The following is a 72,089-nucleotide window of genomic DNA, read 5'->3' as shown; positions in this document are numbered from 1 at the left end:
CAACCAGATAATAAATCAACATCAATCTTAAGGGATGATGTAGCTATGACATCAACAAAAATAAGGGAGTTAATCCTATTGATATTAGCTAATGATAAGGAAAGCTCATTTATTTACGAACACTCTACATAAGATAGATACTGCTTCCAACAATTTGGTAGGTAAAGGCAAGGTTCAAAGTATCAATACATATCAGGTTGTATCGGCCAATACATATTGTATTGGGGGCTTCCCAATATGCCCCAATAGGGGGTATTTTGGGGTCTCAACCGGTACAAGGGGTGGTCGGACCTTAAACTGACACCTCTGAACCAAATTTGAAAAAATAAAACTAAAAAAATAAAACAAATAGGTACTAATACGTCTCTACTAGTGTATTGGGATGTATCGATACTTTGAACCTTGGGTAAAGGTTTGGTATGTCTACAACTCTACAAAAGATAGATACTTCTTCCAACAATTTATCAAGGCATTTACATTTGCATTCATGGCTCATTCTGCATTGATTCAGATTCTGTTAGATAACCACAGAATAAGATATATCTAATTTTCTAACTATAGAAACAATTACCTAGACCCTAGCCATTTATGTGTTGCTTATAAATTCATAAGGGAGGGGGTTCAAGAGGATGTAGCCTCAAGTTGCATTTAGATCTTTTGTAACAAATTCAAGTCAATTTGGGCCTTTTGGGTTGAGCCAGATTATTGATAGCCTAGTGTACTTCGAGCTTTATTGGAATATGATTATCAATAAATCTTTTCTTCTGATTGAGATCAACAATTTATAAGCCAATGACCATCAAACTATGAATTTCATTATCAAAAATTTCATATCATTCATGTGCATGTCTTGGAATATCATTCTCCCTTCATTTTCTTATCGTGGTAGGCTTCTTTAATTTCCATGTCTTTATTGAGTATATACACCTTAAGTGAGATAAAACAAACAGTATGACAACTATTAGAACCTTACCACCTCTATTCATAACAAGGGTTTAAATTTTTTAACAACATATATAGATGACCAAATCTAATTACACAATAAGCACTTCCCTTAAATAGAGGAACAAAAACAGTTTTTTGAAGTACCTGATTATCTGCAGTCTACAAATGGAAACATGAAAACTCATATCAGTAAAAATATATAAATAAATAACTTCAGTCCTAGAAAAGCTACAAATTGGATAAGCTCATACTCCTTCAACAATGAATAAATATATGAATAGAGATCTAAAGCATAAAATAAATAAAATAACAAGTCAACTACACTGCTAAATAGAAAAGAAGTTAAAGAATAGAGTTGCAAATTCCATAAGAAGCAACTCAAGAGTCAAAACTAAAGATTAGCCCTGTGAGTATTTGATTGTTTCATTTTTTTATTTGAAAGATTAAATCTTATTAATGTAATAAAATGAGGAATATGCTAAGCCACCGAAACTCTCTTACACAATATGCTACAATATATAAAAGGTATGCTTCTTACGATTAGCATTAACAAGCAATAAACACATAGGCTTAGTTTGGAAGGAGTACAAATACAAATACGTATAGTACAAATACGAACAAAATATAAGGTTTTGCACTCTACATATTTGTATTTGTACTCCTTCCAAATGGAGCCATATAGCCTATAATAAGTACATTAGAATATTGAACATCTTATATTTTTTACCAAGTACTTCTAGAAAGCAAATAAGAAGTTTTCTTTGTTGTCTTGGTTCACAAGTAAAATTTTTAACCCTTTTAATACATTCATATTTCTCATATAATATGCATATAATGGCTAAATTTTCTAAATAATCTTTGCATTTTCAAATACAGAAAAGGCAATACAGTCTTTCTACCACTTCACTTGCAAGTGAGCCAAATACAATGTTAAGGATTATTTGATCATGGCTTAAGTGGTTGAATTGAATGACTTAATGCTTTTGTGCATTAAGTTAAAGAATGGTATCTAAAACATTCTTCTCAATGTGCACAACATCTAAATTATGGTGTATTAAATTACTTGCCCAATATGGTAAGTTAAAGAAGATACTCTTCTTTTTCCAACTATGTTGTTTCTATATAGGTGCTTCTATAGGTGCTTCTTTTAGAGGCGCTTCTCCCTTTGCTTTGCCCCGATTCATCTTCTTGGTTTTTGTCATATTTTTAGATTTCTTTTTCTTTGGACGAGTTAGCTTTTTAGTCTTCTTCCCAAATACCACTTCTATTCTATTAATCTCAACTAATAATTGATTCTCATACAATTAATTATTTTGGTGTCTCTCTCCATTCTTGCTTTCCATTAAATCCTCTTCTATCACTCCTAAATCTATGATCTTTGCTTAAGAACCGGCGTTGTCCCATGTAACAGAATTTGTTGTTATTATCCAACCACAAAGAATATGTATCCTTGTTACAATAAGGACAAGCTAACCTGCCTTTTGTACTCCATCCTAACAAGATTACATATGCAGGGAAGTCATTGATCATCCAAAGCATGGATATAAATGCAATGGGATTTTTTTTTTCAAAAATGCATCATATGTGATGACTCCTACATTTCACAATATCTGAAGCTCATCGACTAAAGGCTGCAAATACACATCAATATCATTACTTGGAGCAATCAGACCAAGTATAAGCAAAGATAACATAAAGTATGTTGATTTCATACACAACCAAGGTGGTAGGTTATATGGTATCAACACAACTGGCCATGTACTATGGAATATGTTCATATTTCCATATGGATTAAATCCATCTGATGCTAGGTCAAGAGGTGCATTGTGCAATCAAGTGCAAAATCTAGATATTGATTATCTAAGGATTTCCATGCAAGTGTATCTGTTGGATGCCTCATTATTCTATCTTGAATCCGACCCTTTGCATGCCATCTCATGTTTTTTGCCATTTGTACTTCCATAAACAATCATTGTAGCCTTGGAATCAAAGGGAAATGCCATAATGTCTTCACAAAAATCTTCTTTTTATTTGCAATTGTGTCCCTTTCCTCATCATCAATACCATCACTACTTTCTTTCCACCTTGAAGTTTGACATTGTGAACATTTCTCATCCTCAGATTTATCCTTCCAATATAATTGGCAATTATATGGACATGCATCAATCTTAGTATAAGTGAGATCCAACTCCCGAATAATCTCATTTGTCTCATAAAAGTTTATTAGTAATGTCCCACCCCCTGGGATAGTGATCCTTAACAACTTGAGTAAATCCTCAAATGATTTATTAGACCACCCATGCATACACTTGATTTGTACTAACTTTGTAATAAAAGAAAGCTTTGTCAACTTATCACATCCTGGATATAGTGGTTGTTCAGCATTTTCCAATAACTAGAAGAACCCTTTAACCTCAAGATTTGGGGCCTCATGAACATTCTCATATGATGTAGGTTCGTCCATATTGGAATTATCTATTGTCATTCCAAAAGCACCACATAGTAACCCATGCATTTCATCATGAGGTGGCACATCTTGACTTCAAGGGTCAGGTAATAATGGAGTATAACTCTCACCATGTAAATACCAAGTCATGTAACTTGACATTATTCAATTCCAAAGCACATCACCTTCAACATCTTCTTTAGTTTTTATAAATATGTTTGCATACTGTTTGCATGGACAATAAATCTTCCCATCAACTTTATCGTAGGTTACTGCAAATTCTATGATTTTTTTACTCCATTCTCATATTCACCGCTTTCCCTAGAGTTATTAATTAATAAAAGGAATTATGAACCATAACCCAAAGATAAATCTCATGTTGTAGGTTATCGATACTAAGAGTAAAAGTAGATACCTTGTCCTAGTCATCCAACTCTTATCCATATCCTTCTTGCAATTTCTTTTATAAACAGATCACTAAATAAAATTTCTTTCAAAGATAATGGAAATGTAACTCCTGCCAAGATGAAAAGAGTTTGTTATAATAAACCAAATTTTGATCCACTTAATTCCTATAAAATAGTTTATAGGATAAATAACAGGGACCCATGTGATATACAAAAAAAAAATCTAAAGAATTGAATAATTTTATTTACTATTAATCAATTGATAAATTAATAATAAAATTTTGTTTCTAATTAACTAAAAATATTCAAAGTTATTGTCAATATTTAAAATTTCAATAATTATATTTTTTCTTTAATGTTGGTTTACATAAAATATTTATTGGTAATTTAATATGTATATTTTTAAAATTTTTATTTTATTAATCATTTATAGTAATTTTAATAATTGTCTGTTATTATTATTTTCATTGTTTTTAAATAAATTTGTGATTTACATTAAATAAATAAAAATAATTACAAGAGCTCACATTTAATTTTATTAATTTCACTAATAATGAATAATTATATAGGAATGCCAATGGGGTGGGTTCGGGGTGGGGCACCCCCTCCCTGTCCTTGTCCATTAGTCAAGACATATTAACCCATCCCTACCTTCTCCCTATTATTGGGCAGGTTCAAGGCAAGGCACCCACTCCCCGTTAGGGATAGGGAATCCTCAAATTTCCTTATCTTGTCCCAATGTTGGGTGGGTTTAGGGCAAGGCACCCACTCCCCATTAGGGATAGGGAATCCTTAAATTTTCCCTATCCTGTCCCCGATGTCAAGCTGGTTCAAGGCAAGGTACCCACTCCCCATTAAGGATGAGGAATCCTTGAAGTTTCCCTACTTTATTCCTAGTGTTGGGCGGGTTCACGGTAAGGCACCCACTCCCTGTCACTTTGTCAAGGACGGGGAACCCAATATTCAATTTGATGACAAAAATGATCAAAAGGATATACTAAGTGTGAGTTCCAAGAAGCTCATGGTCGGCTCAAATAGATGGAGTCGTCATCCATTTTTAGAGAAAATGGGCCCTTATTTTCAAATTTGAAAATTTTGATTTAAGTCTTTGATAGTGACTTTATCCTCCATTGGAAAGGCACTGAACTGAAAGGTTTTGGGTTCCAAATATTGGTAGAGGGAAGGTGTTAGGTACCCCTCTCCAAGTTGCTATAGCAGCCCACTATAGTAGTAATCCAGGCTCAAATTCCAGCAAAGCACGAATTAATAGGATTGCTCAAAGCTCTTGAAATCTAGCAAAATCGTTCTCAACTTTGCCTAGAATTGATTTGAGGTGATGCTATCAGGTCTTAGGTGCTAGTTTCCCTAAGACCCTCACCTCTCTACCTCTTTTTCTCAATCTGGAGGAAGATGAGAATGCAAGTTTCCCAAGATTTTTAGGACTTTAAACAATCTGAAACTAAACTGAAAGTAGAGAGATGGTAGAGTGTACAACCTTGCAACAAACTTTCCTGCAGCTAAAAGGACTTCAAGCGAAACTTGAGCAAGGCACGAAATTGGGCTGAGCATTTCTAGTGCTAAGTTTAGAAAATAGGGAATGAAGCTTGAGCTTGGCTTCAAGGATTTCAAGTACAATAGGTGTATCACAGAAATTGGGAAACTTCCCTCCCCCTTCAAGCTCGAATTAGGCCTCTATTTATAGACAAAAAGGGAGGGAGATGGGTCTGAAATTTGTCCAGATATAGTGTTTGTGATTCAGCAAAGCACTTTCACTAAAATAGGTAAGGATTTTGAAAGAGAAAGGCCTATAGTTAACATTTCCTTCTTTGTGCAAACAAATTTTCTCGAGTTTGGGAGGCTTCTTATGGATTTCATGCATCCAATGAGGGGTTGGGGCGTGCCAGACGTTGTAGCCCCATACTTGGGGCTGATAGTGGTAAAAAATGTAAATTTAATGAACTTTTAAATGAGGTTTTGTCCTTTCTTAGTTTTAAGTAGGGATTCATTTGGTATTTTAAGCTCTTTAAGCCTATTAGGCTCAAATTCATTGGTGTAGGTGTTTTAATAAGGTAAAGTAAGAATCTAACATCAGTCCCCACCCTCTTAAGATCCTAAGTTGGATAGTCAAATGGGTGAATTAGGATGTGAAATGTGTGGTTGAAGGGTTTTCTGGGTCTTTGAACATGGTGGTGGGGTCTGATTGGTCAAATAAGGCTTGGATAATGAAAATTCATGATATATGAGCTTTTGATCAATAAGATTCGTCAAAACAGAATCAAGGCTTGATGTTGGGTTAAATAAGGGAATTTGGGATAAAATTTGGTGGGTAGGTATGGATTGGACTTATGAGGTTGTTGAAAGTATTTGGGGTTTGATCGTGTTAGGTATGCGCATATTATGGATTTTAGGTTCAAGGAGCGTCATAGTGTTATACGCGTTGAAATGGAATATCTAATGGATGATTGGCTAAATCTAGGAATTTAGGGTTGAAATTTTGTGTGATTGGTTGTTTAAGGATTTTGTTTCACATGATGGAATTTTATCGAGGATCAGGTATGGTGATATGGTCCAATCGGGCATCCAAAATGTAGGAGATGGGTCAAAGAAGGGACCAAGCAAAAATCAAGTGCTAACACTGAGTACCAACTAAATGGGTTTTTAATTTTGTCCCAACTATCCTATGTTTCTTTGTGTATAATTGATAATGATGAGCAATCTCTAGGAAGACATATTGAAATAAGGTTCTAGATTTGGAATGAGAGTCAAATAATCAATAAATTTAAGATTCTATTTATATGAAGTTATATTAAATGCATTTTGTTGTTTTATAAAAGGGTAAATTTCTTAAACTACCCTTATGGTTTAGTTAATTGACTAAGGCCCTGTTAGATGATTAAGCACAAATACTTCTTAGAAGTACTTGTTTTAACAACCCTTTAGGCTGTTTGGTAACACACTTTTTCAAATCACTTATTATGTTTTTAAGTACTTATTGGGGTGGGAATGTTTGGTAAACTACTTTCCCTATAAGTGCTTATATTTATACAAATAACAATTTTAGCCCTCACTTCTCTCATACATATATATGTTATACATTTTAACTAAGAGTCCACATGGACCCCACTTCATGACAACTAAAAGCCCACATCGACTCATACGTGCACAAGTGAGAGTCTACATGGACCCCACATGGACTCCACTGAAGGGGATGAGAGATCCATCATATGGATGGCTGAACCCAATAGGAAGGTTGGGCGAAATTTCAAAAATTTCTCTCTCTCCCATGTGGGAATCAAATTCCCTATTTTAGGAAACTGCATTTCCAATGATCACTCTTGAAACAAAACTAGACCAAATATTAAACCAAAAGGAAGTGAGGGATATACTTGATACAGAGTAGCAGTAACTCCCAACGTAGGTGTTCACGCCCAATGAGAAAACCAAATCCCGCTTCCATTGAAGATAACACAGTGTTTTGTGAAGTAGGATCAGTAGGACGGTTCTTTAGTAAGAACCCCATTTCTTCAGCAAGAATCAATCAAGGGCTGGCGAGCATAGCATCAACTTGCTTCTTCTACCAAGAAACAAGATCAAGAGCTCTTGTTGATCAAATCCACAGAGGAGATCGAACTGGGTAGAGGCGGCAAGAACTGGAGAGGAATTTTGTAGTTTGCTAAAATCACAAAGATGGATTTTCAACTGGAGAATTCGCCCCCTATTTATAGTCTTATCTGGATTAGCCTCTTGATCCTATCAGGAGAGAGTTTTGATCCAAATCTTATATCTAAATCTGGACTCTTAGATGGATAAGACTTATCTTATCCTTCTGCTAATCCTAATCAGTCTCAAACTTATCTTATCCCCTTTTTAATTAACTAACTTAAGCCCAATTCAAATTGGACTTGAGGCCCATTAAGCCTATGTGCTCACCTGCTCTTAAACTACTGCCCGATTGGCTCTCTTTGTATGGCATGGGATCAGCCACATGGATTCACCCCAACCTCTGTTACAAAGCTTGGCCAGATTCACTGTATATCACAGTGAACCCCTAAGTCCATCACCATGGACTCTTAATGGGCCATACATTTACACTAAATGGTTCCTAGGTTCAGCCATATTATAAAACCCAAGAATTATGGGTAGATGCAAGAATAGCCCATCAGGTATTACCCTCAATGGTCTTACACTTAACCTCTTAGCCCATAATGATCAAACATTGCCCGACAAGAGAAGACATCTCCCTTGACTACAAGGTACAGTGTTGCACTCTCTACTCACATTGATCCCGGGAATTAAAACTTTTTCGCAAACATTTGAAACCATAATATATACATATATCTTTATCTAAATATATTTTGCAAAACTAAATTTTAAAAACATTTGAAATCCACTACCAGCAATTAGGTTTCCATTAGAGAGAGTGCATTTCCCTGATCATTCACTTTGTCCGACAAAGGGGCTGATCCTGTCACTATGATCACCCACTCAAGTGAATTCTCAGACTGCCCCAACATACCCAGGTTTTGACCCCCTCTAAGGATCTCACTGATTGGCATATCAAAGACAGCCCAATCCGACACCTAGTAAAGTATCATAATCGAGTTTAGGGGTCAGGTGTAACTTTTTAGTTTTGCCCATCTGTCTCCAAGGTCCAGGGCAATACTAGAAACTGGTCTAGTTTAGGGTTTCAAGCAAACCCACATTGCATGTACCTCAGGTCTCACCTTGGCAGTCGAGACAAGCCACCCCACCCCAACCAACTTAGCGGCACATTAGTATTAGCCTTGGCAGGATAGACCTCTCCAGATCTATCCAACGGTTGTGAAGATTCTAAACTAAAGCGAATCTCATAAGTGTCCAGTTTATGGGTAAACACAAAAATATACCACAGTGACATGAATCAACTATGTACTTTATTCATTTACAATAAATGTCTAAAGTTACATCAATCTGATTGGATCTAAGGGCATAACCATCCAACAACCGCTTTATGATCAGGGGCATGAAATTGGATTTAGGGGCATGAAATTGCTTTCACCCAGAAGTTGCAGCAACACCACCTTTTGCTTCAACTCAATCCATCTCTTTGCCTTCGCTGATGATTTCCTGCCAACTGGTTTGGCTGGGCCAGTTCCATTGGCAACACAGATGGCACCGCTTGTAGGGGGTTTGGGCGCATGATGCCACTAATGATTGCCTGCCAACTGGTTTCGTCCAGGCCAGTTCCACCAGCGATATAGGTGCTACTACTTGCAGAGGGTTTGGGCGTGTGATGCCTCTGGTGCAACCGACCTTCTACCATTTCATCCCTATGCCCATGGTTCACAGCGTTAAGCTCTTGTAAGGCCTCTCCTTTGCTTTAGCCGCCATTAAATCCATATAGGTTTTCATCGTTGCCATTTCATCATTTGCTTTCTCTGCCATCAATTTGATGATGCTCATTGTTGCCAATGTTATGAATGTTAACAAAAGGGTTTTTTAGTGCAAAAATGATAGGGATGTAAGTGTTGAGATTGCCTACAGAGCCATGTTTTTTTTCCTTTTCCCTATTTTATTTTGAAAATTTGAAGAAGAATAAAGGGTAAAATAGTCATTTTCATCTTTTTGTTAACGGATGCTAACGATAAAGGAAGTATTAGTCAATTGTCAAAAACAGTAAGGGTAGTTTAAGAAACTTATCCTTTGTAAAAAAATGCATTTTGGAATTTTGGGCTTAGGGAGTTACAATTGCACCTATCAATACCTTGGTATGTCATGTGGGTAGCAGGTATTTTAAAGGTGCACTAGTAGCCAGCATATCAACCTTAATAAATCATGGTATGCGACAATTCTCTCTCTCTCTATTTTATTTTATTTTTTTTTCATTTTGATTAGGTGCTTCAAATTCTGCCAATAAAGTCTCTTTCTTGTGAGATAGTTGAGAAGAGGTCTTTTTTATCTTTGGAGGGATGGCTTTGTGATTATTTTCTATCAGGTTTTCCAGTTATAATCAAAGACTGCATGGGTCGTTGGCCTGCCATGGGTCTTTGGTCTTTCGGAGGATGTTTTTACTGATTTTTTTACTTATATTTTGAGTTTGACTGAACTTCAATTTGTAAAGGTATGAGGATTGGCAATCTAAAAGCATGAAAGGATAAAGGAATAGATAACCTATGGCAAAAGAATATTCCAATGAAGTAGAACACTATAAAGATTAAAAGATTCCGGGAAAGAGTTTATAATTCACTTCTTTTTTTGGTGGTATAATTATTATCACTTACTATCAAATATGGAGGAATAGAGCATTTTGAATGACCCTAATTCCTTCTATACTAGCACACAAGAAACATGATCTCTACAAGTTTTCTGCTTGACAAGAAGCCTCAGAAAACAACAAGCATGAATAAGGAAACAAAAGGACAAATATGGAGAATTATACCTGGCATGCACTTTTAACTGGATTTTTTTCATATGTACATTACATGCACAAGGAGAATTTAGGGCAAAAATAATGTATACACACTTATGAATCATAGAAAGGTAGATCATCACAAAATCGGGTATTCACTACTAATGGGCATTTGATATCAGCTGAAGTTACTAAGGAGCTCACAGTCTACTTACTGGCATTCACTAAAACCCAAAGAAATAAGTCATTCAGTTCATCCATTTCATCCATTATCAAGCAACCCCTAGAAGAAGTAGAACTTTCAACCCACGACCATTTTACCTAATCTCCCAATTATAAACTCCTGAAGCATGAAGAAAGCATACTTCTATAAGGCAACAACTATCACTTTTGTCAACTATTTTTTTCCCTTTCCAAATTCAATTTAAAAGGAACTCAAATCTCCCTATTGCAAACGAAAGTAATTAGAGTTTCACCAGGTATTTAGATTACCTAGAATTTTATATTTTACTGGAATGGGTTTGGTTTCAGTTATATATTCAATTATAGCAATCAGGTTTTGCATCAAATGTTTTGTTGCCTCTAAAAGTGTCTAAAAAGACTGTTGTAGACAAATATTCCATTTTGTTCTGCTGTTGTTTCACCATAGAAAGAGCATGCTTGCACTTCCTACTTTAACAATTATGTGGATAATTTATTTAAAAGTACCATTTGGCTTGAATGGATGACCCGTTCCAATGTAAAAAAGATAATGAAAATAAAAATGACCAAAAACCATTGTTTGGGTTAAACGAGTTGACAGTTCAACCGCATGGGTTAATCGGTTGTTGACCAAGTCAACGGTTTTTTGGCCAAGATACAAATTAAGAGTGAAATAGTACCAGTTGCCTTGTCTAGCCATCCAGGTCAACGATGATTTGAAAACCATGGTTTTAATATGTTTCTATAATTTTTTTATATTTTTTTAAATTTTATATAATTTTTTTATGTTTCATTCAATTTGGACTAAATTAGACCCAATTTGGTCAGTTTGCATTTAATTGGATTGGACTAGATTGTAACAAGTGTTGTAGTTTTTAATATATTTTCTGGACTTCTCATGTTATTTTGGTGTTTAACTCAATTTGGATTAGATTGGACCCAATCTGGTCTATTTGCATTTTAATTGGACTCGATTGAATTGCAACAAGTGTTCCTAGTTTTTCATATATTTTTTTTTTGGATTTCTCATGTTATTCTGGTGTTTGGTTCAATTTGGATTGGATTGGACTCAATTCGATCCATTTGTGTTTTAATTGGACTAGATTAGATTGTAACAGGTGTTGTATTTTTTTTATATATTTTTTGGTATTTCTCATGTTACTTTGGTGTTTGATTCAATTTGGATTGGATTGGACCAAATATGATCCAATTGCATTTTAATTGGATTGGATTGAATTGCAACATGTGCTGTAGTTTTTTATATATATATTTTGGATTTTTCATGTTATTCTGGTGTTTGATTCAATTTGGATTAGATTGGACTCAATCTGATCCATTTGGATTTTAATTGGACTGGATTAGATTGCAATAGGTGTTGTAGTTTTTTTATATATATTTTTTGGATTTCTCATGTTATTTTGGAGTTTGATTCAATTTGAATTGGATTGGATCCAATTTGGTCCATTTGCATTTTAGTTGGATTGGATTGGATTGCAATAGATGTTGTAGTTTTTTATATATTTTTTTTAGATTTTTTCATGTTATTTTGGTGTTTGATTCAATTTGGATTGGATTGGACCCAATCTTATCCATTTGCATTTCAATTAGACTAGATTGAATTGTAGTAGGTGTTGTAGTTTTTTTTTAATATATTTTTCTGGATTCCTCATGTTATTTTAGCATTTGATTCAATTTATATTGGATTGGACCCAATCTAATCCATTTTGGCCAAGATACGAATTAAGGGTGAATTAGTACCAACCAGTTGCCTTGTCCAACCATTTGAGTCAACGATGTGTTGAAAACCATGGTTTTAATATATTTCTATAATTTTTTTTTATTTTTTAAAATTTTATATAATTTTTTTAATATTTCATTCAATTTGGACTGAATTAGACCCAATTCGGTCCATCTGCATTTAATTGGCTTGGATTGGATTGCAATAGGTGTTATAGTTTTTTTTTTTTATATATATATTTTCTAGATTTCTCATGTTATTTTGGTGTTTGATTCAATTTGATTGGATTGGACCCAATTTGGTCCATTTGCATTTTAATTAGACTAGATTAGATTGCAAAATGTGTTGTAGTTTTTTTAATATATTTTTCTAGATTTTTCATGTTATTTTGGTATTTGATTTAATTTGGATTGGATTGGACCCAATCTGGTCCATTTGCATTTCAATTGGACTGGATTGAATTGCCACAAGTGTTGTAGTTTTTTTTATATATTTTTCTAGATTTCTCATGTTATTCTGGTGTTTGATTCAATTTGGATTGGATTGGATCCAATTCGATCAAATTGCATTTTAATTGGACTGGATTGGATTGCAACTAGTGTTGTAATTATATATATATATATATATATATATATATATATATATATATATATATATATATATTTAGGATTTCTCATATTACTTTGGCGTTTGATTCAATTTGGATTGAATTGGACCCATCCATTTGCATTTTATTTGGACCAGATTGGGTTTAGTTTATATGGATTTGGACTGGATTTGGTCCAATCCATTTGTAAATGGATAAATATTGGATTGGACCAAATCCAGTTGCATTCACAGCCCCGGGAATGGCCCATTCCGATCCCGATTCCAGGGTCTTTATTCACGAAAACCAAACGGGCCCTAAGGGTATTGGTAGCTAAATTTGCCTTTTTCTTGTTTCTTTCCTTTCTCATTTTAATGATTCAACCACCGGAAAAACCAGTGTCCTTGCCCTCCGTCCTGTGCATGCCTTCGCTTTCTTCACTCGGTCCATGGCGAAAGCCCGGGCACCAAGAAGAACAATAGACTCGTACACAATTAAAGGCATCAACAAGATCATCAGAGGTAAGCACAAACCAGTGAACCACCAAAGAAGAATCTTTTCTTTTGTTTCCTGCCAAACTTTCTCGAACATGCATCTTCACCCCTCCTATTTGTGAATTCTGCTTAACCTGCACACTCCTCCACAGCTGGGGACTGCGTTTTGATGAGACCTTCGGACTCATCGAAACCCCCTTACGTAGCTAAAGTGGAGAAGATAGAATCGGACAGTAGGGGGAACACGAAAGTACAGGTACGGTGGTATTACCGGCCGGAGGAGTCGATCGGAGGCCGGAGGCAGTTTCACGGAGCCAAGGAGGTTTTTCTCTCCGACCACTACGACATACAGAGCGCCGATACCATCGAGGGCAAGTGTACGGTACACAGCTTCAAGAATTATACTAAACTCGATGCTGTTGGTAACGACGATTACTTCTGTCGCTTCGAGTATAACTCCTCCACCGGAGCGTTCAACCCCGACAGAGTCGCTGTGTATGTTTGAATTTCTTCGCATACGTACAGTAATTAGTCCAGAGGTTGTTTCACTTTCATCCGTTAAATGTTTGCACGAAATTGGAGCCAAATTTGCGGTTTTGCTGGTCAAGTTGGGATTTTTCATTCTAAAATCTAATGTTAACAAAATGGATTGAATTAGGAACTGGGTATGTGTCATTCTTCCTGTACCTTTCCAGTGACTTGGATTTTGTTTTCTTTTTTCCTTTATTCTTTTTCCACTTCTTGTTGTTCTTCTTGATGTTGTGCTGAAGTATTCGAGGGTTACACATCAAAATATCCTGGCTTTGCAAATATATGTGCCTTTAGAACCAAAGTTTGTGTCCTGAAGTGTCGTTTTCTGACTAACCGGGGTTGTATAATTTCTTGAAGCTTGTAGCATACTGGAGTCCTTTTGGAATTTCTGTTATGGAAATTGGTGGTCTGGATTCTAGATTTTGAAATGTCATTTTTGTGTGAAACTTGTCTCCTCCTTGCCTACTTATTTATATTTATCATTTCATATGGGCAGATACTGCAAATGTGAAATGCCATACAACCCTGATAACCTAATGGTGCAATGCGAGCGATGCACTGATTGGTAAGTTTTAAGACCTCTTTAATCATGTTCTTTCCTTTCTATTGTTTTATTCGTCTCATGGTGGTACTGTCTTAGGTGATTCAGTTTATAGGAACAGTTGAGGATAATTTAGAGTTTTTGCTAGAATGCCATTAGGGAAAATAAAGTATTCATAGTTGTCAAGGCATTAAGGGGAAGCTAGGTGACAGTAAAGAACCTAGACAATCTAGGCAATGGATTTTGGTAAAAAATATCCTAAATATTAGGCTGATTCTCTATGCTTACATTAGCATTTAGCAACCAGCAAACATCTATATTGAAGATAATAACAATATTTTTTATCTAACAATGGATTTCATAAACAAGCATATAAATATCATCATATCCATGAGATAATAGAATCACAAATTTATTAATTGCAATATTCCAAATACAACTTTGCAACACAATGATGTTTAGGGGAACTCTCTGCTTTATATGGATCTGAGAATTATTTCATGGAATGTGAGGGGGTTGGGTTCAGGAAGGAGGAGGATAGTGGTGAGTGATTTTCTGAAGAGGTGGAAGTCAGATGTGATTTCTTCCAAGAAAATAAGGGCCTGATCGTTTCCTCTTAACTCTTATCTCTTAAAGGAATCTTTTAACTTTAAGAGAAAATTGGTTGTTCGTTTTCTCTTATCTCTTATCTCTTAAAGTGCAACCATACAACTTTTTCTTTTCCAATGATACCCCTGAAAAGTTAAACAAAAAGTCTCATATATGGGGTCAAAATAAATATTTGATAGTTTTCAGAATTCGGAGTTCAGAATTCAGAACAACATTCTCTGCATTTAGAGTTCAGAGGAAAGAAAAGTTCATCAATACCAATATACCTCTTAATGTAATTATTACACTTTCAGATGTCAGACTTCAGAACAAACGAACAGGCCCTAAGCTGGAATTTGTGGAGGCAGGGGTGGTTAGAAGCATATGAGGGCAAGGTCAAGTAAGATGGATGGGCAGGCTGGCTAGAGGCTCAGCTGGTGGTTTACTAATTTTTTGGGACAGGAAAAAATGTAAGTTAATTTCTTCTTAGGTAGGGGAATTTTCAATCTCTGTAGTTTTGGAGTTTGAAGGAGGTAGCCAAAGACAATTTACCAACGTGTATGGTCCAACAATCAGTTCGGATAGGGAGAGACTTTGGGAGGATTTAGCTAATGCAAGAAAGGGACTCAACATTCCTTGGGTATTGGGAGGAAACTTCAATGTTGTCAGGTTCATGGAGGACAGAAAAGGAGAAACTTGGAGAACTAGGGATATGAGAAGGTTTACGGACTTTATTAACCAGTTTAACTTAATTGATTTACCTTTCTTAGGAGGGCAATACACCTGGACGAACAACCAAGAGAACCCAGCTCTGGTTAAACTAGACAAATTTCTAATCTCACCAGATTGGGAAGATACCTATCAGCAAGTGAAACAGGTGGCCCTTCCAAGACCTGTTTCAGATTATACTACAATTCAGTTGAGCTGTGGAGGTCAAGGGTCTAGAAAATGTCCTTTCAAGATGGAGAATGCTTGGTTTGAAGAAGAGTGCCTTTACTTTCTTCATAGTGGACAGAAAGAAACTTTGAGGGTTCTAGCTCTTATATCTTGGCAAAGAAATTAAGTTCAATTAAAGATTATCTTAAATCTTGGAAGTAGGAATTTAGAGATCAGACGGAATATGAAAAGAGAAATTGCCTCAATCTGATCAAAGAAATAGATTTGGCGGAGGAGAATGGTCCGTTACTTGAAGAAGATAGGAAGAAAAGTTCTGAAGCAAAACTGGTTCTCAATAATCTAGCATATAGGGATGAACTGAAATGTAGGCAAAGATCAAAAATCAGCTGGCTGAAGGCAGGGGATAGAAACTCTGGCTTCTTTCATAAGATGGTAAATGCAAGGAAAAGAATCAACCATATCGAAAAACTGGAGTTTGATGGCCAAATGGGAGAATCTTGGAATGGACTAAAAAACATTGCAACCTGCTACTTCTTAGACTTGTTCAAGGAGAGCTGGAAAAGGAGACCTCCTCCCCTAGATCTTCCGTTTAATAAAATATCAGCAGCACAACAAAGAGAGTTGGAAGCTCCATTTTCAGAGGAAGAAGTATGGCAAGTGATTAAAAAGCTAGAAGTGGATAAATCTCCAGGGCCGGATGGTCTCACAAACATTTTTTATAAGAAGTGATGGGAAGTAGTTAAAGTGGACTTTCTTAAAGTGTTTCAGGATTTCCATTCCAATACTGCCCTTGAAAGAAGTCTGAATGCTACTTTCATTTCTTTGATTCTGAAGGTGGAAGGAACTACAAATATGAGGGATTTCAGGCCTATAAGCTTGTTGAACAGCTTTTATAAGATTCTAGCTAAAGTTTTGGCTGAAAGAATGAAGAAGGTCCTTAACTCGGTGATAACCAAGAATCAATTTGCTTTTGTGCCAGAGACACAAATGCTGGATAGTGTTCTAGTGGCTAATGAACTGATTGATTCAAGGAAAAGGGAAGGAAAAATGGGGATGCTGTGCAAATTAGTCTTGGAAAAGGACTATGATCACTCAATTATCAAAAAAAAAAGGACTATGATCACTTGAATTGGAGATGCTTGGACTTTGTATTGGAAAGAATGAATTTCGAGCACAAATGGAGAAATTGGATTAAAAGTATGCACCACTTCTCCAAAAATTTCAGTCTTGGTTAATGGTCAGTCAACTGACTTTTTCAAGAGTTCTAGAGGTCTTTAGCAAGGAGACCCTCTCTCTCCTCTTCTATTCGTTTGTGTGATGGAGGTTCTCTCTGCTTTTGTGAACAGGGTGGGAGAGGAGGGCCTATGGCAAGGTTTTGAAGCTTCATTGATGCTGATTTGGAGCAATTGGGTGTGCTTCTTGGGGTATTGTGCTGGTTCGAAGTAGTCTCAGGCTTGAAAGTCAACTGGGTCAAGAGCAGGTTAATTACAGTAGGAAAGGTGGAAAACATAGATAACCTGGCAGAGGTGCTTGCCTGCCAAGTTGGATTCCTTCCAACTACTCATCTTGGTCTCCCTCTGGGGGCTAAATGCATATCCTCTTTGATTTGGGAGCCAGTGGTGGAGAGGTTAGAAAGGAAACTGGCAGGTTGGAAAACTAAATCTCTCTCTCTGGGGGGAAGAATTACTCTTCTCAAGAGTGCGTTATCAAATCTTCCCTCATATTTTCTGTCTCTCTTCCCAATGCCAAGAAAAGTAGCTCAAAGAGTGGAAAAATTGCAAAGGGATATTTTATGGAAAGGGTAGGAAGAAGAGAAGAAGATTCATTTGGTGAGCTGGGGTCAAGTTTGTGCTCCAAAAGACAAAGGTGGGCTAGGGATCAGAAAAAATGAAGGTCTTCAATAAGGCTCTTTTGGGGAAATGGATTTGGAGATTTGGCAGAGAAAGAGGGAGCTGGTGGAGGAGTTTAATTGCAGCCAAGTATAGCCCTGACATTGGGGACTGGGTTACTACCAGTTCCATAATCTCTCTTGAGTGCTCGATTTGGAAGAAAATCGTGGAGATCTTCCCTTTACTGAGTAATGGCCTTTCGGTTAAGTTGGGGAATGGCCAGAGGATTCGATTCTGGAAGGATGTGTGGTGTACTAATAGACCCTTGCCGAGATGTTCCCTCAGCTGTTTCAAACGGGAGAAAACCAAGAAGCCTTGGTTGCTGACTGCTACGAGGTTAGAGACAACAATTGCCTTTGGGGCCCCTCTTTCAGAAGGCATTTCCAGGACTGGGAAATAGATCAAGTATCAGGGCTGTTGGAGATGTTATCTAATCAGTCTCTGGATTTATCAGTAGATGATTCATGGGTTTGGTCATGGAGCACAGATGGTCTGTTTTCTGTTACCTCGTTTCCCAGGATCCTCTCAACAGATCAATTTGCTGATTTCCCGGCTGATAAAGTCTGGAACCAGATTGTCCCTTTAAAGCTAAATGCTTTGATCTGGGCTGTGGCTCTGGATAAGTGCCTTACCAAGAGAAATCTGGAGAGGAGAGGTATACAGCTGCAGGATTCTTATTGTGTGTTCTGTAATTAAGGGGAGGAAGGTAGCAGCCACTTATTTCTGCATTGTCCTATACAAAATCTGGAACCACTTCTCTAGGCAGCTAGCTTGGGTCATGCCTACAACTGTTTTGCATCTCTTGTGGAGCTGGGACCAGAGAGGCCTATCTAAATTAGGAAAAGGTGTCTGGCTCTCAATTCCTGCAGCTGTAATTAGCACCATTTGGGCTGAAAGAAACAGAAAAATTTTCCAGGATAAACACAACACTGTGGATCAGCTATTGTCCTGTACTGTTGGAAAACTAATCTCTCGGAATGCTGTTGCTTTAGGAATTCAACCAAGGGTATTGGGAGCCCAGCTGATCCCTGGCGGCTTCTAATTGTACTGTTTTCCGGCTTCTTGGTCCCCAGAATTATGGTTTTGGGGCCTCTTGTATTCTGTAACTTGGTTCTGTTCTAATATATATATATATACAGACACCCTTCAGGCTTCAGTTGACTCTATTTATTCATCTGTTCCTCTGCTTTGTCCATCATCCACATTCTGTTACTGGTATAAGAACATTATATCAACAGATCTTATAACCATATTCATTCCAATGCTTGTGGTCCAGGTTCCATCCTCATTGTATAGACTTGACTGCAGAAGAAGCCAAAACACTTGAGCACTTCTTCTGTCAAAGTTGTTCTTTTCAAGATCAAAAGAAATTGTTCAACTCTCACAATGTTTCCAGAAACTCAGAAACTAAGGTATTTCCATTGCTTCATCAAAACTTCACAGGTTTGTGGTCCTTACAGTGACTATATGAATTTACTTGCAAGCTGAGTTGCATATGATTTTTTTTTTTTTACAAGGGAAAGCACCTTGTATTCTCATTTATTAAATTATTAATAGCATTGGTTAATTAAGCACTGTTAATCTGTCTGCTGTTTTATTGTGATTTTTCAGCAATGTTAGATCAATAAAATTAGCAAGCTTTGTAAAATTGCATTCATTGTTGTTTCTATGACAAATCAATAGCTCCTTTGTCATCAACCATTCCAGCATTTGGAGTTCGTGGTAAAAGAGATGCCTTTTGTATGATTTTCAAAAAAAGGGTTTGAGTCATGGTTTAAAATGTTGCGAAATGTTGGAAATGTCGCCCGACATGTCGGTGTCGAGACCCAGTGACATAAACTTTACATGAATTAAAAAATACAATATATCGGTCGATATTTCGACCATTTCGTTCCCAATAAACAAAAAAATATATATAATATTTCCAAGTATATGTCGACAACTCAGCATATATTTGAACTACAAACATCTCATATCAAACAAAAAGAGACGTTAAAGAGGAAAAAGAAGAGGGTTTTATGTTTTAGCTTGTGTACCTGGAGCTGGAGTACAACTTCAGGATCTAACCAAGCACAAGAGTGGTCATGCACTGAAATATCTTTTTCTTGGAAGCAGGACATTCAGCTTATGAAACTGAAGAAATTGCTCTCGTCTTGATTCAGATATGCAATAACCCTATTTCTCTCTCATGGTGAATAACCATGAAAAACCTAGGAAAAAGGAAGAGAGAGAGAGAGAGAGAGAGAGGGCAGCGGAAGGTGTGAATTCAAGGTCAAGAAGGAGGAGAATGCTCTTTGTTTTCTTCTATTATTTTCTTGAACGGCTTCATTGAGTGCTGGTTTTCTGCTCATTGGTTGCAGACACTCTGCATCTCTTCGAGATTTGAGGAGGCTGAAGTTCATTCGAATGAAATTGAAACCTTAGCCTTGAGTTTATTTAAACTTTAAAGACTTGCTATAGTCCATGATGGTCTATGGAAGCCTATAGACCATCACAATAGCAAGCCCTAAAATGGAATCTTTAAAACACCTTTATATAAACATGTTATAATGCAAGAGGGTCTATTAAAATATTATAGACCTCATAAATGAAAACTAATAAATAGAATTTTTATTTCACTCTTATTACAGTACATGAAGGTCTACAAAAATAACGTAGACCCTCACTACAAAAGCCGCTAAAATGAATAAATAATAAGAAAATTAATATTTGAGATAAAATTACAATATTCATTAGAAAACAAAAATAAAAATCAGAAAATGTTAACTAGTTAGTATTTTTATAAAATATTTATAAAAAATAATTAACAAAAAATAAAAACAAAAGAATAAATTAATTACATTATAATATAAAACATAAAATATTTTTCAAGTAATAAAATATTAACTAGTTAGTATTTTTAAAATATTTATTAAAGTCAGAAAATTTTTATTAAATTTTATAATAAATCATATTCTACATTTAATATAAAAAATCAGAATAAATTTATTAAATTTTATACTAAATCATAATTTATTATAAATTTAGTATTAAAAATCATAATAAATTCATTAAGTTTTATAAGAAATCAGAATTTATCATAATCTTAATACTACAAAAAGGAGAATCAGTTTATTAAATTTATAATAAAACTAGTGTTTTAAAAGCGCAAGGCGCAAAAAATGTGCAAAGGCCAATTTGCGCCTGAGGCGCAAGGTGCAAGGCGAGGTGCGTGCCTTTTTAAGAAAGCCACAAAATTACAAAAAAGAAGCTAAAATATAAAAAAAAAGTCAGAAATTTCCAAAAAAGATGCCAAAAAATTTTAAAAGAATGCAAAAAAAATTAAAAATATTAAACATAATGTTAATAAAAATATAAACTTAAATTTTAAAATAAATGATTTAAGAAACCTATTATCTAAAATTAAAATACATAAACATAACATGTAAAGTGCATTCAAATGAAATTTTAAAAATAAAAGCTAACATATGAAGCATTTTCAAGCATGTAAAACCCACAATCTCTTTTTTTCCTTAATTGCATTGCTTCAAGTAGTTAATGTGATGTAAAACATATTGCATTCTTGATTCTATGAGTCACCTTTGTAGCATGCCTCTCGAGGCAAGCCCGAACAAGTCTATGTTAGGGTCTGAAGTTCTTATTTCTCACATAAAAAATAATGATTTTACAACTTTCATTGCCTTTTAAGAAGATGTTTTATCGCAATGAATGAATGAACAACATAAGAAAATTGGGGGTTCTCGGAGCTTCAATGAACCACATAAGTCTTGTTCGGGCTATGTGAAGTACTACAATTGAGTGAAAAAAGAAATTAGAGGTTTTACATGCTTGAAAATGTTTTATATGTTTGATTTTATTTTTGAATTCTCATTTGAATATGCTTTACATCTTATGTGTATGTATTTTAATTTTAGACAATAGGTATTTTAAAACATTATTTTAAAATTTTAGTTTATATATTTTATTAATATTGTGTTTAATATTTTTTTTTTAATTTTTGGCATTTTTTTATTTTTTTGGCATTTTTCTTGAAAATTTTGACATTTTTTATTTTATAGCATTTTTTTTTAATTTTTGCGCCTTGCATCAAAAAGGTGTGCGCCTCACCTTGCGCCTTAGGCACAAATTGACCCCTGCACCTTGTGCTTTTAAAACACTGGATCCAAGGAGTGTCAGGAGTATGAGATGCTACATGGAAAGTTGTGGCAGAGTTACTTGATGTAGACACAAATGAAGTTGAGGGAGGAGCATCCATTTGACGAATTGCTCTACCATAGAGCTATAAATGGTCATGGAAGGAATTAATAATATCCTCCCTTGGGTCTGATCCAGATGTGTGTGTTTGAGTCACAGTAGTAATGTGGGGCTGATTATCTTGAAAGCCCATGTTTGCCATAGTGTGCTTTCTTGTACCTTGCTGTCCTAACTTTTTACTCAGATCTGAACCTTGCTTCTTAATCAAATCTTGAGTCCATTTCGGCTTCCCATGAAGATCCCAGCATGTATCTCGGGTGTGTCGAGGTTTCTGGCAATGAGTACACCACAGTTTGTCTTCGTCATCTGCCTTTTTTTGAAAATCCCCCCTCTTAAAGGTATTTCCCCCACCCGTAATCACACTCCCTTTTGCCTCCAATCCAATTGCATCACCTCCAAAATTATTCATCAAATTCCTTTTACTTTCTTCTGATTGTACTAGAGCATAAACTTCCTGGACAGAGGGAAGATCCTTGCTACCTAGGATTTGAACTCTGATAAATTCATATGCAGGATTCAAGGCATGTAGGAAAGCATACACTCTTTGCTAGGAAACAAGTTGTATAATTTTGCATCTTCATCACACTTCCAGTCCACACTCTGATAATGATCTAATTCCTTCTACACAGAGAGACACCTCTCCCTCTATTTACAAGTGGGCGATTCTCCCTGTAACTGGTAAATTTTTGCATAGTGACTCATCTTAGAATATGTTGATTTTGCTTGTTCCCAAATTTCATTTGTTGTTTCAGCCCACATAAAATTCCTTCTTATTTGAGGTTGCATAGACACTATAAGCCAGGACATGATCATGCTGTTTTCTTGGTTCCATCTGTCATATTCAGCACTCCCAGAATTGGGTTCTTTGATTCTCCCATTTATATAACCTATCTTTCCCCTTGTAGTAAAGTACAATTTGATCCCTCTTGACCATTCTAAATAATTTAAGCTGCCAAGAGGAATAACAGCCATGGGAAAGGATAGGTCCACACCCCCATTCATTCCATTCTGCATTGAGGAAACGCTGGACATAGCAGAATCTTCACCGCTCATGGTTACAGATTCAAAAACACTCTTAAAAGTGGGCACAAAACTTAAAAAAAATGGTCTAACACCAAGGGAGAAAAGGAACTCCTTTTTTCTTTAGAAACACATCCCTTTTTGATAAATACAGGTGCCGTTACCCCTTTTTGATAAACACAGGTGCTGTTACAGCATTAACAGGCCCTTTTTTGATAAACACAGGTTCTGTTACAGCACTAACAGGTCATCCCTTGACCTACAGAAACAAACTAATTGCTGTCACGGGGCATACAGATCATTTCTTGACTTACGCATCAAACATAGATGCTGTTATAGCAAGTACAGGTCACTCTGACCTTCAGTTTCAGCATATAGCAGCACACAAAAGATCTTTACCGACCTACAGATTTTACAGGGTTCAGTTGACCCCACAAATAAGGAAAGACAGAGGTGCTGGTCAAATCACATCCAACCAGCAGACCTAGTACAGGTTTTGTCCTGGCGCATGACCAGAAAAAAAGAGGGAAGGAGAGATGTTACTTCAGGCATGAGGAGCAAACTTGATCTTCAATCACTCAAACAGTAGATGATGTTGGCAGATCTGGAAGTCTGGTGCGAAGGGAACAGTTCACTCGATCTCTCCTTTTCAGATCTGATAGTCCCACTCTGATACCATGTTATGTAGGAGAGGAGAAGAGAGGAAGAAAGAAGAGAGAGAGAGAGGAAGAGAGAAGAAAGGTTTGAGAGCCGAAAAAGATTACTGGTGGTGCCAGCTTTTAAGTATATATACTAGGGAAACAGCAACTAAAAAATAAGAGGAGAATTACAATAGTACCCCTGTGGTGTACTATACTTAGAGAAATAACAACTTTCAACAAGCTAGTAGAAGAGAAAAAACCTAGAAGAATAGAGAAGCAAATAATTTTTAGCTTATACAGCAATTTTGGTGGCATGATAATTTTTATTTTTTTGATAAATGTGGCATGATAAGATTTTACCACATTGTGAAGGAATCACTCCTTTAACGCGGACATTATGCCTAAGAGGCACCTAGGTGAACTGATTTTGGACCACTTTCTGGCATTTGTTTGACTAACCTAAAAAAGTGATATGTGGATTTATGGCCTGTGGGGGCTTGGTTCCACTAAAATCAACAGGGGCAAGGTTATGGTTTTGAAGTTAACTTCAAGAATTTAAGGTTCAGTAGTTAAAAACATTGAGTTCAGTAAAATATTGCTTTGCCATTGGTTGAATTCAAGAAATGAGGTACACTTGAGGGAAACAGAAACGAAGAGGGCTACTCCCCCACCAGAATCCTCTACCAAAAGTTTTCCTTTTGGCTAGATATTGGGTAATACCTGATATGTTGCGGGAAAATGGGATCAATTACTTTAATTGCTTTCTTAAGGCATTGCGTCATGACTCCTCTTGCAGATTTGAGTCCAAACTATTTTGATGAAGGCTGTATTTACTTTTGATTACCAAATGCCCATAGGGAATTGGGTTCTGAGGGAAAACCTCCAAAGCGAAAGGATTTAGCAGACTCTATTTCATTATCCTATTTCAATGCAGCATAAATAGATAAATAAATAAAATATAGTTGAAGGAAATGAAAGTGTAGATCCTGTTGAAGTTTAAAATGATAGAATTATTCTTTTCCTTTTCCATTATCAAAGACAACAATGCAATTTACTGTTTCTTATGCTGTTTTTTATTGTTTGTATGACTTGTAATGTTTCTTGTAATGTTTTTATTTCTCATTATTAATAAAATTTGGGGTACTGTTGCTTATAAAAAGCAATAAGATAAATTATGGAAAATAGATAAATAGTCTCATAATACGTATTCTAATATTTTAAAGGGTCATTTACAAAGAAAACCCCTTAGTTTGTAACTGCTATACTTGCCACTGTTTTTCTTTTATGGGAATAGGAAATGACATTTTTTATCCTAATGCCTGTTTGAACAAATTAATCAAAAGAAAAATAAAAAGGTGTTGATTTTACCCCCGGGTTTTGTTTCTATGACTGCATTTGTTTGCAATGCAAATCTGAACCAGATACAAATTTTGCAGCTGGTTCAATTTTGCATATATTTGTTTGTGATTATTAGGCTGTGTTTGTTTGCGATACAAATGCTGAACCAGGGTATGTACCCCAGTTTGGATTTGTGAGCGCTTGTTTGACATGCAAAAATGCAATGATTAAGAGGTCAAAAATGTGTTTTCTGACATTTTTTGTATTCTGAGAAGAGAGCATTGCTGTACCCATTTTTTGGATACAAATTTGTTCTCTTCTCATAATTGGTGTGTTTAACCAAAAGTTTAAGACAATTAATGATGGGGCCCACACTTTGCACCGATTTTAACCAAATATGAAGAATACAAAGAACGGGTTACATTGCGAACCCACTTTGCATTCTTGAACCGGAAAGAGGGTATTTATGCAGAGTACATATTTGCATTTGCATATTTGTGTTTGCATTGACAAAACACAGCCTTATTTGCACTCTTGATGCAAAATTTGCACTTTCTGTCTCATTTGCATCCACTAACAGTGCAAATTTTGCATTTGACAATCTGATGCAAAATTTCTACCACTTCTTCCTACCTTAAATTCTCTTTCATATAAAGTGGGAACCACAACAATTTTTTTTTCTACCTTTCTCTCCCTAAATAAATAACCTTTCACTTCATTTCTCTTTCATATAAATTGGGGACCACATCATTTTACTCTGTTTTACTTACAAACAAATGAAACAAGGTCAAATCTTGAAGCAAAAGTAAACCAGGATTTACACTTGGTCCATTTGCACTCCTATGCATTTACACCACTGTAAATGAAATTCATATTGCAACCAAACAGAACCCAAAGGTTGATATAATAGATTCCAAGGGTATTTTTGGAATAAAAAATCATGGGTTCATGCACTTTCACATTTTCTATTCGTTTTAAGAGGTCACATCACCATTGCTATTGGGGTTGTCTTTGTAAGGTGCAAATTATAGGTTAGGGTTTTAGAAAACATATGAATCTATATGGGGGTGTTTATCTAAATGACCCTATTTTAAATGAGCAAGGGCTGAAATGCTATTTGACCATGCCCTGGAAAACTATTGCCCCTACAAATCCCGCCTTTTTGCTTGCGTTCTTTTTTGTAGAGGATTAGATGTAAGTGTGTTGAATGCATATTATCAAGGGGTCAGTGACTCAGTGGGGTTACTAAGATGATCATTCCCTGCCATTAATTAGTGAACTGGATTCGGTTCTGTGTATGCGGTCGGCATTTGTCGTGGATTGGAATATTGTTATCTAGAACATACAGTATTCATATTGCAGTGTGATGTAATGCACAAGTAATTTTAACCAAGGGCTCTTTGGCATCTAGCATTTTCCTAAACAAAGACATTAAATATTTAGTTATACTCTTCATTGTTCTATGCCAACATAGCATCAATAAGGGGAAAAACAGTAGTATGATGCGGGAGTTGCTTGGGGAAACGATGGGGTTTCCTGATTGGTGTAAACGATGTGAAGATTGAAGAACCTAGGTCAATAGCTAGCTGTAGATTCGTCAGCAACACTAGATTTTTCAGGGAGACAAGGGATGCCTTAAAAAAGTCACTAGGATATATGGTCTTTTCCAGTCAAGAGGAGATTTCAGATTCGACCTGGGGAGACGAGAGTTATCAGCTGGGGTTGCTTTTTTGTGTGGACCAGGAGATACGGTAGCCCTGGAAATTATCAAGTAGATGATGAAAGCTTTTGTCTTGTAAAAAGCACTAAGAAAGGAAGGATAGAGGAAAGAAAACGAAAAAGAGGAAGAAACAATTAAAAAAAAAAGAGTAAATTAAAAGTCCAAAATTGTGATTTCCTATAGATGGTTTAATTGGGATTGTCAGTTATAGATTAGAATATATCTCTAGAGCAAAAACATTGGTGGTTAGGTTGTTTTAGCGATTGTACACAACTATGCAGAAGTTGTACCTTGTTTTGTTGAGTTCCTAGGAACCAGTACATACACAATCCTTCTTGTTGATCTTTTGTTTATGAGATAATCACTATTATTACTACATATCATAACAACAGTTGTCATGTTTTGCTGGTTGATTTCAGGTGGATGCTAAGCGCCGGAGGAGGTAATTAGTACATGTAAGTATGTAACAATCATATACACAGCATGAATATATTCAGGGAATTGTGAGCTCGCTTTGTTTTATCCTGGGGGAGGATTTACACACTTGCTATTATTTGTTTTAAGAGTGTGTGGAAGCAGTTCCCTTCCAACGACTGTTTTATCCTTCAAAGATGAAGGTGTCTATTAGTCTGTACATAGGTAATAGGCCTTATCCAAGGTGTTGGGATTTATGCAATGTAATGTGGAGTTGTAGACCATCTATCTTTTTTCTTTTTCTTAGCTCGTATAACTAATTTTTAATATCATGTGTATCAACACAATCAATCTCATGGAAACCATCTTGTATGTTCTTGGTCTTCGACCCACCAATTAATTTACATGCATAGGGAGGAATTCCCTTTTTCTTTCAATCATGCATTATATTCAACTTGCCTTTTCTGCATTTCTGTACTGTAGTGATTTTGAAGCTTGAACTTTTAACCTGCTTCTAAGTGCCGAGTAGTGAATCCCAGCTGAGCTGGTGGTCTACATTTTGAGGTCCAGAGTCCCAGGCAGTTGACAGGCATATCTATGACCTTAGTATGAACTTTTAACCTGCTGCTAAGTGCCGAGTAGTGAATCCTAGCTGAGCTGGTGGTCTACATTTTGAGGTCCAGAGTCCCAGGCAGTTGACAGGCATATCTATGACCTTAGTATGAACTTTTAACCTGCTGCTAAGTGCCGAGTAGTGAATCCAGCATCCCAGCAGAGCTGGTGGTCTACATTTTGAGGTCCAGAGTTCCAGGCAGTTGACAGGCATATCTATGACCTTAGTATGAACTTTTAACCTGCTGCTAAGTGCCGAGTTGTGAATCCCAGCTGAGCTGGTGGTCTACATTTTGAGGTCCAGAGTCCCAGGCAGTTGACAGGCATATCTATGATCTTAGTAGACTTGGATTTTTCTATCAGCAATGGCTGACATTATACCCGTACGATTCTCACAAACTTGTCATTCTTAAGTTCTGATCAGTCCAGTATAGAGGATAAAACAAATTGCGGTCCAAAACCATTTTGATTTGAGCAAATGTGGGAGAAATTATTACCATGGAAATCAGCCATGAGCTGTCCAAAGAAATTTCCTAGACTTCAAATAATCATAGTCCAAACAACAAGAATCCCAAGGTCAAATAAGGAGAAATACTTAGGTGCTCCAATCATAAGGCAAAGGGTTACAAAGAGGACTTTTAATGGAATAGTGGAAAAAAGTCCAAAATAGAGGGATGGCAGGCAAAATCCCTATCCTTGGTAGGAACAGTGACACTGTAAAAGCAGTAGTAGGGGTGAAAGGTCACACAAATGATGAAGCAAACCTTTGGGTGCAAGTGGTAAGACAACAATACCTGAAAACAGCTGGATTTATTGGACCATACGCCCCTAAGTCAGCTTCATGGGCATGGAAGAAAATTACTCAACAAAAAGAAACCTGAAAAAAGCATTGTTTGGTCCACTGGAAATGAAAAAAAAAATGCAAAATTTGGACTGACAATTGGTAAAAAACCAAACCCATTAAAGGTGTAGTCCAAGTTGTACACTGGAATGAGGAGAATCTCAATAGGAAAGTTGAGGACTTCATAAATGCAGATAAGAAACTATGGCACCAAGGCAAATTAAGAGAACAAATTCCCCAGGCCCTAATTAATAAGATTAAAGCCATACACATCCCATTGGGATGTGGAGGATAAAAAATTATGGGGGGACTCTACTAAGGGAGAGGTCACTGTTAGAGAAGCTTATAGATCCCTATCGAACCCAATGATTGAGGATCAAGGCACGGTTATGTTCATAAAAAATGTCATTAAATAAACTGCCAAGATAAAAATAAAAATCTTCCTCTGGCTTCTCCTTGGATAAGCTTCCAAGTCCAACTAAGAGAAATCTCAATCAAAGAAGCCTCCAAATATTGTCAGACTGGCCTTTCTGTGGTGAACTAGAGGATAGAGAACGCCTTTTCACTAATTGTCATCTCACCCAACAAGGTTGGGCTTTAGTTGACACATATCTCTAGACACATGTTGGAGCCAAACTGGAACTAAAGAAGTTGGTGGAAAAAGATGATGGAAGGAAAAATCGAGGGCCAAGTTCAATACTTATAGATAAAAATGAGTTACCTGCTGTGGTATATATGTAAAAATAGAAATGAAATAATTTTCAAAAATAAATCCTACTCTCCCCAAGAAATCATACCTAAAGCTGTGGGCAAGATTTAAAGAATATAATGAGTCCTTAGTACAAAGGGTGGATGAAAGGCTCTCTCGAATAAAAATTTACACTTGGATATCATGGACCCCCTCCGATGAATGTTTTAAAAGATAAACTTTGATGCTTCTTCAGAAGAGGATGGTAGATATACCTATGATTGCATCATGAGGTTCTTCAGAGGTCAAATTCTAATGGCTAGAACTAGAATGGGCCAAATTGGAGAGACATCGATTACTGTTGCAGAAATGTGGGCGGCCCTTGAAGCCCACAAGATAGCAGTAAGACTTCCGAATGCTCAAATCATCATCGAAGGAGACTCTAATAGTTAAAGCGCTTTAGAACACATCATAAGGAGCTCTTGTGTTAAAGTCATACAACCACACATTCAGAGAAGGGAATTGCACGGCAGATTGGCTAGCAAACAAGGGTCATCAGCAGGACGAGTTGCTTGTTCAGGATTTCCCATGGGATCTCCGATTCATTTCTTTGTTGGACCTTGTTGGGAGAGCTCTCCCTTGTTTTGTTTAATATCTTCCTTGTATTACCTAAAAAAAGAGAGAAAAAGTGGGGCCTAGGTATAGGATTGACATGAAATACGGAGAAGTACAGATACATCCGATGCAGAATTCTGAATTCCAGCCCCCCCCCCCCAGCCCTCTCCCCCTTATAAACCACATCCTGCCCGTGAATTTGTTATCAATTCACGGTCAGGATGCATTCCCCCTGTACTTTGGGGCTATAAAATTCTGGTCTGGGCTGATTGGTCATTCTCCCCATGAAATAATCAAGTTGGAAGCATAGGACCTTTGGGTGGGGTTATATTTGTAACCCAAGGATCAAAATATCAACATGATATATCTGATACAAGATGTATGGAATTAACATCCAAGTCAAGGGTACATGGTGTCAAACATTCCATCTGTGCCCACATGGTATCATATGTATTATATGGCATTGCATTGTATAAGTTTGTATCGGATCATATTGACCCATATGATACTGATACCGATTATGAGTTGGTGGAATTCCCTTTTTTTAGCCTTTGACATGTTTTATAGTATTTGGTCATGTCTTGTCTTCTATATTTCATATTATTGTCTCCTAAGCTCATTGGAGAGACTCTTAAGATTCCCAACCTGCAAAAGCAAGAGGAGGATAAGAAGAGGAGGTATCTATGTGTATATTTTATTTAATCATTCATATTCAATTGATCTATGTATTTTATTGTTTTAATTGCAAAAATATGATTAGATTTGTGATATCGAGGCCTTATTAGTTTATTTGTGGATTTTTCCAAAAATAAAAATGGAATAATTATAAAAACAATTTATTTTATGTCTTAAATGATTTATATCAGTAATTTATAAGACCCATTGGTCTAAGAACAATTTGTCAAAATGATATTTTTCTTAATTTTTTGGCAATTTATATAAAAAATAATAAAAAATAAAAGTAATTACATTAGTATTTAATGACTATTAATTGAAAATTCTAAATTGCATATTATATGTATCTTAGAAATTCTAAATGGATCTTTTATATTTTTAAACTAAAATTACACACATATTGATCATTTAAAGAAATAATTATTATTATTATTTATTAAAAATGTTAAATAAGTACGAATTTTTTTATTAATAAATTGTGTGATATTTACATGTACAAAACTCCTGATATTGTTGATGTAATGTATTTTTTGTATAAACTATAGAAGCATGCATTTATCATGTATGTATGCCCTACTAAGGTGCTAACTAGCCTATTGGGTAGGGATGTGGAAACAACTTGTGAGTAGCATATCCAAGCCCATACCTAAGAGCTTTAGGTGTGGTCTATGTATGAAACCTAAAGGTGGAACCTACTTAAGGGGTCTATTTTTCAATGGTATTTTCTCTGTTGGAAATAAATAATGACAAATGAAAAGGTCGTATTTTTTTTCTTATATTCTTTTAACGGGGAAGGTGATTAATAGCTGCTAAAAGATGTAAAGATGTTAAACTTGAAAATGACTTACATCTAAGGGTATTATCGGCACACAAAATTTTTAGGATTAACATGTCATCCCAATGCTCATAAGGCCAAACTTTATTTTTTTACTGAAAACAAGGCCACACTTAATTATTCGGCCAATAAATATTGGTCATTGAGAGTATCCTTGACACAAAATTTTAGGGTGTTGAGGTGAGGTTTTAATAAACAGATGAAATAAAAACATCGGTATCGGTATAATAAAATTGTTAAATAATTTTTATCCACTTGCAATTACATATAAACCATTTAGTTCAAATAAAGAAATTGTATATGATGGAAAATATTCGTTAGGTTTCCTTTTATATCCTATTTAAATTGACCAAAATACCCACATAACATTATATTCAAAAGTTTCAAATAGCATTTGGGCCAGGGACTCGACAGAACAACACCCCCCCCCCCCTTTGAGTAGTTTTAATTCATTTATATATTAGGATCATGTTTAAAGTATCGATATATCTTTTGAAAAAAATACGCTTCGAAACGCCTGTTTTCACGAGTTTTGGAACCCCAACTTTCTTTAATAATAAAAAACATGTTTTTAGCTTTTCAAAAAAACAAACATTGAAAAAAAAAACTAAGAAAAAATAGAGTTTCAACTGTTTCTAAATACTAATACGATACTGCTGATATGCATATCGTATCAATACTTTGAACCTTGATTAGGATATATTGAAAAGTTAGAATATCTGCAAAATGAATAAATGGATTATTTTATTAAGCTAAATAAACAAATAAATATAGATACGAATATCAAAATTGCTATAAAATAAATTATTTGTAAACTTAAATGTATAAAATATTATTAATAATCTTCGTATGTATGTATATATTATTTAATTTATATGGAGAAGATTATAAACATAAAACAAAAATATATTCAGCTCGGCTTGACTAAAATACTAGTATGTTTGAGTTTGAGCTCAAGTTCAACTCAAATTATAAATTCTAGCTCAAGCTCAATTTGATTAAATATTCAATGAGCTCAAGTTGAGCCAAACTCGTGAGCTTTTCAACCGAACTTTTTATTGGTCAAGCTTGAGCTTAATTGAATAACTAATCGAGCTTACTCCAAGGTTCGAACTCAATTCAAGCTTGATTAGAATTGAACTCGAATAAAGCCTAATTGTATTCGAGCTAGAACTATTCAATTAGAACTCAATTCGATTGCAACCTTAGGCCACTTTCCATGTAGTGGTGGTTTTCTGCAATTTACCCAAAACAACTCATCCTTTCTTTTCCGTCCATCTCACTCTCTAGAAAACTACTCTGCTCAACCCATTATTTATAGTTAGCAGCAAGATTCAAAACAGATGCATTGCTGGTGCACAACAACTTTCACAGTAGCACCCAATCCATTGCTTGTTGTCCATGATGAAAAATGGATGCACTAGCACACTATGTCGAGTGGCATCATTGTTTGCTTCATATTTCAATCACTAAGGTGTCATTTGGCAAGTCATTTTTAAAGATCTCCCAAAAGATCTGATAGCCAAAAGACGAAGTGAGCTTTAAAATAATGACCTTGGCAGCCCAAAGATCATTTGGTTGGAGGTGCATCCTTCTGCATGAAGATGAGACTTGAGTAGGCAAAAAAAAGGCAAGAAACTCCATTTCTAGCTTCCTAAAACAAGCTCGAATCAAATTTCTTACATCTTTTCGGGGCATGTCTTTCGGTGGAAAGATCTTCCCCTAACCAAACGGAGAAAGACTGAAAAATGAGTTGCTAGGCTTCTAAAAAACTGATAGCCCATGTGGAAAGACACACCAAACATGACCTAAGTCTTCCCTATCAATCTGTCTATTTGTTGGAGATAACAGAACTCTCTCTCTCTCTCTCTAGGATTTTCTTTCTTATCTCCTTCCCTCTTCCTCCTAACCTTCAAGTTTTCTATGATTCATAACCTAAATTCCCGGATCTTGTAATTAGTAGCCAGCAAATAGCAAGCCCCCCAAATTCAGGTCTATGCATCCAAAGGATGCACCAAGTTAATTCCCAATTTCAGACTCAATCAAATATATAGATCCCATCTAATGAACAACAAGAAGAAACATATCTTTTAAGTTACAATGATGGTGTTCGATATGGCTTCCGTTTATTTGATAAACGGTGCCATGTAGGTATTTGTCCCTTCATGCTATTTCGTACGGCTTGTAGTCTTATATATAGAAGTTTTGATTTACATGCAAGCCAACCATTGAGGGAAGCTTCATTTTAATGTTTCCCCCAACATAAAAGTATTTATTTACTATTCCACTTATGTGGTGCCTAGTGTCTAGCTGTTAACAAATGCCAGAAAAATGTTTGTCAACCACTTTTTCTTGATTTTGAAGGCAAATCATGTTTAAACATTTATTTAACAAATGAAAGCTATACTAAACATGTACAACATTGGCAGGCGGAGATGATGACAAAATTTTATGGAAGTGAAAAAGCCCTCAGGGTTGTATTTAGTTAAGTCTGGCATATCAATCTCTCACGGCAAAGTACCCAACTTCTTCTAGTGTATGTTTGATTCCATGGGCATTTATTGAAAAAACATCACCACATCAATGCCACATAGGCATTGGTTTTTATTGCATAAGAAACTGCTGTTTAGTTTCACCATTTATCAAATAAATATTAGAAAATTGAAATGCTTTAATTTATGTGCATGCGACATTTGAGGAAACATCAAATTCATGTTTTCCCCAATGCTTGGGCATTTCTTGAAATGAAATGATGATGTGGCACACTTTATTGAGGTGGAAAGCAACTTTATGGGGTGTTGCTTGAAATGCAAATAAAACGTCCAAGCTAATAATAAAAGCAAAAAACCGTTTGAAGTAGCATTTTTCTGATAAACATTTATATAAAAAAAGGCCTCTCAAGAAACGCCTATAGAACCAAACATACGCCTAATCAACCATAAACTGGTCGTGGGTGAGATCTGAAAAGCAAGATTCCCATACAAGGTTTCTCCTATAATAAGTGAATAATTTATTGGGGTGGAAGTATACTTAACAAAAGGTAAAATAAAATTCATATAAGAAGAAACAAAGTGCATGTTATTCAAGCACAACAAATCATTTATTAGCATTTGTAGTTGTATGCAAGGTTCAAAGCATCGAAACAATATTGTATCATATCTTTTGGTCTCGATACACCTATTTACAGGTGTTTCAGGCCATTTATTTCAATAAAAACACTTAAAAATCATCTCTAGAAATCAAGTTTTGAAAAAATAAAAAATAAAAAAAAAAGCATTGAGTGGTGAGTTTTTACTTTTTAGTACCGATACGCCCCCTGTCGATACATAGGGGCATACCGATGCTTTGAACCATGGTTGTATGTGAATTGGTGTTATGATCAATACACTAAAGCAAATAATATAAAAAAGGAGAAAAAAACGTGAGGTATGGCAGGGGGCAATCGTCCGAGGTATAAAACAATGAAGACTTTAAGATTAGGAGGATGCTTAAACTTTTCATTTTTATCAAAATTTGGATGGTTGATAAAGAAAATTTGTTGACATTTGAAGAGTATGTAAGTCTTTTCAAATGTCACCTAAGGTTGATTAATGTAATGATTAATGATAGGTACCGGCATGTTTTAAAAATTTGGGGTTTTTATAGTTCAATCCATCCCTAGGGTTGAGCTAAAATTTCTAGGGGTGGATTGAATTCTAACCATAGATGCCAAATTCATAGGTAGGATGAATGGGTTCATATGGATGCAGTTTATCCCTAAATTTAGGTATTGAATTGTCACATTTTTTAAGTTTCGAGACCTAAATTACATGTAATAATCGAAAATTTTCCCTAATAATGATTTTGCTGTATAAAATATATATAAATTCTTTTTTTTTTTTAACAATTGGTGTATAAAATCAGGTGAAACGTATTTCGGATTTACTTCAACCTGAGTATCTGATTTCTCCTCCATGCATCAACAGAGAAGTCATCGCCATTTGCCACGTGGGAACCTCTAAAACCATATCTAAATAAAAAACCAACAGCCGGGTAGCAGCAATAGCAATCCAATTTCTTTCTCACGCACCTGTAATTCTGTAAATAATATCTAATCTAATCGCTACTCAATCCCTCACACTCTATCCACAACTATTATCTGCCATTTTAAAACCACCAGAATTTTAGTGAGAAGGAGAGCTATACACACAGAGAGAAGCAAAACAGAACATATGGCGAAGGAGAGTGAAGGAATGTTCCTCTCTGTATACTCTGTTCTTATTCCTTCTTCCTTTGAATTTCTACTTCTCAGTGTTCTCACCCACTGAAAGGCTGAAACTCGATCCAAGGCAGAAAGACAATAATGGCGCTTCCTCAACTAGTACCTTCCTCACCTTCTGGTCTCTCTTGCAAACCTTCTCTAAACCCTAGTTCCTCCTTAAGCCCCAACCATGGACGCATTTCCAGATCATCTTCACCACAACCCCAAGAACCACCGCGAACCAAAACCCTAGCTTCTCTTCGCCGCCGGAAACTTAATCTCCTCCGCTGCTCTGCTTCCTCGTTCTCTGAGAAACACCACACCGGCTCACCCAAATCCGACGACCTTGTCGAACTCCCCCTCTTCCCTCTCCCACTCGTCCTCTTTCCCGGCGCCATCCTTCCCTTGCAAATCTTCGAATTCCGGTACCGCATGATGATGCACACTCTTCTCCAGACCGATCTCCGCTTCGGCGTCATCTACTCCGACTCCGCCACCGGAACCGCCGAGGTCGGTTGCGTCGGCGAGGTCGTCAAGCACGAGCGCCTGGTCGACGATAGATTCTTCCTCATCTGCAAAGGCCAGGAGCGATTCCGCGTCACCAATCTCGTCCGAACCAAGCCTTATTTGGTTGCCCAGGTTACGTGGTTGGAAGATCGGCCTTCCGGTGATGGGCAGGACGATTTAGAGGCGTTGGCCAATGAGGTGGAGACCCATATGAAGGACGTAATCCGATTGTCGAACCGATTGAATGGGAAGCCCGAGAAAGAAGCCCAGGATTTGAGGAGGAATTTGTTTCCTACTCCTTTCTCGTTCTTTGTAGGAAGTACATTCGAAGGGGCGCCCAGAGAACAGCAGGCGTTGTTGGAATTGGAGGACACGGCAACCAGATTGAAAAGGGAGAAGGAAACCTTGAGAAATACGCTCAATTACTTGACTGCTGCATCGGCGGTGAAGGACGTGTTTCCGTCGTGAATTATGGTGGGCAGGGATGGGAATGGGAAGAGTAGGCCAGGAGATGAAAGAGAAGAGACGGCACACGGAGGAAGAGAGGAGATATGGTACGATGCATAGATTTTATCAGAACTGGTTCTATTATAAGACTGTAAATTTTGATGCGTAGCTCTGATTTGCCTTCAGCGCATCGTCTTTCTGTTTAATTCATCTGGGCTTTCTCTCTTTCAATGATAATAACCGTTTGTATTTATATACTTGCTGATACACGGATTGTATTGTTTCCATGCTCTAAGCTCGGGAGTCTGGTTTGGGCATAAACCTGTGCCATTGTCCCATTGGATTGGATATTTCTTTTGAATTTTAAGTTGAATATATAACAGAAGGGTAGCTGTTCAGTTTTCAGTTTTGACTTGCAGAGTATAAAAGCCTCTATCTCACTCAACTACAGATGTATCTATCTACTGATTAAATTCTTATCTATATTGGTAATAAGAAGCACATCTATTTATACCATGGAACTTAAGTTTCGAGTTTCAACCACTCTGGATTAGATTTTGCCATGTTCCCAACTCGGTTTACATGGAGATGGAGCCTGTAAACATAGATACTGATTCAACCTTTATTGTTTTAATGTTTTCACCAACCAAATTGTTTAATGAATTAATGATGGTCACGACTCACGAATAGGCATAGGCCTGTTGAATTTTGCATTCATTCTGGCAAATTTGCTCTGCAGCTGATCACTCGGCCATAATAGGAGCTTTTTGAGTTCACTGAAGGAAACTTTGTACTTGTTCCATTGTATGGTGGGCTCCAAATTTGAATTAGCTGCTTTTACATCAGTTGCCACTTACTATTACTATCCTGTGGTGGTTAGAATTTGAAATTATGATTGGTTGTTGATTGTTTTGAGTTTTCCTTTTTCATAAATGTAGAAAAAGGTCCAAAAATCCTTTTCGTTTGTTAAGAATTTGATCCTGGGAAAACTGGTTGAGCTTTTTGGAATTTTCTAGTTTTGCAAATCCTGCAAGATTTTCGCTTCTAATGAAGGTAGAGGTTGGTCAGCAATGGGTATCACCGGGAAGGCGGATTCTAATGAGGAACAAGCCACAAGGCACTGTCCTCATTAGATGGCCTCAGGGGTTGTTTCTCTCTTCTGTCGGAGACCCTCTGAACCAGTGGAAGGGGATTCTAAAAATGCCCTTAGAAAGGGAAAAGGTCCCTCACTGGCTGACTCCTTGCCTCCTTGGGGGCATTGGTGCCTTGGTGGATTCTGAAGTTAATAAGCAATACTTGGACGGTGGCCATAAGTTCTATTTAAGCAATTCAGCTCTTTGAGAGCTCTGAAAATGTTGCTTTAATTAGATGAAGTGGAGACATTTGATCTTGCTGAATTTTATTATTATTATTATTTTTGAGTTTTGGTGTAAGCCTGATCTCTCAGGTGGGTCTCATTCCATTTCCATCCAATTAGGGGTCCTGATAATTGAACATAGCTTCTGTATAAAGAAATTTCGAGCAGTGGAGTGGCCTGCCATGCCAACATCAAAGGCGATGATTTATGGCTGCGTACTTTAACATGGAAGAAATTACTAGGTTGTGGTTGTCTACAAAACGGCAAAATCTAACTAATAAGCATATGTGAATATGGCCATCCAAGTAGCTTCAGACGAATAATCTGCCATCCAAACGGGTGGCATGTCACAGATCAAATGATGATCTTAACATCCAAAATAATCAAATCTTGTTGTGCCCAATCTGGAATACCATTCTCAGTAATGATCTTGATAGGCAAAAAGGAATATCAAATTTGGCTTTTATATTTTCAAAATATTATCGTTCCGTTGCCGGGACTCGACTACAACGTAAGTCATGATTCAGTTTCTAACCATTTATATAAATATTGTTTATTTGAAACATTTAGTGCTTCTACGTACGGCTAGGTAATTCTCACCCAAACTCATATAGCCCCATTTGTTTCTTTGAGTTACATCACTAAGGGGAAATTGAATTGTTTTTCTTGTTACTAGTTTCAAATCCATTTGGTTTGGAAATGCATTAGTTCTCACAAGACAAAACATAAATTATGTTTTTTTTTTTATTGGAAATGCCTTGTACTTTGGTCCTAGTGTGGTTCCTGAATTTTAAAATGTGATAATTCAGTATCCAAACTTTCAAAATGTGAATTGATGAATGTTTTGGAAATCAAACCTTAGGCTGATCTGACCAAGTTTTGGTCTAATCTTGTTAGATTAAAGCAAAGTCGATTTTAGGCCAGAGGTTTGATGGCCCATTGCATGGACCAATTCGGCCCATACTTGAAAAACCCTTTTATGTTAGATTAAAGCAAAACTAACCCATTTCAGCATGAACTGTTATATGAGCTGAACTGTTTTTTGTAGTTTAGCCCATATGGCAAGAAAAAATTATAGATAATTTCATCCATTGATAGGGCTAATCATGTGTTAATCTAAATGGATATAGGTTTTACAAGTTTTGAAATGATATTGATCAATTATGTATGTGTATGAGATGTGTTGAATGGATGTGATTCGTTCATGGGCCATAAGTACTTGTCCCATGTATTCACTTATATAGCTCTCCATGAACATCATGGCTGAATACACATCATTGCCATGATGCCCATGGATCATTGCATGATCTCCCTTTCTAATGGGCCCCTCAATAGCTTCCTCCCAAAGAAGAACCCTAACCCATTAAGAACCCATTTGAATGACTTTATGAAAGTCAATGAGAGTCACTATGGTATGACCTAAATCTGACCTAGGGATTGATATACACGTTTCCTCATGATTAATATAAGTGCAATGAGATAGAAAATATCATAAAATGATATATCTAAAAGTATTTCATCATTAATATGAAAACGAGCTTAATAGATGGGTGGAGATGCATCATAAAATTGGGATATCCATTTCATTGAGACAGTTAGTAGAATTGTTTCATGAGATAATATGGGTGTCATAGATTAGTGGAAGTGGCATATCCTAAAATGAAGACTCTTCCATGGTACCTTGGGGCTCCCGATATGACAGGTCTACACTTACCAATTAGAAAGGTTTAACATAAAATGACAATGAACATTGTCTAGTGGAGGCCAAAGGGAAAGTTCATTGATGGGTGGATATGTGATCAATCACAGAAAGTGGTGGGGTTATGTAGTTGAAACAATTGGCATCATGAACCTATGTAATTTCCCACATTTCTAGGGACATGAACTATATTCTTGTCATTGAGATAGGAGGGAAATCTCAAAGATGAACAAATGGAGATGAAATATAAATAAAAATTCATTCTATGAAAAACAGTATGAAACAATATTAAGGTCATGGATTAATTAATTGTGCCTTTTATCAAAAATGGTATACGAACGATTTTCTAAATTGTTAAACAGTAATAAATTGAAAGGACCCAATTATGCAAACTGGTTTCGTAACCTAAGCATGGTGCTCACATCTGAGAAATTGGACAATGTTGCCAAAATTCCAGCACTGGAACATCTGGGTGGAAAGGGATTCTAAGGCAAGAAGGAGGAAATATCAGAAATGAGAAGAGAAAAATTCTCTTGCTCGGTTTTATGTCATAGTCTCCTTGGATAATTCTATTCAGAGATAGTTTCACAAAATTTATATTTATAAAGATATCTTGGATAGTCTTAAAACTATGTATAAGGAGCAAAATCGTTCTACAAGACAAAATGTCCTCAAACTATTGATGACCACAAGGATGACCAAGAGCCAACTAATTCATGACCATGTCATGCATATGATAGGTTATATAAATGAATTGAAGACTCTTGGCTCCCAACTTGATGATGACATTAAGACTGATGCCATCTTGAACTCTCTACCCTCGTTCTTTAATCAATTTGTCATGAACTACAATAAAAGTTAGCTCGTAGGAGCTCAACAATATGTTGCAAAGAGATGAAGAATTGATTAAGAAGGATAATCCGGTAGTCATGCTTGTAGGTGGAAAATCTTACAAAAAGAAAAATAAGGGTAAAAAGAAGACTCAAAAAATGGAGGCAAACCGAAAAAGTAGAAGAGACACAAGTCATCTAATGAATGCCACTTTTGCAAGTAGACTGGGCACCGGAAAAACAATTGTCCTTAGTATATGAAATTCTACAAGAACAAATAAAGTAATTTTGAATCTCTTGTCATAGAAACCAATATGTTAGTCACTTTTGCATCCTAGTGTATTGACTATGGGGCTTTCACTCATGCATGTAACAAATTGTAGGGGTTCAAGGAAAGTAAAAGGTTGAATGATGATGAGGTTGTGCTTTACTTGGGGACGACTGTAAGTGTTGCATCTATTGTTATAGGAGCAGTAGATTTAATTTTTAGAGAATGAATTGTTATATTAAAATATTGCCTTTATATGTACCTTGACTTAGAAGAAATCTGATTTCAATTTCTAAGTTGTATAAGGATGGTTATTCTATTTTATTTAGTAATAAGATTATAATTAATTTGAATACCAAATTCCTTACTTAGAGAACTTGAAAATGGTCTTTATGTTCTCCATCTTTCTCTAGAAACAAATGTGACCGAAATTATACCGGAACATCTCCCCAAGAAAGGAACACATGATACAATTAATCTTACATGCCTGTGGCATTGCCTCCAAGGAAAAATGGCAGAAGGGCCATTTACAAATAAGCCTGAAAGAACTATAAGCACACTTGACTTTATACATACTGATGTGTGTGATCCTATAAATGTTAGGGCATAGAACCAACATTGTTATTTCATAACTTTCATCAATGATTATTCTCGATATAGTTACATGTACCCAATAGGACATTAGTTTGAATCATTTGAAAAGTTTAAGAAATTTAGATAAGAAGTCGAGAAACACTTGGGGAGACAGATCAAAACCCTTTGATTAGATTAAGGAAATAAATATCTCTTCAACGAATTCAGGGACTACTTAAAGTACAATGGGATTATACCACAGTTGTCTCCTCCTGTTACACCATAATTAAATAGTGTGTCGAAAAGAAGAAATTGGACTTTATTAGATATGGTCCGATTATTCCTCATCCATTTAAAGTTACCCATATCCTTATAGGGGCATGCATTGGAGACTACAATTTATGTGTTGAGCTGAGTTCCAACCAAGTCGGTTCCTAAGACTTTTCAAGCTATGGATCAATAAGAAACTAAGTGTAGGACACTTGAAAATATAGGGTTGTCCAACACACATTAAAAAGACAAGTGCAAACAAATTAGAATCCAAAACTAGTTGTTGCCTATTTGTAAGCTACCCCAAAGGATCCATAGGGTATCTCTTCGATGACCTATGAGAATAGAAAGTGTTTGTTAGTCAAAATGCCTACTTCTTGGAGGAGGACTACATCTTGAACAATCATCATCAAGAAATTGTTCTTGATGAAGAGAGTTCAGGAATAGTGGGAGATAACCCACAGGTTCCAAATAATATCCAACTTAGAATATCTACCCGGGTTTCTAGGCCCCCAATATGTTATGACTATGATCAAGAAAGTTACTTTATAGAAAATACAAACAACGATGAAGATCCAGTGACTTATATGGAAGGTATTTTAGATATAGACTCTCTGAAGTGGGTAGATACCATGAAAGTCGAAATTGACTCGATTCTCATAGACTCACCCCCTGGGGTGAAAGCGATCAGTTGTAAGTGGATCTACAAGAGGAAGAAGGGCCCTGATGGAAATGGTTGAGACCTATAAATATCGGTTTATAGTGAAATGTTACACTTAGAAAGAAGGAGTCGATTATGAGGAGACGTTCTTACTTGTGGCCATGCTTCCAAAAGTTGAAATATCAAATTTGACTCAATAATCAAACAATTTGATTTTGAGTAAAATCCGAATCAATCCTGTGTTTATAGAAAGATAGTGGGAGATAAGGTTATATTTATAATTCTGTATCTAGACGATATTTTTCTCATTGGTAATGATGTAGGAATGTTGACTACGGTGAAGATATAACTTTCGTAGAAATTCTCTATGAAAGATCTTGGAGAAGCCTCTTATATCCTAGGACTTCGACTCTATAGAGATAGATCAAAGAGAATAAATTTTCTTCAGGTAACCTCGGTGAATTTTCTCCTCAATCTTGTCCTTGAGGCTACGGTAGTTCTCAATATCGTGCCCAATATCCCTATGGAAGTAACTGTACTTGTTGGGATTCCAATTGGCGGGTTCTCCCCACATCTGAGGTGGTCGTCTAACATACTCAACTGACTTAATCTTCATGAGCATCTCCCCTCTCTTTTTATTCAATGCAGTATAGTTCCAGTTCTAAATGAGAGGGGTGCGAGAATGCCGACTTGATGATCTACTACTTCGTTACGGGGACCTGCTTCTTCTGTGAGGCGACTTGCTTTGTCGGTTGTGGTGGTATCTGTTGTGCCGTGGCTACCTGCTCTTCTTCCTCTATTTGCTGCTTCCCTATTCGTCTTCTAACCTCTTCCATTTTTCACTTAGCTCTAACTGGAATCCGAGCACTTCCTCAACCTTTGTGAACTTGGTTGCTTGATTTAGGAACTCCTCCATGGTGGCTGAAGGGTTCAACTCGACCTCTCAATGCAAGTCAAGGTGTCAAATGTTGTTAACTACCATGGTGAGTTGGATGGTTGGGTCGAGGCTTAGGATCTATAACCGCTCTAGGTTGAACCACTTGATATAATCCTGAAGCTTCTCATCAGGTTGCTGGACCACATTCGGGAGGTAGGTCGTTGACTTTAGACACCACTTGCTCGTTGCGAAGTGGGTGGTAAAGAGATCGACGAACTGGCTCCAACTCTTAATTGAGCCCATAGTTAGTACCGAGTACCACATCTGAGTTGTGCCCTAGAAGATAGTCGGGAATGCCACGTACAGGCTCGCATCATTGGCCCTGTGGAGCTGCATCAAGGCCTGGAAGTTGTCGAGGTGGTCGACCGGGTCAGTTGTTCCATCATAGGACTCTAAGCTTGGGACATTGAAATCCTTAGGCCATGGGGCCGTGAGGATCTCAGCAGCCAATGGTGAGGTGTGGGTCATCGGTTGTGCTGACGAGGTGGTGATCTGGTTTGCCTCCTTTTCATCTTCCTTCTTTGCCTGCTCCTTGTCCTTTGGGGTGAAGCAACTCTTTCCAGTAATGTAGAGAGATAGTCTACAACACCTCCTTCTGGACCCCTCGGTGGAAGTGGTCATTTTGTTTCCAACCGAAGAAATCATTCAACCGGTTTCCTCCTACTAGACGTAGGTCAGGTCTCAGGCTTCTGAGGTATGGGTCCTCACTTGATTGTAGTCATCGTGGTGGCAAGGAGGACCCAACACTTTTTCTTGGTTCTAGTGAAGGTTGCCTTTCTACTAATTCCCATTTAGGTTAGTGGTGACCTAGTTCTATTGTTGTCATTGTATCTACACTCTGTGTGCAAGTTGTGGCTGCACCCTAGCCATTGTCGCAAAGCGACCTAGACATGTTCATGGGTCAGGCCAGGCTTTGCCTCCTTATCAACAAAAAATGCACAAGCCCGAGCCCGACCCGTATATAAAGCTCGAAGCCCGAGTTGTACACAAAATGTCTTATTAATTAAATTTTATTAATAATTTAAGAAACATATATATATATATATATTATTATATAACATAAATTATTTTTTATTATATGTAATAGTATGGGCGGGTTTGGGCCCGGGCTAGGCTTATTTGAGAAAGCTCGAGTCCAAGTCTGCGGCCCCGAAGTTTTGTCCAAGCCTGAAAGGTAACGGGCTGGGCCGGGCTGTCGGGCTACCCGACCCATGAATAGGTCTAAAGCAACCTTTCCATTGATGCATTCGCAAGTCCATCCTGCGGATGTATTGCTCCCGCTTGTTGAACTGGCGGCCGTCAATCCTAGTGGAAATGACATAAGGCTCAAGCAACAGGAGAGGTGCGTTCTTGGTTGGCCAAGATGCCAAGCATAGTCAAGGGCACGGTGAACTGCTCAATGGTAATAAAGGGGACCTCAACATGCATCGTGGGTTGGTCTTACCCCCAGTGGTCGCACTGTCCACACATGCATTGTTGTTGGTGTTATTAACGGGGTTGTTGCTTGAAGATGCCATTGAGTTTAGGATTTTAGCAGACAAGTGAGAACTCAACTTTTGTGTAATGTGTTCCCACAGACAACATAAATTGTTGGTGTGCAATCTGGTGCTCCCTACTGACAGATAGCTCAGATGCCGAGCTAGGTAGGTTGCTTGGTTAAGTTGTAAGAAAAAAGTGATCAGAGTGTTCAGGTTGCTTTACTCGGGGTGGGCGTTCTGAGCTAAGTCAGTGAACTGGAGTTTGATAGCAAGAAAGCTAGAGAGATAGAGTGTGTGAGAGCTAAATCGCATGTACTTTTCCTAGTTGTTGGGATACCTTTATATAGGCAAGTTGTCATGATCCTCACGAAGTGTTTGCGAGATCAATGGCCTGTCTAATTTGGAGGTGGTTTCATGCTCAAAGGGGGACTCCGCATAAGTTGGTAATGCTTATTTGGTCACGTCTAAAGCAAGCAGAGCGGGAATTGCTTTATCATCATGGCATCGTGATCCTGGGGGAGTCGAAGACGATAACCTGCTTAAGGAGGACGTCGCCCTGCACGTTGAACAAATCGCTAGCTGAATTTGGGTCAGGTTGGTGGAAGCATATCACCTCTTACGCTGACTTGGTATCTTGTCGTGTCGTTCGTAGCTCGACTTGCTGAGGTGGGGCTGAGGTCGTCAAGGTGGGTGTGAGGTGTTCGAAACGCTCCCAAGGCCTGCTTATGTGGTGTTGAGAAGTCACTTGGCTGTTATAAGATGCCACATGTCATCACGTCACTATAGGGCCCCTCATGAGTTCTCATTCCATTTCTCTTTTTCACAAATTGCATGGCTCTAGATCCAAAAGTTTCTATGCTCTAATCTTGACTAATAACTTCATTTAAATTGGGATCAAGGCAACCAAGTCAATTCAAACCTAAAAGGTCTTGGACCCTTAACCATGGGGGTATCAATTTGAAGAACAAGCGGAGTGTGGTCCGAAGCTAAGGTTTTGTAATAGAGTTAGGGAGTATTTCCCTCCAAGCTTCATTGACAAGGCCCAATTAATTCTTTACCAAGTGGTCTTTTAACCAATTCTACACTTAGTTTTGCTCATTTTTGTTAGGAGGGGCATAAACGAAAGTGCTATACCACGATTTTTTCGTAGAAATTTCAATCATATAGATGTGCACCATTCTATCATTAGAGACAAGGTTTTTAATATCGACTTGGAGAACGAATTGGTCAGGGATCCGGTTTCCGAGTTAAACGATCAGCCCGCTCTGACAAAAGAAATTAAAAAATTAATAAACGATCAAAACAATTAAATGGTTCGAACGATTCAACTGCCCAGATCAACAGTTTGTTGACTAAATCAATGTTTTTGACAAAAATCCAGTTTTAGGGAAAATCGGAACCAGTTCCCAATTTTTTCGGTCCGACCTTCCTGTCAAAGACTTTCCTAAAACCCAATGAATCAACAAGCAAAATATCATCAAAAAACAAAAATCTAGCTATCTTTTTTGCACGCTCAGGATTGACTTAGTTTCCATTAAAACTGAAGTGCATCGTTGGGATAAAGGCAAATAACACGACCTCCAAAAGTGTATATGGTAAGAATTGACATGATATGGTTGGTCCAATTCGGAATAACTTAAGAATGATTTTTTATTTTAAAGGAACATTGATTGGCGAAAAGAATCTCTTGAGAAAAGTCATAGAATTTGGGTTAACCATTTTTTTGATGAGAAAGAATTAGGATTTTCCTCGTGAATTTTTTATATATTGAAATTCACCAACCTTTTTGTTGCATTTAGTTATTTTTTATTATTCTAGTCTCTTTTTTTTGTTGCTCCACAAATCTATATTACCCCTATACTTGGTTAGCACTAGCAGCTAAAATTTGATCATTTGGCTCAGTTTGGAAGGAGTACTGGAGTGCAAAATCTTGTATTTTGTATTATTTTATATGTATTTACACTACATATTTGTATTCGTACTCCTTCCAAACTGAAGCTTCTCGCTGGCACTGATCTCGTAACCCAGGTTAATAGGGAAATCTCCGAGGGAAGATTGTTCCTGTAATAGTATTACCAAAATTAGTACTGCTGAACAAGAATTTGTTCAGTGCACCAGAGACTGGCAATACAGAATTTGGTAATCAGCTAATTTGTTCTAAGGCCAAGAAGCCACTGATTCAATGGAGGCTACAAATGACATTATGTGCTGAGTAAAAGAAAATATGTTGTTACAGAGAATAATTAGATGAAAATAGTGAAATACAAAGAGGTGTGACAACCAAAACCAATATATTGTAGTTGGGGTATTTATTCAAGGGATTGTAATAACAAAGAAAGGAATTGCCTTCTCCGGAGCTTTAACTATCCGTTACTATAATATCTTTATAGTGACGGAAAATCTCTTTGTCACTAAATAACATATTTTGGTGACGGAATGTTAAATTCGTCACTATAGAAGTATTTATAGTGATGGACATCATTATACATCAGTCACTAAAACCCATTTTTCTTGTAGTGGACGCAGCTTTGATTTCATCCACAGGGTATCAGTACCTGTTGAAAAACCATAGAGAATTACGGTGCCAGATATAAATGTGTCCGGTTTTTTATATCGAAGATGGCATGACCAAAACTGGCCTCGCGGTATGCTGAATACTCTGGTTGTGGTTCCGACATGCTGGAAATCAACAAAAAGCAGAAATAAGCATGCAGTGGTGCACACACACACAGAGAGTACACTTGCCATTTATAATGTTGTATGCAATGTTTGATATACGTTCCTGCAACATTAATGCATGTTATGTGTTAATCTACAGTATGATTCATCAAACCATTCTCCTCTATTCCTGATGAAAGGAAAACTTGTAGCAAGAGATAGCCAATGTATGTACAACCGAAGAACCAGTGGTGCTAAGTTTCAGTAGTTATTGCAATTACCCAATCTATAGAACATTGAAAGGTATTGGCTCCAAGTTACCTAAATAAAGTTTACAAATTTGAACTTGTTCAGTATGTTCATACAGAAGAAGCCATGGTTAGTGACAAATTTTAATCATGTCTGCTAATCGGCATGGATTAAAAAAGTCGTTCATACACAAAAATACTTTTGTTTTATCCACTAGAAAGGAAGACTTTCAATTGTATTTACGATCTAGATAATGGCTATGCGGGATTTAGAAGAAACCAAATATAGAGAGAAGTACAAAGGCATAAGAATCCAAGATAGCTCAAAACTAATAGCACAACAGACCAGAAAGCTCATATTATGATTTCAATTTCCAAGATCGCCCAGGAAATTTGACTACTATCATGAAAAAGACATGGATAAGGCAGTTACTAGTTAACAATAAGGAGCTGACATGTTGAAATATATACAGATCAGTGTGAGAGAGTGTGAACTTAAAGATCATTCATAGGCATGGACATCACCAGAAGATACAACATCAACTTTGTATTGTACAAACCATGGCTCAAACACTACTCTCATGCTTTCCCCTTCCATATAGTGAAAGGTCATAGCTGTTATACCATGGTGAATACATAAGAACAATTAAGCAGGGCGTCTCACTCCTATTTACTTTGGGAAGCTCCTATGTAAGCCATTGATATTGAGGAGTAAATTTTCCTGAAAGTGGAGGGCTAGGCCTCATCAGGAAATATCTCCATACAAAGCACATCCAACAAAAGCTAATCACTACTTTTTTTCAGGACTTCTTATCCAGGATATTGCTTAGACAGTGCCAAAGCAACATAAAGAAACTTACGCTCTGTTGCAAATATTTCTTCAGCATGCTATTCATATTAATCAAATTCTAGTAGTGAACATATTTTATCCTTACCATATGCCGAATATGAAGATAGGACAATAATGTATGCTGAAGCATGCTTAATTAAGTACCAAAGTGGAGCAGTACTTTGTGATGCTCTCTCTATATGGCACATGAGCTTAAAAGGTACTGCTTCACCCTGCAACAAAGCCACCACCATTTTCTTAGTTTAAACTGTTCAAGTTCCATGAAATTAAAGTTACACTACATCCAAAATTAGCCCAAATTGCAAATTAGCTCATACGTACATAAAGAACGGGCAGAATGATGCAAGGATTATAGAGTTTTGGGGTCAGTAGTATAGATTCCGAAGTTCTCACTCTCCCCAGGGAAAAATGCTCGTGCATAAGCATGATTCTATATTATTGCTTAGTTCTATTAGAGAAATGATCACTTGTGCTAATAAGATGTAAGGTAAATAAGCCTTTCAACTAGAGATGAGGTAAAAAGATGGTTTCAAAGAAAAGAAACATTCCCTCATCTCATAATTAATTGGTTTACAGAAGTTTCAATACACCCCCTATGTAATATTGGTTGACCACTTTGCAAATAAATAAAAACCCAATTGGTTTTGTAATTGTTAAACATTAATTGATTTAACCTAGTCAATCTCAGAATTGAGATCCTAATAGAATGTATTGATCAAATCACCTTGAATGGTACAGCAGCCTTGATAACCTAATTTAATAAAACTCGGAGCAGAAAAGTTTCATTTCCTTTTTTTGACTGATCCAGAGCAGATAAATATTAAGGTAAAATCATAGAAATTGAGTTCCTTAAGCATCCTTATTTACTGAAAGAAATAAAAGAAATTATTTAGACAAATGAATTTGACCTCTTATTTTATGGCCATCTAGGTCTCAGCTGTGATTCAGGACTTTGCTACATATGTATTTCTCATTTAATTTCTTTACATGATTATCAAATCTACTACTACATTACATTAACATTAGAACAGAAGAAGTGCTCTAATCTAAATCTAGATCTTAGGAGATAACATTTGTTAACCATACTCATTTTTTGCAATGATTTAGATATACTTAAAGTACCTACAATTTCAGTATCAAAATCAATGTCATGATTCCCTGTAGTCCATATCCAAGGTTGATAAGCAGCACTTCTCTCAACAAACCTGCCCCATGTATCCCATCTGACATTGTCATGAAATGGACACATATCAGCATAAGAGAGATCACCAACAAACAATAGTGTTTGCCCTTTCATTTGGGTTCGATTCATAATGAGTCAATGTCCTATTTGAACCAAAAGTCTGACCAAGATCCCCTACACAAATGATACCTGAAAGTTAAGAAGATATGAAAAATGCTAAAGATGCATAATCAGAGAGCAGGATGGGGTGAGAGTGTATGCTTGGGGAATGTTCTTACAAATATAACCAAACAAGATGCTATGCAAGTATAAGCAAATAAATCACCAAAAATATTCATGTTATTTTGATAATCAACAGAAAATAATTTCATACCAACAACCCTACATCCCAAAAAACTGAACAGTAGGGAAAGAAGAGATAATACAATTATAAAGAAATATCAGTAACAGATATTACAACGAAAATCTCATGCCTGGTGTTCCCCAAACTAAGCATTCCCTAATGACCCCTGACTTACCTAATGCATCTACCAGGGCATTTGTAAACTGCGGAATGAACCGTTTGATTTGTCTTCTAAAGTCTGCACTTGTCTGATCGAAGTTCTACATCTGCAGGATATTTCCTCCTATATCTCAACCAGCTTAATATGACTTGGCAATCTCCTTCAACTATGATTTTTGTCCACCCATGTGAAATCACAAGCTAGCTTCAACCCTGGTAATAGTGCCAATATTTCAGCCTTCAAGGAGATACCAAAACTAATTGGACCTGAATAGCTAAGAAGGCTTTTACAACCATGATCTCAACTATCCCTCCAATGGCCATTGCTCCTGGCAATTGAAGTTTAGCTTTAATTCCCTTCTCCATGAGCTCCCTCCTCCTCTTGTCTGCTTGGAGCCCTAGGTCGAAATGCTGCCACTATTTTCCAACCTCTCTTAATATTGGTATCGGTGTGATGCCTTTGAACTCCTCACATGCCAATGCCCAATGAACAATTTTCACCATTACAAATCAATAGAGCTAATGTCAAGTTCATCTTTTAAGATCCTTGTATTCCTTTCCCCCCAATGCCCCATAAGATGACAGCTCTTGTGCAGTGCCATGATATTTTCTGTCTCTACGTGTGATATCAAATCAACAAAAATAATCATAGATAACCAATCCTACATTACAGATCAATTCCTGCAGTTCAATTTTCTATTTTAATTTGTTGGGGTGCTATTTTCTGTTGGACCGGTTGTTGTTTCTTGTTTGATTTATTTAATGAATTTTCTTTACCCAAAAAAACAAATGTTTTCTTAAACTAAACCAACATGGTTAAAAGAGAGGTGGAAAAAAGTGAAGCAAAGTGCTACCTATAAGACCAAAAGTATATGGAACATCTGGGCCAACTTTTGGAGGAGATCTGAACTAGAACTGCCGCACGGTGGTACTTGTGCTTCCTACGAATTGAGGAACATCGGACCAGTGATTCCTACGAGACAAGAAGATAGAAATGGTTAATGAAACACCCACCTTCAAGAAGATAGAAATGGTTAATTGTGCAATGATGGATATACCCTGAAGTGTAATTGTAGAATTTGTAGGTCAAAACCTCGCCCTTTGCAAGGTACCTGTGCTTGCCATTTTCGCTTCAGTAAAGCACGGTGCTTGAGCCAGGTTCATCTTGACTGACCCAAGAGATAATCACTCGGGGTGCAAGTCGGGCGGGTTGGTCCGGGTTTATAATCAACCCAGGCCCGACTCCAAAATTTGGGCTTAAGTCCGAGCCGATGTCAAGTCCGATTTTCTCAATCCGAACCCAGCCTGTGCTGTATTTTGATGCATTCGGGTTGGGCTCAGGTTAGTCAATGAATTCACTCTAAAATCATACATATATATATATATATATATATATACAAATGTGTAGAATTAGACCGAATTTGAACTACCTAAGGGCCTGACCCAAAAAAATTAAAAAATCTGATTTCTTGGGCCCAAGCCCAGCCCATATAAAATTCCAGATTGGACCAATTCGAACTTGGGCTGGGCCCATCAAAGTTACACCCGTATCACTCCCTTCCCCTCATGATCTCCTTGAGTTATGTGAACCTTTGAAACGCATAACACTATATATATGAAATGATGCACGTAAAGAACCTTTAAATGTAAAAGCCCTAAATAAAAATCAATATCTAAAACTCAATGTAAGATGGATGTGTAAAAACAAAATGTAAATCCCAATGTTAAATGTAAAAATCAACATATAAAATCTAATGGGATATGCATGTGTAAAAACTCAATCTCACCTTATTGAACCACTATTTTTCTTTAATTCTCAAGTAAAAACCAATGTGCGATATTCATTACCATTTGTTAATTACAAAAGTGCCACTATTTAATTCCTTAAATTTTCTACTAATTACAAAGGTGTCATTTATTTATCTCCTTGAATTTTCTATTAATTACAAAAGTGTCATCAAAAGCAATCATTGTTTCTTTTTTTTTAGTTATGCATATGGCATTAAATTTTCATATAAATAAAAGAATGCTATCAATTGGGTTGGACCTGATGCGCCTAAACCAATTGGGTCAATTCGGATTCGGCTTTTGATATATTGTTCTAATTCTTATCGGGTCATAGCCTATTCCACCCATTCATGAATTACAAATATATTATTTTTATATTGCAGTTTTGTAAATTTGTTATATTATTTATTTTTTTTTTATAAAAAGCATGTATATATGATGAAAATAGTTGAAAATATACTTGTAGTTTTATTTTTCTTTATTTAAATTGTTTTATTTTAATTTTATTAATCAAATCGGATTGGATCAAATTTGAAAGTCCAACTTCCTCATCGGATTCAAATTCAGACCCATGTTTTGTCATATCTAATCGGATCTTCGAATTGAATCTACAATTAATAGTGTTGAATTTGATGGTAAATTGGTCAGGTTGAATTTGATGGGCCCTAACCGATTGGGTCAGTTCGGTTTTGGTTCATGGTATATTGTTCCAATTCTTATCGGGTCGGAGCCGGTTGCACCCAGTCACAAATTAATTTGGGCTCGTCTAAAATTATATACATTGAATTGGAATTTTACGAGTCTAATGTGAGCTCGGGATGGGCTACAGTATTGGGCCAAAGCTTGAGCTAAAAATTTGTAGGGTCAAGCCCAGACCAAGTGTAAAGACAAAACTTAGGACGGAGCCTACAAATTTTGGGCCAAGCTAGGCCTTTTCATCTACACCTCTTACATCTCAAATGAAACCCATGGAATGAAAGCAAACTAATATTTTAAAACATTTCCTCTTCTCTCAATCTCTCTCTCCAAGAATTCCACAACTTTCTCCCATCCTCCCCCAATTCCCCCAACTCCTCTAATAATATACACTTGTTAAAATGTCTTAGTTAAATGTATTTTTTAAGATTTTATTAATTATTATTGATGAGGGCGGATTTGGCCCTCCAGTGAAAATATGACACCTGGTACCTCATGCTAATTAAGTGTAGCTTCTTGACAACTAGGTAGCTCGCCACTTAGGGGTAGCTCGACACTTACAGGTAGCCTGGCGTCTTATGAAGAGCTCGCCACTTAGGGGTAGCTCGGCACTTACAAGCAGCCTGGCGTCTTACGAAGAGCTCGCCACTTAGGGGCAGCTCGGTGCCTACAGGCAGCCTGGTGTCTTACGAAGAGCTCTCCACTTAGGGGTAGCTTGGCATAGGTAGCTCGCCACTTAGGAGTAGATCGGCATAGGTAGCTCGCCACTTAGGGGTAGCTCGACATAGGTAGCTCACCACTTAGGGGCAGCTCGGCATAGGCAGCTGGCCACTTACAGGCAACCTGGCATCTTATGAAAAGCTCGGCACTTATAGGAAGCTCGACATAGGTAGCTCGCCACTTAGGGGCAGCTCGGCGTATCGCAGGAAGATCTCCTGCCCGACGATTGTACCTGATAGATCCGAAGACCTGCGCCCACGTCTCTTGCCAGGCGGCGCTGTGCCTACTAGCCTTGAGAGCTATCCCTTGCCTGGTAGAGTAGTACCGTGCAACAGCTGCCCACACCCGCCGCCTCAGCTCTGGCAGTAACGGCTGTGGCAGAGAGATAGAGGCAGTTAAGCCTAACTTGATAGAGGCGGTTACGCCTGATTTGACTAGACACCGCTATATAAGGACTCTGACCCCCAATGACAAGGGAAAAAAATGGAAAAATGGAGGTAATCCATGCTCTCTAGCTCCCTCATTTCTCTCCAAGCTCCCTACAATTAGAATGCTAACTTAGGCATCGGAGAGTCCCCACTGGGAAAATACCTCCAGGTCCTCTGATTCAGTTCTCGTAGGAGCCTCAGCTCTCGCCGCCTACAAAGGAGAGGAGATCACCTCATGCAGAGGGCAGTCGGGTTGCGCTACACCAAGGAGCTCCACCATCCCCTGAGTTACAAGCCGCCTAGGAGCAGGTCAAATGAAAAGTCCACCAAGGTAGCTCACCACCAGGTAGCTCGTCACCAGGCAGCTCACCACCAAGGAGCTCGTCACCAAGTAGCGCACCACCAGGGAGCTCGTCACCAGGCAACTCACCACCAGGGAGCTCGTCACCAAGTTGCTCACCACTAGGGAGTTCGTCACCAGGCAACTCACCACCAGGGAGCTCATCACCAGGTAGCTCACCACCAGGGAGCTCGTCACCAGGTAGCTCACCACCAGGGAGCTCCACCATCCTCTCTGGGGAGCAGGCCAAATGATGAGGCACTTAGCAAAAAAAAAATTGATACATCACAAAAATTGGTACGTGACCAAAACCGATTACATCAATTGGCGTCATTTGTGGAACACGCTACAAAAAGCTAAGTTCTCATCCTACAAAATCTAAGTTTTCATCCTACAAAAGTTAAGTTCTCATCCTACCGGCGCTAAGTCATATTCTCCCAAAAAGCTAAGTCCTCATTTTTTAGAAATTGAAGCTCTCGCTTTATAGTTTACATCTTTTATGAACTCAAAGACTATGCAGGGAGCCAGCAGACTAAGTAGCTCTACCAACTTTCAATTCAGATAAAACCTCATCAGTCCTCTCCACAAGGTCCCCTCTACAAAGATGAGCTCTCCATGGCTTCCGTGGGAGTTGGCGGCCAACATACTACATAGGCACCCTTGCTGGTTGAGCCTTCCAAGGCTACCGTGTGAGCTGGTGACCTAAAGTTAGTAGTGTTGCCCCCGAAGGTCGAGCTCCTAGTAGCTTCTTGTAGGAGTGGGTGACCGACATTACGAGGCTGATGCAACACAATCACGGGTAGCTCACCACCTGGTCAGCTCGGCACTTCATAGGCAAAGCCTACGGGCCACATTACTGCTTAAGACCCAGTCGCCTCTTCGGCATGGGCAAAGTAAAAAAAGAGTGGACTATGAGTCTCTCCCAAAGCCTACGGGCCACATTACTACTTAAGACCCAGTCGCCTCTTAGGCACAAGCAAAGTCAAAAAGGAGTGGACTACGAGTCGCTCCCAAAGCCTACAGGCCACATTACTGCTTAAGACCCAGTTGCCTCTTCGACACGGGCAAAGTCAAAGAAGAGTGGACTACAAGTTGCTCCCAAAGCCTACGGGCCACAATACTACTTAAGACCCAATCGCCTCTTCGGCATGGGCAAAGTCAAGAAGAGTAGACTACGAGTCGCTACGGGCCACATTATTGCTAAATACCCAGTCGCTTCCTCATCATAAATTAGCAAAAGTGAACTATAAGTTGCCCCTAGAGCCTAAGGGCTATACTACTGAACTGGCGGAAACCTCCTCACCTTGCAGGTAGCTCGCCACTTGCAGGCAGCTCGCCACATACAAGCAGCTCCTAGAGCCTAAGAAATTGGATCAGCGGTTACTAGCTTGTCGACTTACGGGCCAAAAGGAGAAATCTACTCTCTTTGCCAAGTTACTCTTAGCTCGAGAGTGGGGGGTAAATGATGAGGGCGGATTTGGCCCTCTAGTGAAAATATGACACCTGACACCTCATGCCAACTAAGTGCAACTTCTTGACAATTAGGTAGCTCACCACTTAAGGGCAGCTCGGCACTTACAAGCAGTCTGGCGTCTTATGAAGGCCAAATGACGAGGCACTTAACCAAAAAAAATTGATACATCATAAAAATTGGTACATGACCAGAACCGGTTACATCAATTGTAAAGCTATTATTTGTAATTTTAAAATTGTTTGTTTTAAAATTTAAGTAATTAATATAATTTAAATATTTAATTATATTAACTAAATCAATAATTAATTGATTTATCATAATTAATTAATTAGTTAATTTAACTAATTAAAAAACATTAAATTAATTTGCTTCATTTATTCAATTAATTAACATTAAATCTACCTAAAAATAAAATTATTAAATGTGTTGTTGTATTCTTATCAGCCCCTGCGTGGTATGGCCACTCCGCTAGTAATCACATAAAAGGAAATAAAGACAACAATTTTAAGTGGGGAATCATCAAAGAAGCAAAAAATGCATATTTATACCTATATTTTCTTGACGCCACTTATTTATACCTATTTGACTATCTATCTTTTATACTAAATATATTTCTTCCCATATTAAAAGGAGATTGCATTACATTTTGATCATATAATATTAATTATATATAGTTGTATCAAATTTAAATTCATGTGTTTTTTAAGTTTTTCGGGTTGATTTAAGTGTTGTTTAACCCATAGTCGGATGTACTCGTCATAAAGCACGCCTCACATGTGTGAGGAGCAGGTCTGATCTCAGCATTATGTCAATTTTGAATTTGCATACTGTATCACATATGGAGTAATATTTACTTGCACACACACACGTATACTACAGTGCTTGAATTGTTAGTTACAAAAATAAATCGAAATCATATTTAATATGATGATGCATAAATCATATAATTTCTGTTTAGGTTATGATTGAGTTGGCTTTGGATGCCATGTGGTCGCACTATCTCTTCGGCCACATCAGTGTTGTATCACTTCCGCGGCCCAACCTATCTTTTCAGCCACGTCAACACCATGTCATGTGGATAAGCGTGACCAAGATAGGAGAGCGGATAGGGACAATTCTGCTGGGGATTAGGTCTTATCTCGAAAACTTCGACGGTTAATCTCATCTTGACAACATTGAAAGCCTTACCCGACTAGGACATGGATCATTGACTATAAAAAGGCACCTCCTAATCAAGGTAAGGGATCCGAGTTTTGACTCTTATATTGTTACTCTACCCGGACAACCACCATTCTCTAACTGTTTGGCCTGCCCGCCCACTGCTTTTTATTGACTTGAGCGTCAGAATATTTATCCAGCGATAACTCCTCGGACCTCTGACTTTTTCTTGGTTTCAAATCTCATTACACGACTTCATCCTTTCACCTCGACTCCGCCTAACTGGTAAGAATTATCTGACAGTGACCTCAGTTCTTACACTACCGAGAATTGGACAAGAAGATTTGTTTTTTCTTTAAAAAATAACATTCTGTTGTTGATTCCAAAAATTGGAAGAAAATCAAAAAACAAAATTCAAAACATGTTTTGTTTTTTTGGCTGATGTTAATTCCAAAAACAAATGAAAATAAAAACATTCATATTTTACAACGCTCCATAAATAACTCAATGAATTTAAAAGATCATTGATAGATGGTTTCTTTCCTATATAATACACCCCATATTAAGCATATCCCACGTGTCAATATTTTAAGCCTTGAAATAAACCATCAGCTTAAAAGAATAAATATTAAACAAAGCACAAAGGGTTACTTGGATCAAACAGGACTATTGTTGCATGCCAACAAAAGTGTGTTCATGTGAAATCCATGGTTCCACACCCACACGTATGTAGAATATTGTCCCGTTCTCTTGTGATTGATCATGTAGCTAGGGTTGCACATCTATACTCGTGCAACTTATATATATGTAGGGCCCATATATACGAAGCACCAGTTAACATGCCAAGAATTGGAAGCAATCATTTCACTTTGGATCACCACAAAGGATTTCTCATATACGGCCACCTCTCGAGCCCCCTCACAAAAGAGCAATCATTTGCAATAGATTCGAAGCAATCATCTGCAATATATTGGAGGCATCACATCAATCGATTTTTAATTTTAAATGTTGATGTATTTGCATTTTACTGAATACAGAAATTGTTTTCTTATCACAAAGGAAGAAGGGTCAAACCACAAACCAAACCAAACCAATGAGATAAACAAGTTTCAACAGATGTTATAGGATAAAAAAATAAAAAAAGAGAAAAAACACCTGTTGAGGTGAATTATAACCAGGAGGAACACGAAAGACATCCTCACTAGTGATTAGCAAAAGCATGAGTGCCCCACTAAGTAATACAGTCTATTTATAAATCGTCTAACCAGATTTTTCTACGAATTTTCATCCTGATGCGCATATTTACTGATTAAAACAATGTCAATATTAATAACTATTGGGACCAGAATAATACTATTCATCTTCCCTCCCATCACACATAATTATTGGCTCGAAAAACCAATCTATCATCCAAATCATTATATACTGTGTAGCCATTGCCATTGAAGAGCAGGGACTTACCCCAGATGGTGAGGCGAGCTGGGCAAGCCTCTGCGCATGCCGACGTAACAATTCCTGGTTTCAACTCTTCATCATGCACCGCTTTTCTTCTCTAAGACTTGATGAAACGTATGTCTTGGGCTAGAGTTGATATCTCCATTGCTGTTCGGATATCAGCAGATACAGTAGAGAAAGACGACGGTGTAGCCATTGCCATTGAAGAGTAGGGACTTATGCTAGATTGTTACAACTGTTTTCTTCGCCACACCATCAAGGGCCATCCGTCGTGTCTACAACCCTTACTTCAATGTCCAAGTGTGTACCTAATATGATTTTTTATCTTTTTAATGTATACCTTCCCAAAAGTTTAACGTATACTGAATTATGTATTTATGCTTGTCATTTATTTACAAGTTGCCTTTGTGTGTCATCTTTATTGTATTTTCTGTGTTATTGTTTATTACTGAGACTTAATCGTCGCATTCGAGCAACACCAGAGCCCCAGATGGTGAGGCCAGCTGGCGTGGGTCGAGGCCTCTACGCATGCCGACGCAACAATTCATGGTTTCAACTCCTGATCATTCACCGCTTTTAATCATAGAATTTGACGATTACCACGTCAAAAACAAATACCATCAAATCAAACCCCCTGATCATGTTCAGTTTATGACGGCTTCGCTGCCGAAGCAAGTCCCCACCTTCCCTCCTCGTCTCCTCCCCTTTTAAACCCTCCCATCTGAGTCCAGAGTTCAGACCACCTCTCCTCGTCCTCGGTCCTCGCTTATCAAAAACTCCTACCCTCTCCTTCACTATCTTTTGGCTTTCACAGGAATTTTCCCAAACACTTACTGTCTATCCGTCTCGAAGATGGGCTCCTGCTTTTCCTCCGAATCCAGCAATTCCTCTGCTTCCCCAACAGTCAAAGTCATCTCCGCCGAGGCAAGCTCCGCGAGTACACATCCCCGTTACGGTATCCCACTATCCCAGGCCCTCGAAATGGAGACGTCGCTGTGCTTCATCTGCAACTCCGACTAGCTTTTCTACGAGAGCCTTATTCCACCCTTGCACCCCGCCCAGCAACTCCAGCCTGGACAGCTCTACTTCGTCCTCCCCCTCACCCGGATGCAGTACCGCCTGATGGCTTCCGACATGGCAGCATTGGCCGTTAAAGCCAGTACTGCCCTCACCCATGAATCAAAGAAAATTGGTAGGAGGGGTAAGAGGATTCGAGTTTCGCCTGTAGTTTTTGAAGTGGACGTGAGAGTAGAAGAAGATGAAGTTGATGATTGCAAGAGGTCCCAGAGTAGGGAGGTCGGGGTTTCGAGATATGGGTTTGTTGCTAAGTTACAGAGAAGCGCCTCTAGACGGGCTAGACTTGCGGTGCGATCGTTTAAATCGTTTTATGCATGAGAGTATGCATATATAACTGAGATCAGTATTCTCTGTATTTTGTCTACCTGTGACCGGTCGTATGCTTATCATTCTACGCAGGTGAGCTGAACACAGTTCGATCTCTGTTTCTCCTTTTTATTTTTCTTTCTCTATTATCTCTCTGGTTCAAATTTCTGTTTACTGGGATAACTTATACATATTAATTAAAATCTCAGAAAAAAGTATTTTTTTTTTTTTATTGCATGAAAAACAAGTGTGAATATTTTTCTCATGCATTTTCATGCATATGCATGAGAAACAATTGAAACAATTGTCACTAGTCTATCCCGTTCTTCTCTGACCACTTCTCTCTATGGAAAGACCAGTGAGAGAGTTGATATTTTTGAATCATCTCTCTCCCATGAGCTGCGAAACAAACCCAGAACCCAAAACCGCTTTCCCCTCCTCTGCTCTGTTTTTTGGTTTGGGTTTATCAGACGACGGAGGAGGGGTTCTATTTAGTTTTACGTTACACAATTGTATGAGTCGGGAGGCGGCGAAATCGTCAAAATCAATCAGTTTGGCGAAATTAATACTTGGCTTGGCAAAGAAAGAGAAGGGAAAAGATCTGAAGGTGGCTTTTTTTGTTGAAATCTTGTTTTTTGTTTGCTACGAGTATGTGTGTTTCTTAGGTACTACGTTTATCCGCCTCGTATATCTATCTATTGCTGGTTTTATTTTTGGTGATTTTGAAAGGTCGGAGTGGTCGCGGTAGGTACGTGCTAGTGGTTCTTTCTTTGCATTTTTTTCCTGTCTGATTGTTTATTTTTTATGTCGTGAGTTGTAGAGATATAGCTCTCTTCAATCTGGCTGTTATCTTCAATGCCGTGAGTTTAGATTTTTTATTTTTTTGGACAGGGTTAGATTTCTCTCCCATACGCCTGGAACGTCACAAACTTACAGAGACTTTATAGCTTCGGATAATCGGAGAGGCTGAGGAAGGGATGACGGTTTCGGAATGGAGAATACGCTAAGCTCTGCGATTGATGCGCGTAAGCAATTTTACTTCATCTCTATTTTTCTGTATTCGTTTCGATTTCGGCTGTTAATTTGTTGCAATGTTAATTTGGAGTTTGGTGGATCGGGTTACCTAGGATTTTTATGTGTTTTTGAAGCTTTGATGAATTTCTATGTGCTGATTCAGTGTATTCTTCCGCTGTTTTGGGATTATGTTTAAGCTGACTACAATTTTTTGAAGTGAAAATTCGAATTCCTTTTGAGCAAATCCATGCACGTTGCACGGTATCAAACCCCTATACTCTCCTCTACTATTTTCAAGGAGTGTAAATCGGTTCCTATTAAAATACCGAAAACAAAGCTTATAATTTTCCAATGTGGGATAAATTCAAAATTAGGTTTTGTAAGAAAAAAAAAAACTAATTTTTCAATCAAGCAGGTGCAATTTCTCATATAATTGACCAATCAAACCTATTGGATTTAATCTCTTATGAGATTAAAATCCAACACTTTTTGCTAGAAAAATTGCTTTTTTGGGATTTATGTTTATAAAATGGAGCCTTTTCCCTTCATCTTCAAGTTCTGACCTCCTTAGTAAATTGCTTTTGTACTCTGTCACATTCTATAGGTACCTGTTATTGGTCCGAAAGTGTTGTGCTTAGTTCTATTGTGATTTGTGAATTATGTTTTGTTCTCCATTGCCACCATTGTTTTCTTATGTTTCAATGGTTGGCTCCCATGCATTATTTGTTCCGGCACTCAAGTTTAACTGATATTTATATAACTTCTACTATTATCTGGAATGGTCATGGACATTACATAAATCTGCCTCTTCTAATTTTTTTCCCATTGACCTGGCTTTTGCATTTCGCTTCATCATTTGCAGGGTTTGCCTTGAGGCTCAGAATTTTGGTGTTCGATTTGTTTGTAGGGTTAAAATGACTGTCTTTCATTATGGAGAAAACGCAAACATTACTTGACCATTCCTTCTTTTAAACTTTCTGACCTGCAATAAGCAGTAGGCTTACCCTTTAAGCCTATTAATTTACTACTTCCTCACCCCAACTATCAAAGTTTATTCTTTATGTAATCTTTCCGCACAAAAGAGGCAAATAGTCCTGCCTAAGGTAATTCATAATTAAACTCAGGATCAGTTTATGCCCTACATCCTTTGATTCAGTGTTTCGGTTGCATAAGGATTTGTGTTGGGAGAGGGTTTGTATGAAATGGAGCCGATTGATTTCAGTTTGGATTAGGATCTTAATTACTGCTGGTGTTGTTGTTAGTAATTTTAATGATGAAGGTAGATATTAGGGTGCGATAAAAGTCAAAATTCCCTATCCAGATCCAGTAATTGATTGTATTCTGCCTTTGTTGGTTGCAGAGCCCGTTCCAGTTCTAGGTGCTTTCTAGTTATTATTGTAAGGGTTTCTTCACCACCGATTCATCATGACGATCACGATCAGGAGAGGGGTGGCACTAAGTCCAATGAAAAATACCAGCTGAGTTGGTGAACTATCCTCTCTCAACTTCTTACTTTTTTTATTCTCACTTATTTAGGTTTTTGTTTCAGATTTGGTTCGTCTTCATTTTTCTAAGGTTTATTTTCCATTTATAACGGCAAGAGAATGTGATTTGTATCAGGTATTATAGTTTAGAATTTATAGAATAGCCAAGTGTTTTTTTTTTTTCTTTTGAGTAAATTATACTCTAGAGCTTGGTTGGTGTCCATGGACGCCTCTTGATTTTACCTTCTTCCTTGACTTAAGTTGTTTTATATAGATTTCTTGTGATTTGGGTTCTTCATTCTTCTTTTTTATTTATTTTAACATCTATCTTGATTTTTAGTTTTCTTAGATAGAGGTACACATTTTGCCCGTTTTCTTTTTTCTACTTAATTTTGTTGAGGCAACTCTTTTGTACAATTAATTGGTTCCTTGTGAGATTGTTCTAGGGTTTATTGAAATTGAAATCCTGTCGTAGATTGTATAGATGGTTGAGTATAATCATATTATGAATATATGTTATTCTAAAGATTAAATAAATCACAAAATTATTTTTATTCACCTCCGGTATATAAGTAATTATACAATAAATGTAAGATCATACAATCAAGTTTGACTTTAAGTTAATTAACCCACAAAGGTCTTTAATGTGAAAATTAAAAAAAAAATGTCATATTGGCATCCTCCCAAGGTGTGAAGGATGTGTCTCAATTAGTTAATTAACCCACAACCTTTCTCTACTGCACAAGGTTTTAAAAATCAACCCGGAAATGGAATCATTCTAGCTACCGGTTTTCGGGTTAGCGGTTTAACCATCCGGGTCGAATGGTTCGGACGGTCTGTATATTAGAGCAAATGTTTATATGAGATTTGCCCTAATATGCAAACCTCATGTAAGAAAGAAGAGATGTCGGCTGAGAAAGAAAAAAAATAAAGAAGGAAAGAGAGGAGGGAAGAAGGAAGAGGAGGAAGAGGATTCGATGCTCACCGACAACGATAGTGGCGATGGCGACGGTGAGGCGGCAGCAACAGATGCAGATCTGATATCTGAGTTCTTGGATCTCAAATCTGAGATCTGAGTTCTCAGATCTTAGATCTCATATCTGAGTTATCGAATCTCAAATCTCAGATCACAAATCTGAGTTCGTGTCTCAAACTGAATCTCAGATCTAGGAATGGCAACTGGACCTCCCCACCCTGTCCCTGTCCCCATCCCCACTAACGGGGACAAGGTTATCCCCATCCCCATCCCCGCGGGGATCCTCATTCCCCATGATTTTTTATAATATTAACTATTTTATGTTTATTTTTTATTTTATTTAAAAAAATAAAAATAAAATAATTAAAATTTGTAATCCTATTAGAAAATATTCAAATATATTCAACCATATTTTTAAAGATATTAATATATAGATGTATGTGTACATATATACATATATAACATATGCATACATATATAACATATATATTAGTGGGGATCCCACGGGGTGGGGATCGGGGTTCGGGGTCCCCGTGGGGCAGGGAGTGCTCTCCCCATCCCCTCTAACGGGGATGAAAATTTCCCCATCCCCATCCCCACCCCATTCGGGGTGGATTCCCACGGGGATCGGGGAAATGGGGAAAATCGTCATCCCTACTCAAAATTGAGTTCTCTCTGCATCTTTATATTGCGAACTGCTGGCTGGGTCAAACGAGTAGACGGTTTGACTGTTGAGTTAGTGGTTTTCTGACAAAGTCAACGGTTTTTTACCCAAGAACGAATTAAGGGTGAAATGGAACTGGTTGCTTGGACGGTTTCCGGGCTGAGCGGTCCGACTGTCCGAATCAATGACGATTCAAAAACATTGCTACTGCAAGTTCCATCTGTCCCAGCAAAATCTTTTCAAACCAAACTACACGCAAAAAGATTGAGAGCCACCACAACCACCTCAACTTATCCTACCAGACTACTATTCAACTAATTGCTTCATTGAAATGTGGTAGGTCTGATAAGGCTACTGAACTATGGACATCTGAAGGAGCTCCATAGAACCATTAAGCTACATGAGCGAGCTATAGTTTCAGCTGACCTTACTGTTACCTCTTTATGAAGCTATCAATAGGTCAGTGATATTCATGTTTTGGGAATATGTCTCTGCCTCAGCTGTCATTTGACATCTTGGTTCTTGGTTATGTTTTACCCAAAAAAGTACATTAATGAAATTATCCAAAAATTTTTGCAGCAGTTCTATCATCATATAGTCTTTTTCTTTCTTTTTTTCTTGTTGGTAAGCATAACCTCATCTGTAATTACAAAACGCAAAATCATTATGATTTGTTCCTTTCTTGCCTTCCACACACACTTGAACTTATAATTGGATCAGTACATGAAAGCGTGTGTACAGTATATTAGTATTGTGGCCAGTCTATTTATCTGGTAATTTAATCGAATTGATCCTTCAGAAAATAAGCTAAGAAATTTCCATTTTGTTCCTTAAATAAGAAGTAAGGTTTGGATTAACCATCTTTATATTATGTATGCTTATGGGTGCCTGGTAAAAATTTTGTTAGAGGAGGCAATAAAAGTTTTGTATTGATTTTATTAAAAGAATACCTCTTTATATATAACCTATTTCTTCTTTATTCTATATTATTTCTATTACGAAGAATCAAGAAATGGGACTGTCAATGTGATTGCTATCAGCTCACTGGAGTAGACACAACACTGAGAGAATTGAGGAAGATCTTAGCTTCAGCATGTGCAAAAAACTTGTGGAGGTAAAACCTGAATCTTTTGTCTATATTATGAGTTACTTTTATCACTATGATTAAAAGGATTGTCTTAGATAATCTGCAAATATGCAGAGGAAGTTGTAGCATTACCCCAGATAAAAGAAATTAGTACTAAACTGTTCTTAAAACATGTAGAAAACATAGAACTAATGTTCTTCTCTCACAATGATAATTCATCTCTATATTGGGATTCTAGATTGTTCATATTCGGAGGCTTCAAGGGATTGCAATTAAACATTTTATTTTCACTGATAAAAAAATGAACATTTTATTTTCAAAATTATTAAGAAGACAACTAATATTCTAAGAAATTTTCTCAGAAAGTCATTAGGAGTTTACGACCTTGAACAGGATATGCCAAGCCATAAAATCCTTTTATCTTAATATTCAAACGAATAGCCATGTCTACTGATGGCAATTGGCCAATAAGGTTTGCCAAATTATTACTTTTTCTATATGTATTGCCAAATTATCTTCATTCTTATGGGTTGTATTTGCTTGCATTGATAACTCTAATGTGTGGCTCATATTTGATTATGTGCTTGGGCTTGGTTCGTGCTTCTATTGATAACTCTAATGAAGTATATATAACTGATGGATAGATATATACATCATTGAACAACTTGTATGCCTTGGTGATTAATTTTGCATCTTATATTTCAGAATTTACTATCTTGATTTTGAAACCAATATACAGATGATGAAAAGGAACATTTGGGTAGTTCCAAACAATAAGGATTTTGCACGAAGCATGAGACTTATCCTTAAGTTTCAACTCCAACCATCTATAGGAGGCGGCATCTTTGAACCAGGTGGATCATCAGAGCACCTACCTTCAGAATTCAGAGGCCTTCAAGTTATATTAGCTGATTATGATGACTTCAATATGGCTGTGACATGAAAGTTCCTTGAGAAGCTCGGTTGTCAATTTACTATTGTTTCCTATGGGTTTGAATGCCTAAGTGCTTTGAAGTTTGCAACTAGAGTCCCAAAGTTACAAAGCCGGAGCTGGCTATTGATTATATAGGTCACATATGAAAAAACTCTAATATACAGGTTACATATAACAATCTTCCATATACTCCTCTACAGAAATCATGTTGTTTTGTCGCATTTTATTTTAGAGGTTATTTTAAGTAATTTTTATTTTTCCATTAAGATTTGTTCAAATTGGTTGTACTTAATATCTTACCCAAGTGGTGTGGCACGATTCGGGCACTCTTAGCTGGTTATTGATTGGTTCTTTGTTGGCAACGGGCGACACCTGAGGAGAAGATGGGAAAGAAGGATTTCTGGGGATTTACCCGGTGGGAATACTCCGATGCTTAAGTCAGAATGCAAGGGAAAGAGAAAAGAAGAATGCGAAAGTTAAGAGTGTAGGTCGTGCTTTATCACTGTGCTCGAGAGATTAACTCGCAAGCAAAGATGTATTCAGTTTTAGAGTATGAGGGTGCGAAAGTATTCAAAAGTTTGACGATCCCTCTTCTCTTTTGCCTTGAGGGCTTTTATAGGGGCATTCTTATCAGATCGGGTGTAACTGCCACTGCGCCCCTACCACAACCGTTACCTGCCAAGGCTGCGCAGGTGGCCATTGCAGCGTACTCGCTTGGATGAGTGGCATGTCTCTAAAGGGCAGCTGCGCCTCCGCCTGCTAAGAGACGTGGGTGCAGACTGTCGAAAAGACAGAGACTACGCCGTCAGTCAAGGGACGTGGCACAGTCTGATCAGTACAGCCTGTCAGATAGAAGCTTCCTGAGGAACGTCGTGTTGCCCACTTGTGAGCTACTTTGTAGCGAACTTAGGAATACTTCAGGGTTACCCTTATTAGAATTGGTCCCTGGGATGACTTATTTGCTTGGGGGCTTGAGCGATCTGGTTTCTCTAGCTCGCGAGCTAAAGTTTTCTCGGAATATCCCCTTTGAGGTAGTTCGGGGAATTCGGAACTCGCGTTGTAGTGAGCTCTTCCCTCAGCGAGCTGCTTTATAAGCTCGTCACTTAGTTGTTACCAGGACATGATGCTGAGCTGTTACCCATGCGGAGTCAGGTCCACATGTCATTGTTTCGTAGGTCAGGTCAAATCATCTTCCATCAATTGCCCCCCACTCCTTGAGCTAAGAGCGTTGCCTTAGCGCAAGGTGTTCATGAAGTATGATGGACTGATTTGACCGAAATTCAAACTTGATTGACTACTCACATTAAACGCATTCATGGGAATCATGAGATTTTCTGACTTTTTGAATTTCGAAAATGTGCTGAAGTAGCTCTTAACTCCGGATGTCATGCAGCTGTCATTACCTCAATCATGGGAGACGTGCAGCCAATCGCTTTTCGATTCTTAGAAGGCATGCGGTCAGTACACCTGCGAATCGTCGAATCTGCCTTAATCCGGGCCGTTGATTCGAAGGCGTGGAGGCTATAAATAAGAGGGCCCTCTAGGTCTCATTTTCCCTCACGCCATCTTGCTATCTTTGGATTTTGAGGTCACGCATCTATCAAGTCTACTCAAGTTCCTCAGTTCACTTCGTCCCGTCCCTTTCAGTGAGTCTCGATTACTATCAGGCATGTCTGGGTACCTGTACCACACTCATCATCGGGGCGGTGACCAAGATGATGATGCTCCTTCTAACTCGGGGGGAGATTGGGAACGGGCCCCGGGGGCCCAAGAGACCTCGGGTGACGGAGCCTCCACTTCCCGGGGAAGGGAGCCTGATACTTTCGGCCCTTCCTCCATGATAGAGGGGAGACTTAGGTCTCTAATTAGCTATTTCCACATTCCTAGGGACCTCATCTACTGTCTTTCCACCAATAACTTTCCGTTGGAGCATGGTCCCAATGAGATAGTTATCTACTAGGAGCAGCTCGATGCTGACCTGCGTCTCCCCCTACACCCCTTGATAGTGGAGGTGCTAAACCACTTTAATGTCACCATCGATCAACTTCATCCCATCGCCATTCGGAACATGGTTGGGATTATATCCTTGTGTTGTGAATACTGTCTTCCCTTGAACCTCTACATTTTTTCTGTTATCCTTTGCATAAAGAATGCCACTCTTGGGGCTCCATCGGAGAGGAGTCTCTACTTCTCTCCCTGTCGTGGCTACAAGCTCTTATACGAGCTTCCAAATAAAATTCCCGCCTAGAAGCGGGATTATTTTTTGGTCCGCAACCCTGAGGGGTGGCCCTTCCGTACTTCTTGGAGGGGCGCCATCCAAGACTCCGGGGTCGAGCTGGACCCCGACACTCAAAAAATGATGATGTCATGGGCATCAGTTGGCTTCCTTTGTTCTGATTACTTGACCGAGGAGAAGCTCGTGCAGGCCGGCCTGAGCCCGGGTAGGTTGCCTCTTTAGGTCGCGTAGTACCTTGTCACAATGTTGTATATATGTGTGTACTTTGCTCTTACTGAGCTTGACACTTTATGGTTTCTTCTTGGCAGCCATCATGTCTAGTGTTGATTCGCGCCGCCTTCTGTCAAGCAACCAGAGGCGCAAAGTCAAGAGGTCACGCCCCAACCAGACTTCCCCCTCCGGGGGTACTGAGTTTGGGTCCGCCGAGCTGGGCTTCACCTCTCCGCCGCCCGAAGTTCCACCGCCTCCATCCGAAGGGGGTGCCGACAGGACCAACCTCGAGGAGGGCGAGCTCCCGTAGCAAGAGGTAGCCCCTTCGGGTTCCTCTCGGACGTTTCTCTATCTACAGCTCCCAGTGGGGAACTGGAAGGGCATAAACTACTTCGTCGTGGCTCGTAGGAGGAGCCGGAGAGCGATCTGCAATGAGGAGGTCGCTAAGTGGGGAGCGATGGAGCCTGGGGATCTTGCTGCACTCGTTGCTTCTCACTGTATGGTGGTAAGTGGTCCTTCTATCTTCCTTTGTCCTCTTTTCCTTTTTTGCTGTCTTTTGACTCCTGTCTCTTGTTGTCAAGTAAACACCACCATACACGCCATGACCCTTCAGACGCACATCCACTCCTGCGATGCTCATAACCAGAAGGTCAACATTCAAAAGCATCAAGGCGAGCTCGACCGGACTCGGGGCGAGCTCCTTCACACTCTCAAGGGGAGTGAGTCCTAGGAGCTGTCCGAGACCAAGAGGCGAAAATTGCCAGGCTTTCTGAAGAGAGCACGCGTTACAGGGAGGAGTCGTCAAGGGTGGCAGTGGAGAGGGAGCTCCTTCGCCAATAGGTTCGGGATTTGGAGTCCACTTTGTTGGATCGAACTCGAAATTTCGACAACATGGTGGAGGCCAAGCAAGAGAAGGTAGTCTGGGACTTCAAAGATTCCCAAGAATATCATGACCTCCAGGTAGAATATGGCTCGAGTTTGTACCGCTCTGGGTTTAAGCTCTGTCGGTGGTTGATCCGGAAGAAATTCTCCGGGCTCAACCTTGACGGCATCACCATGAAGGGTCTTTCTCCCGAGACGGCGGACCAGGCGGAGGAAGAGGAGCCTGGCTCTCTGGAGGACGAGGACGAGGAGGTGGATCCCTGAGGCTTTGGCGGCGTTTGTCTGGACTTCTGGTGGCTCCCGGGTGCCATAAACCCAATCTTGAAAAGGTCTTTTGTTGGGCGGTTGCACCCTTTCACTCTGTCAGACTTTCCCGAGCTATTTAGCTCGGTTATTGCATTGTCATTTGCTATTTTTCTTTCTTTTTTTCTTTTTTTTATGGTAATGAAATTTCTTCTTTTTTCTTCTAAGTATGGTGTGCTCTCTTTATTTTTGCTAAGGTGATCTCAACACTCGAGCCATTAGAGCTACATACCCGAAGTAGGACTTTTCGATAGTCGTTATCTCGAACTGTCCCTTAATCATTTATGGCATCTCTATGGTGCGCAGACGAAGTGATTACCATGTGTGCCCGAACCATACAATTGTCGGCTATTCCTTAGTTCAACCAACACACTGAGATGAGCTATGCTTCGTGGGGTTTAAACCCGAGCGGCTTACGTCTCTAATATTTCATACACTGAAGTGGCTAAGTCTTTCTTGATGCCAAGGTCTCAGTTAGCTCGGTTTTTTAGCCCGTAAGCTGGGGGGTTGACATAGTTTGCCCTTGAAGTTTTCCCATGCTATGGAGACGACTAGGTCTTATTGCGCCAAGGTCCCGTTAGCTCGGCATTTTGGCCCTTAGGCTTTGGGAGTGACCCGTGGTCAGTTGTTACAGGTAATATTGTCTTAAGTTGACAATATTCTATGCCCGTGGTACTTGTTTCCCTTCGAGGGTCTTGAGCTCATATGTTCCTTCCCTGAGCACTCATTTCACTTGGTAAGGTCCTTCCCAATTGGACCCGAGCTTGCCAACGTCGGGCTCAGGTACCATAACTTTACGAAGGACCAGGTCACCGACACGGAAGTTCCGCTTCTTAACCCTGGAATTATAGTACCAAGCTACTCTTTGCTGGTAAGTTGTGGTCCTGATGTATACAAGGTCCCTTACTTCGTCGAGTAGATCGAGGTTGGTACGTAGCTCATCTTCATTTGTTTTGTCATTGTATGCTTCTAATTGCAGTGTAGGTACTTCGATCTCTGTCGGGATATCTGTTTCGGTTCCGTAGGTGAGGTTGAAGGGAGTCTCTCCTGTGGCAGTTTTCTCTGTGGTTCAGTAAGCCCATAGAACACTAGGTAGCTCGTCTGCCCACAATCCTTTAGCTCGGTCCAAATGAGCCTTCAGTCCGCGGAGGATGACTCTGTTCGTGACCTCTGCTTGACCGTTTGTTTGAGGGTGTGCAACCAAAGTGAAATTCTGTCGTATCCCCATATCTTGACACCAGTTCTGGAATTTGATGTCCTCGAACTGCTTGCCATTGTTATAAATTAATACACGAGGTAATCCGAAGTGGCACACAATGTTTTTCCAAAAGAAGTTTTGGACATTCCGGGCTGTAATTGTTACAAGAGGTTCAACTTCTACCCAGTTGGTGAAGTAATCCACTGCTACTACTAAGAATTTCCTCTAGCTTGTTGCTGGCGGGAACGGTCCAAATATGTCGATGCCCCATCGTGCGAAAGGCCACGGGCTGGTGAGATACTTGACGTCGGCAGCGGGCTGGTGGTGGATATTGGCGTGCTTCTGGCATTTATCACATTTTCTAACGAGCTCAATGGCGTCTGCTTTCATTGTTGGCTAATAGTGCCCCTATCGTAGTGTTTTTGGGGCAAGGGCCCTGCTCCCCAAGTGTTTGCCGCACAGACCCTCATGAGTGTCGCGGAGTACGAGATCGGCTTCGGTAGGTTGCAACAGCGCAGGAAGGGGAGCGTGTAGGATATTCAGTACAACCATTCGACTATTATGACGTATTTGGCTGCCTGGCGTTCTACTCTTCTAGCCGCATTGGGATCTGCAGGGAGGGTCTCGTGCAGCAAGAAGCTCGTGAGCGGGTCAATCCAGCTCGGCTCTGCTTGAACAACGAGAGTGACCTCCTCTGCCCCCCCCCCCGATAATGCTAGGCCGAGGTAGGTCTTCTATGTACACGGTTCTCATGGTGATATCATTGGTACTGGCTAACCGAGACAAAGCATCGGCCTCAGCGTTCTCCGACCTCGGGATTTGCCTGATGAAGTGTGACTAGAAGTTGAGCACAACCTCTCTTACTTTGGCTAAGTAGGCAACCATGGTTGGTTCGCAAGCTTCGTAATCTCCTGTGACTTGGTTGACTACGAGCTAAGAATCGCTATAGATGATGATGTGCTTGGCTTTAACTTCTCTGGCTAAAGCTAGCCTGGCTATCAATGCTTCGTACTCCGCTTCATTGTTAGATGTCGCGAACTCAAAGCGTAGTGCGTACTCCAGTCTTGTGCCACTTGGGTCGTGCAGAACTATTCCAGCTCCATTGTCCTACTGGTTCGAGGAGCCATTTACGTGAAGGATCCAGGGTTCCTCATCCCAGTTCGTGCTTGGCCTAACTAGGAGAGATGCCGCACTGGCTACTACCTCACGGGGCTCAAACTCAGCTGACCTGGGAGCACTAGGCTTGCTCGAACTGGGGGCTTTGTGCTCAACCGACCTGGGGACTTCGGAGCTGAAAGTGCACTCCGCAATGAAATCTGCCAATGCTTGGGCCTTAATAGCAGTTCGCGGCTTGTACTAGAGGTCGTACTCGCTGAGCTCAACGGCCCACTTCGTCAGTCGACCAGAGACCTCGGGCTTAAGTAAGACTTGCCTCAGATGTGAGAACGATAACAGTATGAGCTTGGAAGTACAAGTGAAGCTTTCGAGCTACGATGACTAGTGCGTAGGCTAGCTTCTCTATCTCTGGGTAACTCATCTCTGCTCCCTGCAATACTTTACTAACATAGTAGATGGGTCGTTGGACCCGATCTACTTCCTTTATCAGTACCGAGCTGACTATTTCATCACTTGCCGAGAGGTACAACT

At 38.3% G+C, this 72,089-nt stretch overlaps 1 protein-coding gene, 1 long non-coding RNA gene and 1 pseudogene across 8 annotated transcripts; 2 read left to right on the top strand and 1 right to left on the bottom strand.

Moving 5' to 3' along the window:
• The first annotated feature begins 13,048 nt into the window (after positions 1-13,048).
• LOC148876346 (chromatin remodeling protein SHL-like) lies at positions 13,049-27,475 on the top strand. Of its 2 annotated transcripts, none has more exons than XM_088966655.1 (5): positions 13,049-13,232; positions 13,358-13,700; positions 14,233-14,301; positions 18,928-19,063; positions 27,044-27,475. In XM_088966655.1, the coding sequence occupies exons 1-5, from the start codon at positions 13,160-13,162 to the stop codon at positions 27,068-27,070; spliced, it is 648 nt and encodes a 215-aa protein (XP_088822781.1). In that variant the 5' UTR covers positions 13,049-13,159; the 3' UTR covers positions 27,071-27,475. The 2 variants fall into 2 exon arrangements, with proteins under 2 accessions (XP_088822781.1, XP_088822780.1); XM_088966654.1 differs by having other exon boundaries at positions 13,073-13,232; positions 18,928-19,094.
• Positions 27,476-46,845: 19,370 nt separating this feature from the next.
• On the bottom strand, positions 46,846-58,267 carry LOC148876345 (purple acid phosphatase 2-like; annotated as a pseudogene). Its single transcript, XR_016106464.1, has 5 exons — positions 58,176-58,267; positions 50,867-50,916; positions 49,454-49,684; positions 48,413-48,539; positions 46,846-47,353 (listed from the first exon to the last, which is right to left on the bottom strand). The product of XR_016106464.1 is annotated as a purple acid phosphatase 2-like (transcript).
• A 538-nt stretch (positions 58,268-58,805) lies between these two features.
• Positions 58,806-65,800, top strand: LOC148876344 (uncharacterized). 5 transcript variants are annotated; one of them, XR_016105847.1, is made up of 5 exons: positions 58,806-59,547; positions 60,346-60,479; positions 61,829-62,088; positions 64,596-64,706; positions 65,419-65,800. It is a non-coding gene; the product is annotated as an uncharacterized LOC148876344 (long non-coding RNA). The 5 variants fall into 5 exon arrangements; XR_016105846.1 differs by having other exon boundaries at positions 58,808-59,547; positions 61,829-61,954; XR_016105849.1 differs by lacking the exon at positions 58,806-59,547 and adding an exon at positions 59,803-60,061.
• The last annotated feature ends 6,289 nt before the right edge of the window (positions 65,801-72,089 follow it).

The sequence above is a fragment of the Nelumbo lutea genome, chromosome 1 (assembly GCF_056320005.1).
Source record: "Nelumbo lutea isolate HS-2025 chromosome 1, American lotus-T2T, whole genome shotgun sequence".
NCBI lineage: Eukaryota > Viridiplantae > Streptophyta > Magnoliopsida > Proteales > Nelumbonaceae > Nelumbo > Nelumbo lutea.
The sequence above is the reverse complement of the archived record's forward strand: the minus strand, read 5'-3'. Positions and strand labels throughout refer to the sequence as shown.

What these genes read in the sequence shown, in the direction of transcription:
- LOC148876346 (XM_088966654.1), top strand. Translation starts at nt 13,160, where the DNA reads ATGGCGAAAGCCCGGGCACCAAGAAGAACAATAGACTCGTACACAATT. An exon ending in CATCAACAAGATCATCAGAG is followed by an intron (nt 13,233 to 13,357) that starts GTAAGCACAAAC and finishes ACTCCTCCACAG; the next exon opens with CTGGGGACTGCGTTTTGATG. An exon ending in AACCCCGACAGAGTCGCTGT is followed by an intron (nt 13,701 to 14,232) that starts GTATGTTTGAAT and finishes TCATATGGGCAG; the next exon opens with ATACTGCAAATGTGAAATGC.